The sequence below is a fragment of the Lolium perenne genome, chromosome 4, assembly GCF_019359855.2.
Source record: "Lolium perenne isolate Kyuss_39 chromosome 4, Kyuss_2.0, whole genome shotgun sequence".
Classification (NCBI taxonomy): Eukaryota; Viridiplantae; Streptophyta; class Magnoliopsida; order Poales; family Poaceae; genus Lolium; species Lolium perenne.
Genome location: NC_067247.2, coordinates 288,743,316 through 288,813,322, shown reverse-complemented (window position 1 = coordinate 288,813,322; position 70,007 = coordinate 288,743,316). Strand labels below are relative to the sequence as shown.

Here is a 70,007-nt window from a genome sequence, read left to right as displayed (position 1 = left end):
GATACATAACATGCTAATTACAGTTGGACAAAATTCACATCTTTTCTATCTTCAAACTTCCTCCACACATGGCAATTCGACGAACGATAATGTCCAAATAACATTTGCAAGTGCAAAGTACTAGACAATGAAAAATGATTTCATATAAACATCACATGTAATTTCAACAACTGAACTTGATTTGATGAAATTTACTCACAAACAAGGAGACATGTAACACTCAAACTTGATAAATACATTGGGAGGACCAGATAGAATACTTACATTATGATGCACTAGAAGTGAAGTGTGAATTCTTTAGTTACAGATTCCCAGTAAACATAGACAACGTGCACTTTCGATTTGCCAAATATTCAACGATGTCAGTTAACAAAATTCTTTCAACACAATACAATAACGAATCCCCAAATCCAGGGAATAAAAACCTCTTGTCCTGCCTGGGCTTCCCTGCTGCTCCCTCTTCTACGCATGTTTCTATCTCCGACTGGTGGAAATCTTTCATAGCTGGACCAAAGAACCACGTTCCGGTTGTTACCAATACGGCTTAGCGTTTATGGAATGAAAGAAATCATCGGATCTTTACTCGTACTCCTTTGGATCACTCTCAGATTGCTCGCAAGATTCAGGAAGATTTAGAGTTGTGGAGTTTGTCTCTTTCTGAAACTTATAGTCGCTTGTGCTGTTTAGCAAATGCTTCTTCTGTGTTTCGGTGCTTGTAATTTCCTTTTCCACTTTGTACTCTCTTACTAGTCTACAATGAATCGAGAGCTCCTGAAGACCTCCGTCAATTGCAACCAACATATTGCAGTATTGTAGGAGAAGATGCCTGATGCATTCTCATTCATGTCAAGGAAGGATGTAGTTTCCAGCATACGTTTTGTTCAGATATGGAGAAAATTGTCCAGGGCTCGTCTGCGGAACATCTCTACGAACAGTAAGAGAGAAGGGTAAGAAAAGAGAGACTGAACTGCAGCATTTATACAGTGGATCCTGAAAGGTGCACCTACATCATCTACATCCCCAGGCCAGAAGGAGGTGATCCAGACCACCATCCTGGCGGCTGCATCTGAAGAAAATTGTGGGGAACGAGGCTTTCTGCGAGCATATGTCAACTGAATAGTGAATAAGTGTCTGCAGCTGCCATCTGAAGTTCGGAACAGAGAGTCGACTCCACTAGCAGATCCCCCTCTTGAGACACAATCACCATAGCCCAGCGTATGTGGTTGCCGACACGGTCGATCTCTGCCAATATGTATCGTTCTTGTAGTCCTCCTCCATGAGCCGGAGATGAGTTTTCCACCCATTATATTCGGTGCTCACGGGCTTGCCGCGGAACATGTCCAGCGTGCCCTTCATCTAAAACAGCAGGGTGCATCGACCTGGATGATTCGGCCGTAGTGCGTCCAGTACGGTGTTTGCTTGGCGCCACTGCGGCAGCCGTGAAGAAGTGCGGCATGGTGCAGGTGCGCTCCACCCGCCTCGCCCACGGAAGGCGGCGTCTTGAGGCTTGTCAATGCCTTCGTTTGGTGATTCGGCTGTACTTTGCTGATGCGGCATGCTGGTAGTGCCCCACGATCTCGTGTGGGCAGACTGGCACCCAACCGTGTTTGCAGAATCAAGAGCATCTCCGGCCGATAGCACCACTGAGACAACCATGGCGCTACTGCAATTCTGCATCAGTCAAGCGATTTGCGTTCAGTCACCATGCGAACTAGTACAATTGAGCCAATAACATTGTCAAGTCGAGCTGGATATTCCAATCTTACCAAGAATCGATACTGCTCCACTGGAAACTAATAGACCGGTAAAGCAGGCAACTAATCCCAGATAAATGCAAGGTATCACAATCCTGCAGAATGAGACAAATGAAGTGAAGAGTATATCACCACCTTTTCTTTTCTTTTTGCAATCTTGTGAAGGCTAAATTTTCAGTTTACCTGAATATGAAGGCGTACAAACAAGCTCAACGTCAGTGCCCAAATTTGGACATATTTGAGTCAAGCAGTCGGGCCTTTTAGTATACATAAAGTTAACTGTCAGTGCTGTTTTTCTGTTGCTGAAACACGTCAGTGGAAGATGCATGGCATAATGGAAATGATAATTCAAGGTAAAACAGTGTTGGGTTGTTTTGGAAAGGAGTAAGGACAGCGCTGTTTCTGCACAACTTGGTGTTATTCTACTGATCCTTGTTCACAATAATCCAAGTTCTCAACCAAAGTAAATGTCAAGTCCACTGTACTATTTGTAGGCAAAGAAGGAAAAGGATCATTGCGGGAAGGTGTTTCCCGGTATTTGGTACTTGACATCCTATTCCAGTTAAGCAAACTCCACTCCCGTTTTCCCTAGAACCTTCTCCATACTGCACAATATCATGTGTGAGGATGTTCAATCTTAGTGTAAATGTGTAGTCGTAAACAACTAAAAAATAAAGGCTCACAGTTCAGTAATCTAAATCTAAAGGCGTACTACAACAACTTCAACATCTATTCTCAAGTCATATCAAAGTCCAGTAGCAAGCCTTTTTTTTTTAAGATAGAAACTCAACATTCCAATGCGTGTCACAATGATACCTGTGGAAATAACTACCAATACCAACACCATTCAGTTTTCAGCCAGTTTTCCTTATAAAATGGCCATTTGTCTTCTACTTTTGTCAATGAAATGGCAAGCCTCTGTCCTTGTTTAAAAAAACACCCACATGGCCACATCATGGTTTTTTTTTTCTAGAAACACATCAGTCGTAAGATGCATGCCACTATGGAAGCGACAATTCAAGCTAAACGGCGTTTAAATTGTTTTTTAATGGACAACGTCCTTCCACAACTCACTGTTAATCTACTGATTATTTCACATATTACTCCAAGTTATCAACCTTAAGTAAATACAATACCGTATGTGCTGCTTTAGGTAATTGACATCATATTGCAATTAAACAAACTTCAGACCCATTTTTCCTAGAACCTTTCTCAAAGAAGGGAATGTCATTCATACAGATATCAAATTTTAGTGTAAATGAAGTGGTAAACAACAACTCATGACCTTGAAAAAGTTGGCATTAAGCCGTTAACATTAGCTAGACAACTTACTAGACCAAATATCACAGCTATGGAACATAACTAATCAACATATAATCAAGAATGCACCTAAGGTTTGACAATCTGATCTGCAGGTAACTTTTATGGTTGAATATAGGAGAGGAGAAAAAATATGCTAATTATTGCACACAAATAACAGAGAAGCATCAGTTCTGTTCGAAGTTTCAACTAAACAGAGAAAAAAGAAACACTTAAGATCGTCAGTATCTTCAGTGTTCACACTCAATCACTGAAGAAAATTCTTCAGCATGTATAAATCATATCCTAGTTTCTGGAGATGCAAAATCCAGATGACAATGCTATCTTTGTATGAAAAAACATGAACAACTGGTTCGCACCAAGTCCCACAGCATATCAGCAAGTCATTGTATTGCAACATTAAAAGAGATAACTGTGTCTAACTAGAGAAGCCTGTGCTGTCATATCTACCAAAAAGGTTAGAAGGGAGAAATATCTGCGAGCCTCTGGTCAGAACTTTACCAACCATGAGAGGCACAGACAAGTTCGAATACACAAATTAATCAGAAAAACTAATTGGTTTGAGCTTCACGGGTAGCCTTTTGCAATATCCTAAGCATGAATACTCGAAGAAGTAACCATGTCACTGGGGTACCATCAGGAAACTCTACAATCCATCAACGAAAGGCGATTTAGCTACAACGCAATGCTGCCGCGTCTTCACACTCAATCACTGAAAAAAATTCTTGAGGATATATAAATCATATGCTAGTTTCTGGTCTGCAAACATCCAGATGACAATGTTAACTTTGTATGAAAAAAATTGAACAACATCCAGATGACAATGTTATCTTTGTATGAAAAAACTTGAACAACATCCAGATGACAATGTTGTCTTTGTATGAAAAAACTTGAACAACATCCACATGACAATGTTGTCTTTGTATGAAAAAACTTGAACAACATCCAGATGACAATGTTATCTTTGTATGAAAAAACTTGAACAACATCCAGATGACAATGTTATCTTTGTATGAAAAAACTTGAACAACATCCAGATGACAATGTTATCTTTGTATGAAAAAACTTGAACAACATCCAGATGACAATGTTATCTTTGTATGAAAAAACTTGAACAACTGGCTGACACCAAGTCCCATAGCATATCGGTAAGTCATTGTATCGCAACACTAAACGAGATCACTGTGTCTAACTAAAAGAAGCCTCTGCTGACATATCTACCAAAAACGAAAGAATGGAGAAATATGTATGAGCCTCTGGTTACAATTTTGCCAACCATGAGAGGCACATACAAGTTCAGATACGTAAATCGATCAGAAAAGCTAATTGGTTTGAGTTTGACCAGTAGCCTTTTGCAATGTCTTAAGCATGAATGAATACTCAAAGAAGTAACCATGTCACTGGGAAACCATCAGCCATTCTGCTGCTGCGTGTGAAGGAAGTCATGGAGGACAGACAAGGCTTTGTTTGAGCAGATATGGAGTAAGTTGGATGCGGCTAACATGACAGTCGAAAGACCCCTGCAATTGCCCCTTGTTGTCATCATGCAACACCGAGGAACTCATGGAGGAAGTCATGGAGGACAAGGCTTTGTTTGACCAGATATGGAGTAAGTTGGAGGCGGCAAACATCGCAGCCGAAAGAGCCCTGCAATTGCCCCTTGTTGTCATAGTGCAACACCGATCTCCAGCCGCCTTCAATCAACATATCTCCCCCTCGGTACACGAACGGTGGATCCCAGGGAAACCCTTGGGAGGGACGGGGCATGGGCGATAGCTCAATCTGGTGCTTGCGGATCCAGACGGCCGCCTCGTAGTCGTCCATGAGCCAAAGATCCGAGGTCCACGTATTTTTCTGCCAGCAGAAGATGGCAAGCTTGCCGTCCATCTCGAACAGCCGAGCGTGCTCACATGCGCCGGCGGCCGGAGGAGGAGGAATCGAACTGAAAGACCTCGACATCTGTGTGGAAGACCAGTAGTATGCCGCCCTGTTGTTGGCGCGTCGGCGGCCAGTGCAGGCTGCCGTGGAGAAGGACGGGCGGCCAGTGGCAAGCGCCGTGGAGCGCTCTCTCCACCTCCCCGAATACGGCGGCGGACGACGCCCGACGCTGGATGGACCTGGGCACCTGGGAGCCGAGCGTAAGGATGAAGCACTCGCTCTCGTGGCCGGAGTTGTTGTGCCGGTGGTAGAGGTACAGCAGCCGGTACTCCCGGGAAGCGGCGCCGGCGTGCACGTAGAACCCGGCGATCCCTGGGACATCGCGAGGCAGCGGGAGGAGGGTACCTTGGCGCGTGGTTGCAGACGAAGAAGGTGGTGTGGAAGGCGTTGGACGACTCGAAGCTGAGGAGGACGAGACCGTCGTAGGAGCCGTGGACGCCGAGCGCGTAGAAGGCGTTGCAGTTGCGGTGGAGGTCCAAAGGATCACGTCCGCGGGTCACTTGAGGCGAGAGGGTCCAGAAGCCGGACATTGTTGGTAAGAATGCTAAGGCCGAGTACGAGATGACGGTGGACGACTACATGTCGGTGAGTAAAATGTCAATGAGATTCTACATTTCTACTAAGTTGCAATTGCATTAGATTGAGTTAAGTATTGCATTTTCAGGTTATCCCCGATTGGGCCAAGCCGCATGCTGAGGCATGGGAGGAGATGGTTAGGACGAGGTGACTCAAGATGGACGAGGACTTTGCAGCCGTGGCGAGGCGGAACGCGGAGAACCGAGGCGACGGTGACACACACTGTTGGGGAAACCTCAGCTACGAGCACTACAAGGGGAAGACGGTATGTATACATTTTATTTTCCGTCAGGTTCAAAGTTGGTACTCACAACATTTCCTTTCGCGATGCAGAGGGCCGCGTTTGGACCCGAGGAGGAGATTTCTGACCTCGAGATATACAACAAGATGCGGCTTAAGAAGCCCGATCTCTCGCAGCCTCAGCCCTCGCTCCCTGAGTACTTCGGCACCTACGCCGAGGACGTCGAGAACTACTGCGCGATGGTGAGGCATCGTCACCCGGAGGTGGATGACCCCATGAGCGCGGAGATCGACGAGGAGTCGTTGGTCCTGTCGTCCGGAGGGTTGCCGCATGGCCGTCTTGCCATGCTGAACAAGGCCGTCAAGCATACCCTCACCACGACCTTCACGCGTCTCAAGGCGGGCCTCACCAAGGACAGCCCCCCTCTCCCGCCTCGTCGCCAGCCTCGGCGACCCGCATACGACGTATGTTACCCTCATTTCCATCCTCTTTCCGACTTTCATTCATACATGGCTAAGTGCTTATGAAGAATATCAGGTGGCCTATAACCGGCAGCAGAAGGAGTTCCAGGAGTACATGGCCGCTTAAGGTCTGATGATCTGATCTGCACGTAACCTTTATGGTTGAATCTGGGAGAGGAGAAAAAATATGCTAATTATGGCACACAAATAACAGAGGAGCATCAGTTCAGTTCGAAGTTTCAGTAAACAGAGAAAAGGAAACACTTAATTTCGTCAGTAACTTCACACATAATCGCTGAAGAAAATTCTTCAGGATATATAAAACATATCCTAGTTTCTAGAGATGCAAACATTCAGCTGACAATGTTATCTTTGTGTTAAAAAAACTTGAACAACTGGCTGGCACCAAGTCCTGCAAGCATATCGGCAAGTCATTGTATTGCAACATTAAAAGAGATAACTGTTTAACTAAAACAAGCCTCTGCTGTCATATATGTACCAAAAACGAAACAACAACAACAACCAAGCCTTTCAGTCCCAAACAAGTTGGGGTAGGTTAGAGTTGAAACCCATAAGATCTCGAAGCAAAATCATGGTTCCGGAACGTGGATAGCTAACTTCCACGCACCTCTATCCATGGCTAAATCTTTGTCGATATTCCAAACCTTCAGGTCTCTCTTAACGGACTCCTCCCATGTCAAGTTTGGTCTACCACGACTCCTCTTAACATTCTCATCACGTTTTATCCGTCCGCTATGCACCAGCGCTTCCGGAGGCCTCCGTTGGATATGTCCAAACCATCTCAGATGATGTTGGACCAGCTTCTCTTCAATCGGTGCTACCCCAACTCTCTCCCGTATATCGTCGTTCCGTACCCGATCCTTTCTTGTGTGGCCACATATCCATCTCAACATGCGCATCTCTGCTACACTTAACTGTTGGATATGTCGTCTCTTCGTTGGCCAACACTCAGCGCCATACAACATCGCAGGTCGGATAGCTGTCCTATAAAAACTGCCTTTTAGCTTTTGTGGCACTCTCTTGTCACAGAGTACGCCAGAAGCTTGGCGCCACTTCATCCAACCAGCCTTGATTCGGTGGCCCACATCTATGTACCAAAAACGAAAAAATGGAGAAATATATGCGATCCTCTGGTCACAATTTTACCAACCATGAGAGGTCAGAAATACGTAAACCGGTCGGAAAAGGGATAATTGGTTTGAGTTTCACCAGCAGCCTTTTGCAATATCCTGAGCATGAATACTCAAAGTAGTAACTACTGTATGTCACTGGGAAACCATCAGCAAACTGTACGACCTCTCGCAGAAAGGCGGTTTAACTACACCGCCATTCCGCTCCGTCTCAAGGAACTCATGGAGGACAAGGCTTTCTTTGAGTAGATATGGAGTGAGATCGAGGCGGAGAACATCACAGTCGAACAACCCCTGCAACTGCCCCTTGTTATCATAACAAAACACCAATCTCCAGCCGCCTTCAAGCAGCATATCTCCCCCTCGGTACATAAATGGTGGAACCCACAGGAACTTTTCAAAAAAATAGCCACACATCATGGGTCATCATCTTTTCTAGAAACACATCAGTGGTAAGATGCATGGCACTATGAAAGTGAAAATTCAAGCTAAATAGCGCATGCATAGTTTTATGAATGGATGACGTCCTTCTGCACGGCTCACTGCTAATCTACTGGTTATTGCACATAATACTCCAAGTTATCAAACTTAAGCAAATACAATACCGAATGTGCTGCTTCAGGTAATTGGCATCCTTGTGCAACAAAACAGACTTCAGAGTTCAGATCTATTTTTCGTAGAACCTTTCTCAAACAAGGGAATATCATGGATGCGGATATTTAATTTTAGTGTAAACGAAGTGGTAAATAACAAATCATGACTCAGAAAAACTAGGTGTCAATATCACCTAGACAGCTTACTAGACCAAATTTCATAGCTATGGAAAATAATCAACAGATAATCAAGAATGTACCTAAGGTCTGATGATCTGATCTGCACGTAACCTTTATGGTTGAATCTAGGAGAGGAGGCAAAAATGCTAATTATGGCACATAAGTAACAGAGAAGCATCAGTTCAGTTTGAAGTTTCCACTGAACAGAGAAAAACAAATTTCGTCAGTATCTTCAAACTCAATCACTCAAGAAAATTCTTCAGGATATATAAATCATGTCCTAGTTTCTGAAGATGCAAACATCAATCACTCAAAAAACACTTACTATACCAAATTTCACAGTTATGGAACATAACTAATCAACATATAATCAAGAATAGTTTGCAAAAAAAACATATAATCGAGAATGTACCTAAGGTTTGATAATCTGATCTGCAGGTAACTTTTATGGTTGAATATAGGAGAGGAGAAAAAAATATGCTAATTATTGCACACAAATAACAGAGAAGCATCAATTCAGTTCGAAGTTTCCACTAAACAGAGAAAAAAGAAACACTTAAGATCGTCAGTATCTTCAGTGTTCACACTCAATCACTGAAGAAAATTCTTCAGCATGTATAAATCATATCCTAGTTTCTGGAGATGCAAAATCCAGATGACAATGTTATCTTTGTACTCCGTATGAAAAAACTTGAACAACTGGTTCGCACCAAGTCCCACAGCATATCGGCAAGTCACTGTATTGCAACATTAAAAGAGATAATTGTGTCTAACTAAGAGAACCCTGTGCTGTCATATCTACCAAAAACGAAAGAAGGGAGAAATATCTGCGAGCCTCTGGTCAGAACTTCACCAACCATGAGAGGCACAGAAAAGTTCGAATACGCAAATTGATCAGAAAAACTAATTGGTTTGAGCTTCACGGGTAGCCTTTTGCAATATCCTAAGCATGAATACTCGAAGAAGTAACCATGTCACTGGGGTACCATCAGGAAACTCTACAATCCATCAAAGAAATGTGGTTTAGCAACAACGCCATTCTGCCGTGTCTTCACACTCAATCACTGAAGAAAATTCGTGAGGATATATAAATCATATGCTCGTTTCTGGTCTGCAAACATCCAGATGACAATGTTATCTTTATATGAAAAAACTTGAACAACATCCAGATGACAATGTTTAGAACAACTGGCTGACACCAAGTCCCATAGCATATCGGCAAGTCATTGTATCGCAACACTAAACGAGATAACTGTGTCTAACTAAAAGAAGCCTCTGCTGTCATATCTACCAAAACCGAAAGAATGGAGAAAGATGTACGAGCCTCTGGTTACATTTTTGCCAACCATGAGAGGCACAGACAAGTTCAGATAGGTAAATCGATCATAAAAGCTAATTGGTTTGAGTTTGACGAGTAGCCTTTTGCAATGTCCTAAGCATGAATGAATACTCAAAGAAGTAACCATGTCACTGGGAAACCATCAGCCATTCTGCTGCTGCGTGTGAAGGAAGTCATGGAGGACAGACAAGGCTTTGTCTGAGCAGACATGGAGAAAGTTGGAGGCGGCTAACATCGCAGTCGGAAGACCCCTGCAATAGCCCCTTGTTGTCATCATGCAACACCGAGGAACTCGTGGAGGAAGTCATGGAGGACAAGGCTTTCTTTGAGCAGATATGGAGTAAGTTGGAGGCGGCAACCATCGCAGCCGAAAGAGCCCTGCAATTGCCCCTTGCTGTCATAGTGCACCACGGATCTCCAGGCGCCATCAATCAGCATATCTCCCCCTCGGTACACGAATGGTGGATCCCAGAGGAGCCCTTGGGAGGGACGGGGCATGGGCGATAGCTCAATCTGGTGCTTGCGGATCCAGACGGCCGCCTGGTAGTCGTCCATGAGCCAAAGATCCGAGGTACACGTTTTTTTTTTTTTTTTGAAATGAGGTACACGTATTTTTCTGCCAGCAGAACATGGCGAGCTTGCCGTCCATCTCGAACAGCCGAGCGTGCTCACATGCGCCGGCGGCCGCAGGAGGAGGAATCGAACTGAAAGACTCGGCATCTGTGTGGAAGACCAGTAGTATGCCGCCCTGCTGTTGGCGCGTCGGCGGCCAGTGCAGGCTGCCGTGGAGAAGGACGGGCGGCCAGCTGCAAGCGCCGTGGAGCACTCTCTCCACCTCCCCGAACACGGCGGCGGACGACGCCCGACGCTGGATGGACCTGGGCACCTGGGAGCCGAGCGTAAGGATGAAGCACTCGCTCTCGTGGCTGTTGTTGTGCCGGCGGTAGAGGTACAGCACCCGGTACTCCCGGGAAGCGGCGCCGGTGTGCGCGTAGAAGCCGGCGATCCCTGGGACATCGCGAGGCAGCGGGAGGAGGGTACCTTGGCGCGTGGCGGGGTTGCAGACGAAGAAGGTGGAGTGGAAGGCGTTGGACGACTCGAAGCCGAGGAGGACGAGGCCGTCGCAGGAGCCGTGGACGCCGAGCGCGTAGAAGGCGTTGCAGTTGCGGTGGAGGTCCCAGCGGCGCTCGGTGTCGGCGAACCGCGCGAGCACCCGGCGGCGCGTGTCGGCGGCGAGGTCGACGGCCTCGAGGCAGTTGGTGGAGAAGCCGAGGGCGTCGCTTCTCTCGTGGAAGAAGGTGATGAGGGGCTGGGCTGGCTGGCGGAGGTGGTGGTTGTGGAGGAGGGTGCGGTCGGCGGCGAGGCGGCGCCAGGCCTTGCAGACCGCGCCGCAGCGGAGGAGGTACTTGCGCGGCAGGCGAATGAGGATCTCCGAGATCATCTCCTCCGGGAGGTCGCAACCCTGGGTATTCGCCGCCATGGGAAGGGCGGAGACGAGGTCGGAGGGGTTCGCGAATGTTCCGAAATGCCTGCGAATTCCCCAAATCAGGTAGAGGAAACGAAGAAAATGTTGGAATGGCAGTACGGAAAGACACAATCGACTCAAGAATCATGGTTGGGGACTCACTTGTCCCTTGATTTCTCTCGATTTCCCCTCGGACGGTTCAAGTCTGCATGCCAGGCTGCCAGCCTGGCTCCAGCACGCTCCGGCGTAACGACGTCCGCACCTGCTCCGCGTACGTAACGTGGTAGTGTAATCAGCACACTTGCTCCTTGTCTCGGGCATGGAAGGAAGGGACTCGCACGCAGGTCCGGCCGGCCTTTTCTTTCTCTCGCGTGACAGTCGATGACTCGTTTAATTCGTTGACCAGCCACGGGTCAATTGCATTCGCTCAATTAATTCATGGCCACCCCACGGCTGCGCTTAATCTCTTGGTTCCTCTCGCTTGATTAAATGAGCCGTGCTTTTCTTTTTCTCCCTTTCGTTCGTACGCGCGGGAAATCCGATATATCGGTCGGTCCAAGCAAATTCATCTTCCGCTCCGCTCGCTCATCCATACTTAGTTCCTACTACAGCACGTTTTTAAAAAAAAAAAAATTTAAAATTCTTGATTGATTTGAAACGACGACAAGAAAACCATCCATTCATGACTTACGTTTTCAACTTTTCTTTAGGGTGACCCGATCAATAGAAGGGCTTATCCCCGGCGCCTTCTATTTCACCAGTGTTAACTGCAATTTATCGCCACCGCCTTCTCCAATTCGCCAGCGATATTTGTTACAGCTGACGTCTAGCCTATTCGCCGGGTGTAACGCTAGGTATCGCCGGCGCTTACTTTCTCGCCAGGGGTAATAATAACAGGAGAAAAAAGAAAAATCTCAAAATACACCATATATACACCAGAATACACAACAATATACACAGAATGACAGCAAGATACACATCAGTAACACAACAGATATTACTACAATGACAACAAGATAAACAATATATAGAAAGCACCGAAATGTTCATAACATGCATGCATCAATAACACATGTGTAGACAGTAGGTAGTTGACCATATGATTCAAACTTCGCTACTCCATGTAGCAAATATTACACAAATAGATACAAGTTCATACCTAGCTAAACAACAATGGCATACTCCCTCCGGGCCCCAGCGACTCCTCCACCCCCATCCATCATCTCCGGCAGCAGCTACTCCAGCACCTAGCTCCACCACAGGTCGCACCTATCTCCAACAGCTCTCCCGGATCTCTTGCCATCAGGTAGCCCACATCTCCTTCAGCACGACACGGCACCTGGCCAGCAGGACCCGCCACTTGATGGGATTCTGCTCTTCTCCGGCACGGCACAACACCTAGCGGGCAGGACCTGCGCCTCGCTGTGATTCTGCTCTTCTACTCTGGCACGCCACGATACTGCGCAGATTGTTGTGATTCTGCTCTTCTCGTCTGGACCTGAAACATTTTTTTCGATAAAGGACCTGAAACAATTGGATACCCAACACATCAGTATGCTACTCCCAGACCTCAAACATACTCCACCTGATGAAAAAGTAGATGAACAAGATGCTGGAGGTATAATTTCTACAGTGTATTCAGTAGTGCTGCAAATAACATGGAGTTAAGAAAATCGGTTCAGCAGGGCCTGTTTGGAACGAAAGATTTGCAAACGAATTGTACTGGTTCCTTTTCCTATGGAATTCTTTCCTTTGGTGGCGTTCGGAGCTGATGGAATCTGCAGTAGCCATTCCTAAGTAAAGGCTCCCTTCCCTGCGGTTTTCAGGAGATTTCACAGGAATTGAAACATCTGCTTAGAGCTCTTGGTTTCATGGATGCCCAAGGCAAGATGCTCTACCTACTGACAGATAGACAAAAGAAAAATCTTGTATGTGCGATTGACCATGTGATGAGTAGCAGAAGAGTGCTTGCGTCCAAATAAAATGTTGTTAAACAATGCTCTGTTAGCACTCCCAGCCTGCAACCAATCAAAACAATTCCGCTCTTCCGAACACCTCAAATGTTTTCATTCCGCTGATTAAGACTAGCTTGCTGCAAATGCAAAGCAAGAAAATGACACCTGCATTTCCTATTCGTACATGCTAATACTCCTACCAAGATTTACATTTTCATATCCATAGAAATGGGGGTTTTTACGTATATGCTAATACCAGGCTTTCACATAACAATGGTGAAACAACTTGCATTTTAAGTTTCAACGTGAACCGATGCTGGAAAATCATATGCATGTCTACTCTGTGGTGATTCTGTGAAATAATCTACTCCAAGATTAAGATTCAGTACTAATCTACTCCATGATTCTGTGAATGAATCTACCCAAGAACAGAAACGGAATCAATCTTTAGTTAGTCCATCTACACAACCAAAATCTGTCTACCATGTACACTTAAAACGCACTTGCAAATCACAGCAACCACATACTGTATAGATGGAGGACAAAAGATACAAAATTTTACAAGAATAGATGGAGGAGGAAGAGAGGGAGCTCACCAGGTACCAGCAACATGTCGAGGACGTGCAAGCACCAGCAGGAGACAAGGAGGAGGCTTGAGGCTGTCGGAGCGGCACGAGAGAGAGCTGCCGCCGGCGTCCACGTGCTAGGGCTTCAGATCCCCTCCTGCTGCTTCTTCCCCACATGCTCAGCGAACGACGGAGACCATCAACGGACGACGGAGACCATCAACAGCAACATCCCGCCTAGCTCCTTGGGGTGCCTGCACAAGAAAGCAACATAAGGTTTCAGCTAACACTCAATCGGTTCAGTTAAATACTTAGGTGCAGTAGGACAGCTCGCTAACACTAGAAAATTGCAGGATTAATATACTAATCAGAAGCAGACTAAATGTCCTTTCGCAATTTCTCAAACTGGACATGCATAGAGGTTGATTCTCTGTAATTGCAACCAAAACGTGACAAGCAAACGCAATTTCTTCTCCCAGAGCAATTTCCTGCAGCTAGAAACCACTACAGCAGATCGAGGAATTGGCCTCACCTGCGCGCAGCATCATACCACTGCAACCCGCGGACGGTGATGACCATCAGCAGCACATCCCGCCTCTCTCATCCGGCTGCCTGAACAAGAAAGATGCGATTTTTCAAACGAGGAGAAGCGGGTTGGGGGATGCGGGTTAAGGCGCAACTCATATCTTCAGCAGCAGTTGCGGTTGTCGACGTCCCGGAGCAGGCGAGGCCGTCCCGCACGGCCACAACATCCAGGCGTGAGGACCCGGTGCTGAAGGGCGCGCGCACGGGGACGGGGCAGATAGGCCGCGCCGGGGAAGCGGAAGACCAGGGGGAGAGTTGCCGCGAGTGGCCTGGCCTGCGTCGTCCTCGACGCCGGCCGGCGACCTAGTGTTTCGCGGCGGCGCAGTTGAGGGCCGATTAGGGGAGATTCGGCAGGGCGGACGGCGTCCGAGCTTCGCCGAACGGTGGCGATGTCGAGTTTGACCGGCAGGCAGCGGGTATGGAGCGCCGATGATGGGATCTCACGCGAGGATAGGGACGGGACGGGGGGTGGGGGGGTCTCGGGAGAGAACTGGGAGGAGGAGGAGGTAGGAGAGGTCTGGCGCCGGCGACGGAAGATGGCTGGGGTGACCAGCCGGCGGCGTAGGTGAGGAGACGTGGTGGCCGGCGGCTGTGGGTGGAGGGAGCTCGGGCTGGTGTGGGTGGGAGGGAGCGGAAAAGACGAGAGCGGTGTCGCTGGTGTGCCCTGATTTTGGGCGAAATTTACTAACGGGCGCCCACGGTAATTTCAGCTCGGGTGGCCCACGCAGGACCATTTTACCCCCGGCGCCTTCTAACCCATTTCACCGGTGGTAACTAGCTTTATCCCCGACGCTTCTAACTCATTTCAACGGCGGTAATGTAAGGTCCATCCGTGCGCCTCGCGGCCCAACACATCCCGGCGCCTTCTGGCTCTCTTCGCCAACGATAAGTGGGCTACCCCCGACGCTTCCAACCAGACTCGCCAGCGGTAACGCGAGGCGGTCCTGGAAGGTCTTACCGTCGGTCACTTTGGCCCGAGTTTGCCGGCGGTAATAAGTCAGGCTATAAGCTTATTCCTAGTAGTGAACCGGACTTCCTCGGAGGAAAATTTATTGACATAGAGTAGAAAGCTCCCGTTCCGGAGCAACCTAACCAAGTTTTGCAACAAGGTAGCTTCCTTTTAAATTGTTCATGTTCAGACTCCTCTATTATATATTTATATCACTGAAAATAGGAAAGTGTTATAAATCATGCATGATTTTATATTGAATCTTAGCATACTTTTGTTTTCTTGGCCATTAAACAAAGGAACACATGAAATCATGGCAAAACCTCCGAAAATTCTTCCCATGTTGAATGGGTCCGAATGTGGGTGTATAACATGTGTTTTAAAGAGGGAACTCCAATAAATAATTTTGAAGTGCCACTTCACAAAGAGAAAGCCTTTGGACGTATGGTGCATCATCCCCGGTCGGAGGCCACTGGCCCAACACTTGTAAGAACTAGGCAACTTTGGGGTTTGAAATATTCTTCTAACTTCTTGTAAAGCAAACGCCGCAAGAATTCAAATGGGGTCACCGATTTTGACGGACTAGCGTGTGGACGTCATGGGGCCTATGAAACATAGAACACATGAAATCTTGCCAAAAATCTTTCGGGAACTCTTCCATGTCATAAGGAAACCTTTGAAAGAGGGTAGGCCATGGTGCATTTATCATTGATTATGTTAGGGTATGTCAGAGGAACATGGAAACAATATTTGGGGCCAAGTTTTCACAAGATTTCCTCCAGTGGACCCGAAGTGGGCGTTTCACATGAGGGAACACAAGGGCGAGGTCGACCATATGCACGTGATTGTTAGTGCCGTGTCATCCTGCTTCCATGCCACTAGTTTCTAACACCCATGCCCCACAAGTTAATGGTGTATAGTACGATGACACACCACTCGTGAAATACCTAATTGTGTTGCACCATAACATGTGTGTGTCACAACCTTGTTAGCCCAGCTAGTGGGCCCAGGTAAATATGGTGGTGGCGTGTCGTCTTGAAACTACAACACGAGTAGTATCATTAGTGGTGTGTCAATGTACTATACGCCACCACTAATATATGATCGGTAGAACCGTAGGGCCCTGAAAGATTGCTGCACTAGCCAATTGAACCAAAAGTCCGAACTGATGGAAAGAGACTAGGCAGTGTATTTATATTCAACACTCCCCCTCACGTCTAGGCTATTTTAGTCCTTAGCGTGGGTTCAGTGCGGGCCGCAGAATCTTTTTTCTTTTATTTTTAAAACTGCGTGAGCAGGGTCTTGAACTTGAGACCTCTTGGCTCTGATACCATGAAAGATTGCTGCACTAGCCAATTGAACCAAAAGTCCGAACTGATGGAAAGAGACTAGGCAGTGTATTTATATTCAACAGGCCCCACACAATGGTGGTGTGTTGTTATGCGAACACACCCACTAATATGATATTAGTTGTGGTGTGCCCCTATTTTGGTACGCAACTGACACGACCTGATGTGGGCATAGCTTATAGAGTACTCATCATTGCCATACCTGGTTTTATCGAACTAGAGGCCCATGAAGCCCAAGGGATAACGCATCGATCATACACAAATGATCCTGAAACTCAAGAGCTAGACGTAGTGACCAAGGAAAGCTCATATACGGAAGAAATTGATTTGTATACGACTCGAATAAATGTGGTACCTGAGACCTGACCTCCTATATAAAGGCTAGGAGGGGCCTCCGAGTGGAGAAAATTAATCTAGAAATTCATATGCTTCAGACACCAAACCCTAGCTACGCTAGATCATATCCAACTTGGCGACTTTGTAATCTCAAGCATCAAGCAACACGTGTGTGTTTTTTTCCTTTGGAGGCTTGAAGCTAGGTAAAAACTCGTTGTCCACTATGTCTTGCGCTCACTATCATGCCTATTTCTCTAAACCCAAGTCCACCACAAATGGGCATTGTCGTGGTTACCCCACGTCATGGCGTGCCACTAATGATATGTCGGCTATAAGGGTTTTTCTACTAGTATGAGATATATGGGTCTTGATCAAGGGTTTAGATCATACCGTTGATCACTAAAAATAAACCTTAGTCTTAAACCCCATACCATATATACCTTATGACCCCTATAGATGTAAACACTATATTTGAACCCTAGATCCTAGGATATCTCCTAGGTAAAAGCGAAAAAAGTGGGCAAATGGACTAGAAGACTCCAAAATGAAAATAATTAATGCCATAGCCCTCTAAATGGGCGGGAAAATTAACAGAAACATTGACAGGATCACGGGTGAGAGAGGATTTAACAACGAAACTATTAGCATGGGATCTCTATTATTTTATGTGTTGTTACTTTAAATATTTATTCTTCTACCGGAAAACATGTATGGTATGCATGCATATTATTCAACGTATAATATACTCATTGGATGCATGTAGATTGGTATGTCATACATGTTATTAAACTTGATATTTATACGTAGACTCTACGTAATGTCTATTTAGGGCATCTCCAACGGGGCGACGAGCCTCCGTTTGCGTCAGCGCGGACCTAAAATGCGCCAGGAACTAGGTTCAGCGGCCATGGCAGAGGGCCGGAAGTTCGACTTCCCGCCGCTGATGACCGACGACGAGATCGCGAGGCTCGGCGTCCTCGTCTCGGAGGCGGACCGGCCGGTGCAGCCGCCACTGTCATCATGCCGCTGGACCTCACGGAGGAAGAGGCCCTACAACATGCGCTCCAAAACTCGATCCCGCAACCGCCGTCTCCGACTCCACCTCCACCACCGGCGTACAATCCGTGTGCGCCTCCACCTCCACCTCCACCACCGGCGTGGGCTGCTCCACCTCTCCACCTCCACCACCGGCGGCACCGACGTATGTTCCGCCGGTTGCCAACTGGTCGTGGCCGGTACCGGATTTCATCGTGCTCGACGACGACGAGGAGGAGTAGGCGCAGGCGTTAGTTTTTATATATTTTTATTTTCCTTGCTTCACTATGTAAATTGTGTTTTTATGTTGAAAAAAAGGTAAAACCCAAAAAAAATGCGTCGTGCCGGATACCCCCGACGCAAAAGGGCGCGCGATCGATGTCGATCATTTGGACCGACGCAAATGGACGCGCGAATATTTTGGACGTACGAAATGCATCGCTCCATTGAAGCTGCCCTTAGATACGACGTTCCATGAGTCTCCACAACATCCCACTAACCATCTAACAATAATTCATCAGACACGGGACTATCTCGCAAATCCAAATGGTGTGGTATAGCCAGAAAAAAACGAGCGGGAATACTTTGCGACGGACATGTGCTTAGGCATGATGTATCCTCGATTGCACCCACAATGTGCATGCCTCGGGTGGTGCACATATGTAATATGCATGTTGTATGACATAATTTTCTACCGTGGCTAATCAATGTACTTTTCGATAGCATCATATAAAAAAAAAATTGAAAAGGTAAAAAAAAAAAAAACATGGGCTAGGATGTGAATGCTATGAGGCGGGTGTAGTAGTACTAGTACTAGATATGGCAGGAGAAGAAGGTGAATAAATTGAACAGCATAGGGAAGAAAGCTAAGAGTAGTAATTAATCACCGTCTCAGTTTTTGTGTGCTTTCACGCTAAAATACGTCCATTGGGAATGACAAAGAGCTCTTAATAAACAGAGAAGTCGAGGTGCGCGTGTGGCATGATTTTTTCCGTCATCTCGCCACCCCGCAGATTCACCAATGAATCCACATCTCCAGCTAATGAGATTCACACTCCACACCCCGCAGATCAAACTTCCCAAAATCACAAAGGCCGTAGCACTACTTCTCCCTCGATCGACCGCCTCTCGGTTACTCCCTTTCTTCTCCGCCGCTTACGCCGCCCCTGCAATTGTTGCACGCCGGCGTAGCCCTCGCTGGCCCCACCCACCTTCTCCCGCTCGGACGCAGCTTCCCCGCCCCTCCATACATGATCCTCGGAAGCCCTGGCGGCTCATCTGCCGGCTCACCGTCGAGTAAGACGTGGCTACGATTGGGACTCGTCGGACGGCGCACCGGCTGCGGCCGTATTCTGCCCGTCCGTGACTCGTCGGACGGCGCACCTGGAGCCCTGGACACGGAGTAGAACGTCCAATCCAAAGTTGAGCTCGTTCGTCGAGCCCCTCAAAAGGTAATTTCTCCCACTGCTCTGTTGTGCATATAGTGGAACAGAGGATGACAACGCCTCCACCGTCCTGTCAGCTCTACAATTTAGTGATGTTCGCTTGCGAATAATCTGTCATTGTCATGTTTTTTTGTTCTTAACTAAACATGGTATGTACTTTGGTTGGAGAAAACAGTGACAACTCAAATACAGAGAATGAACTCGATATTTCTGAACTTTGTATGCCAATGTTCAGTCTTAAGTGGATGCAAGATTGCAAGTTCGTTCGGATAATCTGTCATTGCCATGTTTTTTCTTGGTAATTAAACGTGATATATGCTGTGGTTGGAGAGTATAGTGAGAACTGAAATTCAGAGAGTGAACTTAATATTTCTACACTTTCTATGTCGTTGTCCAGTCTTAGTGGATGCAAGATCAAGTTTTGGTGACAGGCTATGTATGATATACATACATTTTTTTATATTCTTTGAGATGCAATTTTTGTGATGTGTGTACTTACTAAATTTTCTGTGCTATTTGATTCAAAATTTCTACAAGTGTTCAACTTTTGCTTGTTAGTTTGTCCTTCCCTTTAAAATATGCCCTTGTAATACATGTGGACATGTGGTCATCTCTCTTGTATGAGTATGGGTCAGTTTATGACAACAGTCTTTATATTGTTCAATTCATATTTTTATTCACTCTAAAATTTATGCCACATGATTTGGCTAATACATGTGTTTAACTCTTCCTTTTTCAATTCTTTTTCTAGTACAAGCCTTCTTGCATATAGTTAACTTTAATTTTTTGCTTGTCAAAACTTAACTGAATTTTGTGTTCCTCAACAAAATCTCAATCGTATATCAACTCCTTGCTGTCGGGGGAACATTGGGGGGGCGGGGGGGGGTACTTTTTACAAACAATTAGCAAGCATGTATAAGTCGATGCCATTTTCTAATTTTCTCCCCTGAACGGTGCTAGATTTCACCCTGGAGGAGATGATGACTGTGTCGCCCATCCATTTCCCGCTGTGTGGCGGTGGTAGTTCAGAGCTCCTAGAAGTTCTTAGAACACCCATGAGTTGTGCGGCCAATCGGTGACCCACCGAGTAGCGATTAATCGGCTGATTAATCGCGAAATTGGCCGATTTTTTGAACAGTGCCTAGAACACCTATGAGCGAAGTTTTCCCCTAACCATGCATGCCAAGTTGCAGCTCATGTGCGTGTTGCTTTGGACTTGATCCAGTGTTGGCTTATGGATTAGCTTGAACGGTGGATGTTGGGGGGCAAGGAAACCCGTGCCTTTTCCACAGCAAGGAACTCTATAACTCACTTTTACTATCTGCAATTGTAAGGGACCAATCCAATGCTTAGACCCTGCATGATATCGATCATATTTATGTGTGGCTGACTCTAAAAACTGTCATTTCTCCATTATGTATGGCATGCGACCATGTCGCTCACATGTTTACAATTTTTTCTAGGAACTGGTAGCCAAAAATAGTAGAAACATGCACCTGTTATCATCTTAGCTTTACATTGATTCTTGATCCTACATCTTCTTATGACTAAGTAATAGAAACTCGTATGATTTGTATAGGAACTGGTAGCTGAAAATAGAAGGAACATGCACCTGTTGCCATCTGAAACACCACTTGCATGGATGTGTACAAATAAATCTTGATCCCTTGATTGTTCTCCGGCTTAACAAACCAAATATCATCTGAAGTATGCACATCTTGACAACGACATTACTTATATGTAGGAGACAAATAATTAAAAATTAGTTGTTGTAACTAGATTACTCGTCTAATTTTCTTAATTAGTTGTTGTAACTAGATTTTCTCTTCCATGTTGAACCGAATGTGTGCTAATAAAATGTTGCGACTTTCACATTGACAGATCGAGGACAACCACATCCTGTGCCTCCCTAGCAGCTTGGCCTGGGTCTCGCTCCGAGCCCACTGCGCCATGTTTGAAACAGATAGAGCTGGTCGTGGAGGCGAATGATGACGATGTTGAAGGCCATGACCTGGATATGCTCAATGAGGAAATCGTCCAGTCCCATCTCGAGCTTGAGGGAGATGTCGCTGACGCCGCCGCCGCCCATCAAAAGGTCTTATTGTCCCCCTGGCATGGTTGCACCAAGTGGATGGAAAATTCGCGTCCACCTGCTTAATTGAATTGGTTGATTGGTTCCTAGGGTGTCCCGTCCTACTCCTCTTGCCACTGCTTGTTTTGCTTACTGTCCCGAGAGAGAAGTTGAAATTGTTGAGCGTTATAATCTAGTTCTCTTCACGCTACTGGAACATGTATGCACTAGTTCTTTTAATAAACTGGTAGATACTTGGGTCATTTACCATCTATGACGTTTGCTAGCTAGGAATGTACTGTAATCACACAAGGCATAAAGAGATGCGGCCTCACTATTTAGGCAATCAAGTGTACTGAGTAAAATGGTCGATAAAAAAATTAAATACGCTGTCATGTGATCTCCACTTGACAGTGTCATGCTTAAAAGCGGTTGAGGTAGATCATGCAAACTTTTTACACTTTTTAAGAAATCTGTGAAGTCTGAGTAACTTTTCTTTAACAGTATGAAGGAGCCTTCTTGATTGAGATGCATAGATATATTTGTTGAATCAAATTGTTTGCAATGCTTCTCTTGATAGAGAATTCAAGTGCACCCGCTTGATAGAATGATTGATTGGTTCCTAGGGCTTATGCTATGAGTGACTCCATTGATTGGTACTTAGAAAAATTGTTTACATAGAGAATGTGCACTTGTATTCTTCACACCTATTCCTGGAACATCATCCAGGCCACCCACACCACGGTAGTTTTTATAAAGATCTTACTACATTTACTGTGTTTGTTTGACATTTGTGTCGTGGGTAGGAAGTTGTTGTAGTCAAGCAAGGTATATCAAAGGATGGAAATTTAAAAAAAAATCATACCCCATGTTGTTTACTTTTCAGTAGCTGTAAATTTCCTTTTAAACCAATCAAACTACTTGAAGCAAGTTGTGGGTGCTATTTTTTATCTGGCGCTTTCATGCATTCCGCAGTGAAATATAAATGCACTGAGCTAAAGACTATTAATAGGCTCAGGAACTTGGTCTGCAAGTACTTGCGAAGATCAAAGGATTTTCTGATGAAGCTCAAGTAAGCCACAGTATCAAGTCTTATAGTTGGGAGAGGGTTAACTTTTTTTAATCAAGTGTACATAATGGTTTAGGTGTAGAGGAATATAGGGGAGTGATGTTTTGGCACATGGGAGCATATGCTTCCTTTATTTTGAAATACATGTTAGACACATTTTAAAGTGTCAAAAAAATTGAAACAAAAACTTTGCACGTACATCTTCATGTGCTACGCGCTCACAAAGTCGTTTCATGAAAAATCGACATGTCATGTGGCGTGTGTAAAAAAGACAAAATTCGGTGCTGAAACAAAGACTTGTCGCAAGATAAATTTTCTCTTTTTCGCTTAGACTACAAAAAATATCATTTTTTCGTGAAACTTGACGAATAGACATATATTATGGAGGTGTACATGTAAATTTTTTTGTCAAAATTTTTTAACACTTGGAAATATGTTTTTATGATAGAGGGATCATACGCACCCGGGAGCCGAATTGAGTTTCTGGGAATATAGGAACATATTAAGTTCGTGACAGATGTAGGAATTCATCCTCTTTGAAATAGTTCCGTGTAATCGCTATAACTGATGGTTATATGATATAAAAGTGTTCTTTGCTATCCAAAATTGCATCCATCATCTCTGAAATAGTTTTATGTAATTACAATACCTAAAGGTTAATTTCTATAAACAAGTTTGTGTAATAAGAAAATAACTATCATTTTTTTTAAATCCAGGTTGATATTTTTGACCACCATAGATCAAGGATCTGCGGATAATTTTCTTTGTTAATGTTTCTGCAAGTTGCGAACTACCTCAACAAAATGAGGACCTTCTGGACCTGGGCACACCAATGGTTGCTGACATGATACACCTCCCTAACCTTCTTGGCTTGGATGTGCATTAACCAAAAATTTCTCTAGGTCATGTTGTTATGTGGATTTAGATCGTATTTCTTATATTGTAAGCAGTGCCGATTTCTACCGTATCTTATTTCTTCCTTCTGTTTGTAGTAAATAATGATTTCCTTCAAAAAAATGTTACTAGTTGTCCACAAAATATTTATAGGTAGTTTGGTTGCTCTTGGTGTGTGCCATGCTTGGTTTGATTGGTTTTTTCATGTTTCATTCGAAAGTCTTACATGAAATGACTATAATTATGTTGTTTTTTGTAATTTCCCAACTCCTTCACGACAAGCGTGGTCGTTGATGCAGCTGCTACTATTCGTTTGACGGTTGTGCCTCTGGTACTGGCCAGGTTAGGTCAGGGGAAGGGCGGGGATGACTGTTGCACGCCGCTGGGCCAGTAGATATTAGTTGGTCAATTCCCACCATCCAGCGTGTCGTAGTTGCTGCTATTGCGGTAGCGTGTGCTGAGTGGCCAACGATCGCCGTGCTTACTAGTTTTTTCTTTAAGGAAGTAAGGAAGGTAGCTTCTACAACCAACCTCTGTGTGCTGTAATAAATGAGTTGATTCGGATCAGTGGTATGGACATTTTTAGTGCTCTCTGGATGCATTCTAGGGGCGGATCATTAGTTTACTTGTTGACCTAAACCCTTGCATGGTGTGAATGACTACGTAATGGTGGTTTATTTTGATCTGTGCTAGTCATTACAGAAAACTTGTGGCTAGTTTGCACTTCAAACTGTGTTAGTTAGTTGTTTCTTGAACTTAATCATTTTCAGAAATGAATATATGCACTATATAGACTGTGGCTACATTTTGGTTACATGCACTTAGGCCACAATACAAATTGAATCCACTTAGGCCACAATGCAAACTGAATCTACGGTACCATGTTGTGTATGCATGTGGTGTGAGATTTGTTAGGCCGGCTAAAACTTCAAATTCAATGTTCATGCAGAGTCGAGTTGTGAGTTTGTGAGCCATAGTTCTGTACTTCCATTTGCATATAAGGTTCGGAACTTTATCCATGGTGTTTCTATTAAATAATGAAATATTGCCAAGAGTATTGTGGTCTAATTCATAACATAGTTCTCATTTAGACTAGTTTGTATAATGAGTAATATGAGTTCGGAAGCTAAATTATTTTTTCATTCATCGTCAAACACTTGTTTCCATTCATAATTGGGCCCTGATAAGTAATGATGTAAATCAAAGCTGATAGCGAATTTGGAGGGCTTATATGAATTCATATATGTATGATCATTTTTTAATAATTATTTTTGTGGAATATCTAGATACTTTGCAATATTTTCATGTTCTCCCATGTTCTAGTTGATAGATGTTCAATCACGTATCTATGTTCGAAATATTAATTATTATTTTTAAAGAACAACTAGATTCTTACAAATGCCACGGGTCCTTCTTTCCGGTCTTTGTAATATTTGATGTCCTCCCATGTACTGAGTAACAGATGTCCAGTCATGTAACCATGCACCCATGTATGATATCAACATATTAGTATCTCTATTGTACATAGCTTACTGGAGAGCGTGCCAGATTTTTTTTATGTACTATACACGTAAAGGTGGCTAAACTTTATTATATCATGTGCCAACTTTAGGTCTATCACTACCTTTGTAGTAGGAATTGGGACACAAGGGTTGCTGCTGCACATGCAATCGGTGCCATAGCAGAGAATGTCAAACACATGTTAGTGAAAGACATGGTTTTAAAGGCGCCAAGGCATCCCAAGGCGTTGGGAGGGGGGGGGGGGGGGGGGGGGCGCAACGCGTAGGCGCTCAAGGCGCATTGCAAGGCGACGCCTTTGAGGCTGCCTTGCTGGAAGCAAAGCATCAACTAGGTAGGATGAGCAGAGGCAAGCAGAGGCAAAGCAGGCAAGAAGAAGTGCATCACATACACACACCAGACACCACCAAGGCACCAAGAGAAGTTGTCATGGAAGCTGTACATTGTTTCCCCTCTTGGAGAGGGATGCACCAGTGGGAGGAGTCGCCAAAAGCTTGGCCAGAAGCTTGGCCGGAGCTGGGGAGGCCGGCAGATGAAGGAGCAGCAGCAGATCTGGCCAGAGTTGGGGAGGTCGCGTGAGAGGAGCTCCCCCTCTCTCTTCCCTCTCTTTCCCCTATAGATGGCCCTCAATTTCCCTCCCAGCCCGCCATTTCTGTTTTCCCCTCCTGCCAGCCCAAAGTTTCCCGCGCACATAACAGAGGCGTCCAGATTCTTGCAAGGCGGTGATTTCGCGCCTAGGCGACGCCTTTGGACACCTCAGAGACACCTTTGGATGCCTTGGGTAGAAAACAATGGCGACGCCGATGCCTTGCCCTCCCGGAGCGCTCAGACGCTTAAGCGTCGCTTAGGCGACACCTTTAAAACCATGGTGAAAGACTTGTTTCCATGTGTGGAAGCGGAAAAAATGCTTCTAGATTATCTGACGATGTTGGCTTAACATTGCCACGTCCTGATACTCCTACAGCATCTGAGCTTGCTTTTAGAAGGTGAGTATTAGTAGTCTTTATTATGCTTTACCCTTTCCATCTTGCTCCTATTTGTGGAAATTAAGAAACTAATGTTATTCTTTTTTGTACAACTTTGATACAAACAGGGTATTGGAATTTGGGTCTCCTTTATTATCATCAGGTGTATTCTCTTGTATGGTTGTACCATTGTTGTTCCTCCTCAATCTCCGATGAGCATGACAAATTATTTTTGGATTTCTTTCGTGGAACATCTATCAGCTATCGTGAATTTCAATGCATTTTTTGATGGGTCATATATACATGCCTGTGTTGTTCGGTATGACTACTATGTTTTCCCTATTTTCTTGTTATAGTGTATAGCACTGAACTAGAAAAATTGCCATTGAATATAAAAAATTCTATTGAAAACTTGACACTAAATCTTAGCTTAATTTTTTTTTTTGCATTTTTATTGCTAGGAATATGATGCTGCTAATGATAATGGCAAGAATCCGGCAGGCCGCTTGCTCGCCAAAAGCAAAATTCTTCCGCGGTATTTAGGTATGTATGTTTTTTTTCCTTACTATGATTAAGGACAATATATTTCAAGATTTAGTTAATGTTTCATCCTATTGTTTGTCGGAATTGCCAAAATACAGATTGTAGTGACATTGTAGGTTTCAAGATGGATAACAAGCCTTTTATCAATCACATTTCCGCAATGCTTGTTCTTTTGTTCCCTACATTTGATTCATCTTGATTTGTTGTGTAGTTGATCATGTGCTGATACAACTTGTAGTTGATCAAGTGTAGTTTTGATATTAATAAAGCTTGTCATGATGGCCTTCCCTAAAAAGTGTCCTGATAGTCTAATACAACATATAGTTGACAAAGTGTAGTTTTTTTTTTGATTTAACATGTTCAAATGGTAGTAAGGATAATATGTTTGATCTGATCTAAAAGCAATACCATCTGCTCTTTATTTTCATCTTCTCTGTGGCAATACATAGAGGTTAAATTTCATTGTTTTATCAAATTATCTCTGTAGCACAATAGACAAATACTTGAGATTGTTTTTTTGTTTCCATTTTGAGGTTTGTGTTCTTTCCTGAGCAGGAAAATGCAAATCCAATCTACCCACGATCTAGCCACTAGGTGCAACAGTGGATCAGATTTCAACCCTTTCGGGCCTAAAGAGGAAGTCAACGACTCCTTAGAGCCAGCGACTAAGGTCCGCTAGCTTTGCGGTACTATATTGCTAATTGACAATATGATCAAGGTATTATTGTCTTATCGATTGATGCAGAGGCTGGGGCTTTCCCCATTTCGAAAAAAGGTATTATTGTCTTTTCCCCTCCCCTCAGACTAGTACGACAAGAAGCAATATCTTTAAATACATGAGCTTTGGTTGGCATCATGGATTGTTCTAGTCCTAGACTTCTAGCGAAGCTTTTGTTTTTCTACAAGTATTTGCCCTTACTTTGTCATGCTCTATGGACTGGCATCAAACCATGTTCCTAGCCATCGTGTTTTATACAAGTTTACATGTTTTGTAGTTGTGCGTGTAAGTTGATGTCCATGGTTTACACAAATCTATGTGCTAATATGTGAAATTTTTGTGCAATACATGTTCTTAATTAAGTTTGATTCTGACCATATAATTGTTGTTAGAGGGAGTCGTATGGAGCGGTTGGAGCTGGGAAAAGGGAGTCCTGCCACTTCAGATCTGCCCTCGGTGCCATGCGATGGCAGCGGTTCGCCTCTTCTTTTCCATTCTCTCATTTGCATGCTTGGTGACCTCATGGCATCAAACCTTTGCTATTTAGGATTCTGATGATGTAATTATGTTGATTGATGTACTTGGTTGTAGCATATGTAGGTAGTCATGCAGTATTTTTTTGAATCTATTAATTTACATGATGAAACTTTAGTTCGTAATAACCCGATCCCTGTATGTCATGTGCTATTGACCTGGGAGCTAGATTTGCTCCGTTTTATTTTATCTTTACATGTGCATCTACACAGGTAGACCATGCACCGACACTATTTTTATTTTCTTTCTTTGTGATGTTTGTTTCCATGTGACCAACTCTAGATTTGGTAACGATCTGGTATCTCACAATCCGCTGCGCTTCCTCCCTCTTGCTACGCTGGCAATTGTGCAGTGAGATCAATGAATCGTGACTGTGAACGGCATTGGAATAGTTCTAAGTAGGCACCTATACCTAGGTCCATTAGCTTTGCTCAATTTTATTTTCAGCTACAACTTAAGAATGGAATGGACCTATGTTTGATACCAAAATTTGAGTGTATCTCTTGCTTGGAATAATGATATGCCCTGTGATGTTTTCAGTTGTGATGTGAACCTTGTTGGTGCTGAAGGTTATGAGTTATGATCCTGGCATTTTGCTGTTCAGCTGGAGTATATCCAAGGAGATGTTTCATCAAGGATCTCAAGGAATCCTAGAAGGAGCTAACGATCTGGTGGAAGAAGTCCCTCGACAGAGAGGGTATTTCAAGTCGGTAAACATGAGCAACTGGCTGCACGACACCCCATGTGGTGGTACGGATTGAGCTGCAACATGTATAAGAGGCAATATTTGGTCGGCGTGCGTGTGATCTAGCTAGCTGTGCAACAATTTCTTATTTGTACTACAAGTTGCGTTGAAACCAGTGTTAGTGTATTAGAGAGGCAACATGCTGCTTGTAATTCCAGTTGCAAGTGTTACATGCATCATCTGTACATGAGATTATTGTTGCCATTGGTTGATAATGGTGCCACAGAGGCTTGGATCATGCTTGCAAGATGGAAGAAACCTCATCTACATTTGTATGAAGTACGTTGTGCTCTTGATAAAATGGTCGAGGTCTGTATGAAGTATGAACACATATATGCATATGCTTTAGTTTGTTGAGACTGAAATTTAGTTGATGCACTTGGGTACTACTAAGCATGGAGATGTTATATGAGTTATGAATTGTTCTGGCGCTAGTTCCTATGCGAGGTAACATGCTTCTTGTAATTCCAGTTGCAAGTGTTACATGTGCATACATGAGCTTGTTGCTGTCGTTGGTTGATAATGGTGCCACGGAGGCTTGGATCGTGCTTGCAAGATGGAAGAAACCTCATCATCTACATTTGTATTGTTCTGACGCTAGCACATATGTGAAGTAGTCCAACTAATCATGTATTAAGTAGAGTATATATATGGCTGCTTGAGTTTGGTCAGAATTTGAGATTGAATTTTGACCCATATTTGTAGGTTTGCTATTGCACATGGTTGGAACTAGTCTGCGTGCAGCTGCTTGAGAACTCGTAAGGTTAGGAGTGTCCCAGCTGATTTATAGGTAACAAAGGGCTCAAGCATGCTGGTGGATAGGCTATCGCGTTCATGTACGTTCTTGTTTCTCTCACACACACATGCATGTACTTGTCTAACACACACTCACACACATGTGATAGACCAAAAAAAGATCTTCTTCGTCCCGGCTTCGAGCTCTAGCTAGCGTCTTTTCGCTATCTTCTTGCCCTTTCGGTTGTTGGCGGTTGAATACTTTATGCCGGCCACCTTGAGATTTCTTCGCGTGAACGGACAACCTTTAGAGGGTAGGGAGGTCTTCCTTCTTACTTTACTAGTAGTAGGCATGTCGAAGTGCCTGTCGAATTCCTCCTCAATCTTCGGGTCACCGTTCTTGTCCAAGTCTTCCTCGTTGGCGTCTCCTTGCATTCCTATGATGCTCCTCTTGCCCCTCCTCACGACAACACGGCTAGACCTCGACGGATCGGTGATGAAGAAGCATTGGTCAACTTGGCTACCGAGTACCCATGGCTCATTTTTCGCGGATGCGTTCTTCGATTTTGCATCGGGTATAACCATGGTTGTGAAATATCGGCCTTCTTTTTCGACCTTCTTGGCCCATCTGACACGAAACATTGGCACCGTCTCTCCACAGTAATTGAGCTCCCATATCTCCTCGATCCTTCCAAAAAATCTTTCCTTGACATTAGTCTCGTCATCGGCGTATGACAGCATAGTTACTCCTGAGTTTTGATTTTCACTATTTCTGTCCTTTTCCTCGGTGTAGAATCTGTAACCGTTGATGTCGTACCCCTGATAGGTCCTTACGTTATGCCCGGGTCCCTGTGATAAGGTGTATATGAGTTTTTCATCTTCGGTAGAAGGCCTTTTTCTCTGTGCTTCAAGCAGTTGAGTTTGCTTGAACCAACGCGCGAAGCTGGAGTTGTGCTTTTTGGTTACGTCTCCCATCTTCCTCGGCCGGCCCATATCGATGTAATTCTGCTCGACCATGCTTTTGTGCTCTTGCACGAAAGGTTCGATCAGTTTTAAGTGTTGTAGCGCGACCCGGTGAGCCCTGTCAAAGTCGTCGCGTCGATTGTCAATGCCGACATGGACTGAGCGGTAGCCCTCGCGGTGACCGACTCCAGCGAGCCTCCCGAGGTGTGTCCCGGGGTTAGACCAACATGATCCTCGTCGTCCTCGGTGCTTAGATAATTCTGGCAGTAGGAGATGCACTCGTAGGTTAGAAACCCCTTGGCCATGCTTGCGTCTGGACGGGCCCTATTGCGAACGTATCCTTTCATGACACCGTTCTGCCTTTCGAAAGGCATCATGTTGTGGAGGAACGTTGGGCCGAGCTGCTTGATGTCTTCAACGACATGGAGAAGGAGATGGACGCATATATCACAGAATGCAGGCGGGAAGTAAATCTTGAGCTCACATAGTATCACCACGATCTCATCCTGTAGCATCTTGAGCTGCCTCACGCCGATCGACTTCCTGGTGATAACGTCAAAAAAGTTGCAAAGGCCAAACAGCATATCACGGACGTGCTCGTCCATTATGCCTCGGATCGCAACGGGAAGTATCTGCGTCATTAGCACGTGGCAATCGTGAGACTTCATCCCGGTGAACCTCTTCTTCGCTACGTCCAGATATCTGCTTATATTCCCCGAGTAACCGTGAGGAACTTTCACTCCTAGGAGGCACCTGAAAAACTGCTCGAGCTCCTCCGGACTCGTTGTGAAGCAGTTAGCGGGAAGCAGCACCGCGTCTTCTTAGCCCTTTTGCGGAGACGTTGAGTCCCTTCCGTCTGATCATCATCATCATCATCGTCGTCGTCAGTATCGGGGGCTTGAAGATCTTTCCTGATGCCAAAATGTTTAAGATCGTATCTTGCTTTCGGTCCATCCTTGGACTTTTCTGAGTTGCAAAGAGTGCCAAGCAGACTCTCGGTAACGTTCTTCGTAATGTGCATGACATCGAGGCTGTGGGGCGTGTGGAGGACCTTCCAGTACTCCAAGTCGTGGAAAACAGACCTCGCTTTCCATACACCGAGCAGCGGCTCTGGCTTCGGTCGCTTCTTTCCCGGCGCTGGGCACTCCTTCCAATTTTTCAGAAGATCATCGATTTCTGCGCCGCTCCTCGGGCGTGGGGGTCCATCGGGCTCATCTTTACCATTGAACAGATCACCGCGTTTTCTCCACGGGTGATCCAAGCGAAGCCACCTTCGAGCACCTGGGTACACGGTTTTAGAGGACCCGGGATCCCTTGGTAGTTGTAGATGCGGGGTCTCGTCCATGCACTTCACACAGCCGTTGAATCCGTGGCCGACCTGGGCAGATACATATGCGTAACCAGGATAATCCGTGACCGTCGTGATCAACGCAGCTCTCATATCGAAATAAGTTCTAGTGTAGGCGTCCCACGTACGGGGTGGCGTCTTCCACAACGTGTCTAACTCCTCTTTCAGCAGCCCGAGATACAAATGCATGTCGACACCTGGTTGTTTCGGCCCCTGAATGAGAATACTCAGGTGTATGTACCTTTGCTTGGTGCACAGCCACGGGGGTAGGTTGTAAGGCCATACAAACACAGGCCAGGTGCTATGCGTGCTACTCTGTTTTCCGAACGGATTGAGTACATCGGTGCTCATACCCGGCTGATGTTCCTTGTGTCGCCCCGAACCTAGGGAAGGCGATGTCCAATGCTTGCCACTGTCCAGCGTCCGAAGGGTGTGTCAGCATATAGCCCATCTCCGGATCTTCTTCGGGCTTCTGCCTTTCCGCGTGCCATTGCATGAGCTTTGCTTCCTTAGGGTCCACGAAATACCGCTGCAGACGGGGAGTGATAGGAAAGTACCATACCACTTTTCGAGGTACCTTCTTGTTCCCAACCTTGTACCGTCCGTGGCCGCACACCGGACATGTGGTTCTGTCCTTGTACTCGCACCTATAAATCACACAATCATTAATGCAGGCGTGGTATTTTTCGTGCGGTAGGTCAAGGGGACACACGACTTTCTTGGCCTCCTCGGTACTACTTGGCAATGTGTTCCCCTCTGGGAGACGATCATGCCAGAATTTTAAGTTCTTGCTGAAGCTGGAATCGGTCCACTTGTTCTGCGTCTTCATCTGCAGGTAATCAAGCGTTACATGCAAGCGCGTATCCTGCGGATGACACCCAGGAAAGATCGGAGTCATCCCGTCTTTCTCCATTTGCGACAGCTTGGCTCTCTCTCTAGCTGCAACTCTATCGTTGCTCGTCTCCTGGAGGAGAAGATCTTGAACATGAGAGTCCCGCAAGGCCGAAATTAGCGGGGTCGCGCCGGAATCTTCTTCTTCATCATGATGATCTTCTCCGCCGGCATCTTCTTCTTCATGATGATCTTCTCCGCCGACTTCTTCTTCATGATGATAGTCCCCGTCGGCATGATGATAGTCTTCTTCATGATGATAGTCATCTCGCTCGACATGGTCTTCATGCGCACCATTTGATGGGGCCGACCGCGCCTGGTTGTCTTGCATGAAACCGCGCCTCAGCAGGTGCTCCTCCAGTTGTCCGGAATCAAGGTTGATCCAGCGCTCGAGTTTGCATGATCGACACGGACATCTTATCTGGCGCCTATTGTTCCGAATCATGTCCTCCTTCGCGTCTATCTTGTATCTAGAGATTCGAGCGGAACTCATCGAGAGGACCATGCTTGCCTGCAAATGGTATACATAGAACAGGAAATTAGAACCGCAACAAATGCACACACATGCATGGGCCGTACCTCTCCTCAAGGTATTACATGGAGCGGAAAAATTCGGCATGACCTCTCCTCAATGTAGGACATATGGGTAGTGCAAAATTTGCCGAAACGGAAATGAATCAACATTTCGGCAAACATCCATGCACCACACCGTCACACACACAAGCGCTTCACCTGCAACAAGCATCCATACACACGACGGCCACACAAGATCTACAAGCATATGCATGTCTCCTCCAAGCATATGTATGTCTCCTCCAACTACTAACCTTGTAGATTCGATACCGAGACGAGACCGCGATCGATGAGTTCGAGAGGAGGCGAGAGTATGGAGAGCCTTCTCCTCAACTCCAATTAAGTATCAACCAAAGTAAGTGCAATAAATACCCAAGCAAGTGAAAAGTAGAGCCAAAATGGTATGAGAGAGAAGGGGGGACGAGCTAGATGGAGGAAGAAGAATGGCTTGTGTAGTGTGGTAGGTGGGAGGTTGGCTCACTTTTGTAGATCTGGTTCGCTAATTCTGTGGCGCACCGTACACAGTGCGCCACAGAATGCCTTATTTCTGTGGCGCACCGAGGCACCTGCGCCACAGAATAGCATTTTTTTGTGGCGCGCCTTTGTTTACTGCGCCACGGAATAAGGAATTTACGTGGCGCCTTTGGGTACGTGCGCCATAGAAATAGTAAAACCAATGATTGGGGGTGACAGGTTGTGGGGCCCACCAAGTTTTTGTGGCGCACGGCCCGCTGGTGCGCCACAGAATTAAGCTATTTCTGTGGCGCACCTTGCCTGGTGCGCCACAAAATAAATTTCTGTGGCGCATTTTTAATGGTGCGTGTAACATCCCAAGTTTCAACAATAATAAACAAGAGAGATAATTTCCCCAAACCCAAAATTTTGCAACTAACAAAAACTTTTTCTATACATATAGTGCCACATATAGATATATGCATTTGAGTGATATTCTTTTGTGCAATTGCCATGATGAGTGTTAGTATGTTTAAACCTGGCTATGTGAACCCTAAGCAAGATCACTAAACCCTAATTTGAAGGGAAATGGAGAAAATGAGAAAAACTCATTTTCCACTCACATACACTTTATGCAATTTGGCAAATCTTCAACCAAGGCCAAGATTGCTTGCTCCCTTGCTTCTAAAATACTTCAATGTGATAAACTAACACAATTGCACCCTTGAACCAAGAATCAAATGCAAAGAAATCAAAAATCCTACATACATATGATAATGGTCACTTGACCCAAAAATATTTTCTTCACCTCTTTACCCCCCTGGTTTTCTCATTTCTTGAACTAAACTTGGTCAACCAAAGACATGTCATCCAAGACCATGTCAAGGTGAGCAACTTTGATGTTGACCACCAGGGCTAGAGTGGACTAGGTTGACCAGAATAAAAGTGACAAGAGGGGATGCTGAAATAAAGAGAAGATTATGTCACTTTTGACATTTTGCAAAACAACTCCAAATTGAGTGCCACCACCACCAATACTTCACAGTTATGATATAAATGAGATTCACCAAAAAGAATTTCAAAATTCAAAAGAAAAGTTCATGCGGCCATTATGTCGAACAGGTGGCAGGCATCATTTCCAAATTGAGACACACCCTTTTACACACTGGTTTCTTCCCTAAACCCCTTTAATTCTTGATCATCACACTCTCTTACAATCCCTGCTTCACCCTAGTGCATGCTCTGGTCGATTAAAGTGAGAGGAGAGGGGAAAGAAACCCTAGACTAAGGCACACCGTGGCCATGCCGGCCACCTTTGGCATCTCCACCTCCAGCCCTCATCTCAACTCTTGCCCTTGTCCTGGAGCATCTACACTGCACAAGGACACGAACGGTACAAGCCCCTGCAACGCCACGGCTCTACTTTGGCCAGAACGCGCGTGGCCAAACCGCGCCAGGGCGTGCCAGTCGACGCGGTGAGCGCGCCCTGGACACGCCGGTCCGTCGAGCGCTCGAGCAGCCTACTCCTCGCCCTGCATCCCTACCGCGACGTTGAGTAGCTACTCCCCGCCCTCTACATGCTAGACACAAGCCCAGGCCTGCCCCTGCACCGTCGCCGTCGTCCTCGGCCAAATGATGCCGCGCGCCCCGTGACAAATCCTGCAAGCTCCCGAGCCATCCCGTCGCCTTTTCTCTGCGCCAGCTAGCCGTTGAGCATCGCCAGGACGACGCCTACAAGATGCCGTCCTCGCCTTGCCCCTTCGATCGACGGAGAGGCCACGCCGTCGACGCTCCTCCACAGCACACCCGGCCACCTCGCTCCCTCTATAAATAGCGACGATCAGCACCTCATCTCTTCACACAATCCACTCCCCTCACCTCACTGAGTCTCCTCCACCCATCAATTTCACCAGACCTCGCCGGAGCTGCTCGAATCGCGAGCTCAAGACCGCCGGAGCCCGCGGAAGCTCTTCGTCGATTGGAGCCTCCCCGAGCGCCGCTGCTGCACCAGGCCGTTCCTCGTCGACAACCACTTCTCCGCGCCTACCACAGAGACCTGCACCGGCCTGGTACGCCCTCCGACCCCCTAGGCTCGCCGCCAGGGAGCCCGCTGCTCGTCGGAGAAGACGACGTTCACACGCCGTCGGATCCTAGTCTAATCCTACGGCCTAACTCGCGCGTACCGATTCGGCGTTTAAAGAGGCGCCGACAGGTGGCCCCCACCATGTCAGCGCGGCCCGAGCGCACCAGATGCGTGTTGGGCTGCGAAGTGGGTTTTTATTTCGTTTCGGCCCAGTAACTCTTCCCGCCTAAGCCCAGGAATTCAAATCCAGTTTATTCTTTATTCAAATTTTGCTCTGCTGAATTTTTAGTAAAATTCGAATAGTTTGAATTCTGCCAAACCAAATCTACCAAACCTTATACCGTTGGAAAGCCCATGAATTTATCTATCCAATGCCACTGGCCCCATCCCCATTTTCATTATAGATTTAATTTGACAAAAAAGACAAGACAGGGACTTTTGCACATTCAAACTTTATTTAAAATTCAACCAGAATAGTTTTTGAAGTAATTCCAACTCTAATAAATCACAAATGATGTCCTCTAATTGATTATGCAATAACATAGCCCTGTTGCTAGTATGATCATGGACTAGATCAAATAAAATGGCTATGTAGTCATTTCTAGAGCTTTTTATAGTGGAATTCAAACTCAACCCCAATATGAGAGTTACCTCTCATTTAAATTTTGATCCTAAGTACTAATAACCAGGGGAAATGACTTAGGCTAATGAACCCTTGAGAATTACTACTTAGATATTTTAATTCATTTAAATGTTAAGTTTTAGAACTATGTGAAGTGTAGCACTTCAATTAAATTGAACTCACATATAATAGATATGAAATGTTGACTTTGGGTCAACCTATATTTCATACCTTATTATTATATGGAGAGATTAAATCTTAATAAGAGGAAATGAAAAGAAATGATTTCTTTTAAAGACCTACCCACCAAATTTAAGAAATAGGAATAATGAGAGGAAATCATTTCTCTTTCAAATAAAGACAAATCAAATAATCCACCATGCCATGTTTGATTGATGATAGGACTAGTGTGTGAACTATTTTGAGTGCCTCTAGTTTAGTATGTGAGCTTGGTTTAGTATTTATACCTCGTATTCGTATATAGACGCTAGTAACGAGGATTACCAAGAGGAGGAGGGCTACTCTCAGGAAGAAGAAGAGAACTTCGATAACTACCCAGCTCAAGGCAAGCTAACCCTTGCTGAAAACAAGTGCTTAGCTCTACAAGAGCAAAGGCACCTTCACACTTTACTTTTATGTATTACCTATCCCATGTTTTTACTTACCATTGCTCTTGCTTTTATTTCAAAGTACGTTTTGAATTATGATTCACTAGTCTGGATTAGAACAAGAGCATCAAAGTTAGCCTAAGCAAATAAAGCTAGATAGCACCCCCTCATGACTAGTTGCTATTGCTAAGAACTAAAATTGACTACTCTAGATGGGAACATTTGTGAAATGAACTGAAGTGAAAGATTTTTGAAGGTGAATATGACCTTGAGGAGATGGTGATTTTTGAATAAAATAGATGATTGAGTTTGAATGCGATACCCTTCCAATTATACAAGTACCCCCACAATACCTGATTATGGGTAGGGCTTAACTAGAAACTTGTGTATTTTAGTATGGGTTCCCTCTTAACAAACATCATAGGGGTTACGCTGCGGCTGCCTCCGTTACTTGTGGATTGATGTTGAAATGAGGTGAATGTACGGCCCAAGCCCCTGTGCGATTCCGGGTTATTTGCGGTTTCCACCGGGAGGCCAAGCTCATGGGGAGAGGTGCTCATACTAGCATATATAAGTGAAAGGTTTCGATTGATGATCCGCGTACTGTGTTACGATGATTCGGGGTTATCCTCGACGGATGAAATCAAAAGTTGTGGCACAAGAGTACAACCTCTGCAGAGAGTTAAACCTATTCGAATAGCCGTGTCCACGGTTACGGACGATTGGAAAGGCCATACTATCTCCGTTATCATTAAAATGTTTTGATTCTAGAAATGAATGGTGGATTGAAAGGTGACATTATGGTGAACCATACTGAGTTGTGGGAATGACACTAATGTTCCCACTTGAGTTTAGTCTAGCACATGATTTAGGCTTTTACCAAAGATTTATGAAACTAAAACGTGGCTTTATGCAAATAAACCTAGAGCTTAGTACCCTCTTACACTTAACGAGTATTTATCTTAGAGTTAGTTTGCGAGTACTTTAAAAGTACTCATGGCTCTGCCCTGGCTATTCAAATGCCAGACTTTGAAGGAGAGCACCAGTATCAGGATGACGGACAACAGGACGTCTACGATAACTAGGATCGTCTTCTAACGTCAAGCGTTGCCTGTGGAATAGATCGTCCACTACTACTTCGCTTCCGCTACTATTTGTGATGTTGAACAATATATTCGTGTAATATTGGATCATGTGATCTATGGTTGTAAGACAATATGTGTTGTAATAAATGATGACTCTATGCTACTTACTATTATGTCTCGCAAAAACATTATTCCTGGGATTGCGATGTACGGCATAATAGGCATCTGGACTTAAAAATCCGGGTGTCGACAGTGCGCCACAGAACTAAGCTCCGCCTATAAGGGTTTTCCTACTAGTGCACCGCCGAGGAGCGGGCGGATCCGACCTGGGCGGCCAAGGACAACGAGGACAGGTGGGCCACGTACTTCAAGGCCAAGTGCGACGTGGAGATGCGCAGCACCACCGGCCTCATCGGCAGGCCGAACAGCTGGAATGGGGACGGGCGCGCCCTGTTCTGGGGCGTTCCGGGGCGCAGCCTCGACAGCGTCATCCGCGGCATCCGCAACGGCGCTCCAAGGTTGGAGGCGCCGCCCTCACCTCCACTGTCTCCCGCAGCGCAATGGCAGCCGAGGAGGACCACATACTCATCCTCCTCGAACTCTTCTTCTTCAGGACCGGCCCGATCGACGCCGTCCTCGTCGTACCGCTCGGCGCCCTACACCGTCCCCAATCGCATGGTGAAGGAGGAGCCGGCGACACCCGTCAACCCGAGGCGTGGCGGCAACGGCAGCCGGCGACAACAAGAGAGGCATGGCGGCGCCCTCCTCATCCCGAAACCGGAGGTGAAGGAGGAGCCGGAGGAAGCGTCGCAGGCGGCGCTGCTGGCGGAGTACGAGCGGTAGCAACGGCTCATCGCCAGCAGCGACGACCCCGAGGACTACCCAGGGCTGCGAGCGGCGTGCTTGGCGTCGATGAACGACAAGGACGCTTGGAGGGGGGACGTTGACATGGCGACCATCCGCGACTCCGGCAAGCCGCTCGTGGACCTCACCGACGACGGCGAGGCAGGACCAAGCGGCTTGCTGAAGGACGAGCCCGTCGACGAGCCCGTCAAGCAGGAGGTCTTCACCGACGACATGTACAACTTCCACCAGTTCTACGACGCCTCCTGCCACCGTAAGTACTTCTAAATTAGGTTTAGTTTAAATTAGGCGAATCTCGTTCGAATCTATGTAATATATGCCAAATTTGGATGAATCTAATCGAATCTTGCTCAAGTTTAAATTTCCGAAATTTTGTTTGCGGGACGTAACTGGGGAGCGACGTCCCCCAAACGCGGCACGACAATCCGGCGCGGTTTGGAGGACGCGACTGGAGATGCTCTAAGAACTTAATCACAAGTTTCCCTGAATCACGAGTTGATTTGAGTTCCACTAAGAGACATTGAACTGAAGCTTTTGTAGTACACTGGATGCTAAAAGGTGCACCGAGATCATCTACATCCCCAGGACGAAGGCGGTGATCCAGCACCACCATCTTGGCGGTTACCGTCTGAAGAAAATCGCGGGGAACGAGGCTTTCTAAAAATTTGGAGCTCAGCTTTTGATATAAACTAGATGATTCTCCGCGCGTTGCTGCGAGAACAATATGAAACATTGTCACTACAACCAAATACAAATTATGTAATAACAATTAGCAACTTGAGGGCGTAAGGATTTTGTTGGATAGGTTCAATACTATGTCAACTCTAATTAATATATTGCAATAGGACCATCAAGCTATTCATTAGAACATTTTCAGGATAATTTCTTACATTACTAAAAACAAACATTCCATGATGTACAACCCAAAAACAAATAATGGTATCCTATAATACATTAATAAATAATAGTCGAGCACTACTACTTGGCTGGTGAAGGTTGCATCAATCACATAATGAAATATGGAAAAGCTTATTAGTTTATCTCAAATGATCTAGCAAAACATGTAGCCATTGGATTTTTGAGAGAAAATACAATAATTGTGCGCCAGATCTTTCAAAAACATCCTAATAATAATGTTACATGAATGAGCCAGAAAAACATATACTTGCACTATAGGACATTGAGTTTCAGTTTGTAGCAATCCCACCTTTTTATGCATACGCAGTAATGCAAGAACATGTTTGCCAATTCAGATCCGTAAACCACGGTACGGAGCAGTTCATTCATCTGAAAGTAGTGAATACATTGCGTAGTGCCTATTCCATAAATTGTGCTCATATATACTTTTCTACAAAAGAAAGTATGTTTAGCAATATGAATACCTGTCCGAAAAGATGAATGCTCCACTTATGGAGGATACAGAGAATATGCCACTCGATCTAACCCCATTTCCTGTAAAATAAGAGAATTGGATAAATAAGAAAGTAGAAACTTGATAGGTAGATCTCCCGCATTAGTGAGAAATAGTCGATGCATGCACTATGTTTTAGCAACGACTAATGAACAGGTTCTAATGGTGACATGCACAAAGTGAGCAATAATAGAAATTGATAATGTGTTTCTATGAATGAAGAGCTGCAAGCCTAGACATATTTCATTAGTTGGCACCGTGTACAAAGAACAACAGACCTACTTTTGCACATACGAAAAATGACGAAATGCCGGTCCATGTATTATTTGCATTAGAGGAGCATCATTAGAATAGGAACGTTAAGCGATTTTTCTTTCATCTGAAAATCATATATGTTGTACGAACACCTACAGGTGGATCTGAAAAATCTGCACCTTTCTGCCTGCTGCCATGCTGAATATGTTCCTGATAATAAAAGATTGGTAAGTTATGGACACTTGCATAAATATTAAGCGCAGACTATAATCACCCCAGATGGAGGTTATTGATGTCTCCCATAGGAACCCACGAATTTGCTAAAAGAATAAGGTGGTGCAATTTGCATGATCAAACTCAGTATCACTTACCTCAGTCCCAGTAGAAATAAAGTCCGAAAAACGAATTTGCCAGCCACATCATCTCGTTAAGCCAAAAAACAATGTCATCACCTGCTGCAGACGCACAGCCAAGGAAGATGAAAGAAACATAAGAAATTTTAAATTGAAACAGACCTAAGAAACAAACGACAAAAGTAAAACAAATCGTCATTTGTTGGGAGGTCACCTGCCGTGTTGCAGCTAGGCTGGGAACTGAGAAGACCTTCCGTGAACTTGAAGGGATAGGAATTAGTGCAAAAAGAGATAACATGCTGGTAATGTTTGATAGAGCCATAGATCTTGACGCCCACGCGAGGAAACGGCCACCACACACCCTCTTAAGTTTTGGAGCTCCGAAAGAACAGTGGAGAAGAAGGAAGGATGACCAGACGACAAGTACGCGAGGACAGTGGGGAAGATGCCGTCAGATGGGTGTTGGAGCAAACAGATGAAACAATGGCTAGACATGGCAGAAAGTCTGCTCTATATGTGAGATGCCTTCATCAGCTTTCGTGCAATTTTCTTTCGCCGGGATTGTGGAGCAGGAATATATAGTGGCCTGTCAGTTGGTTTCTCATAGTATTTATGAAGCACACAATTGAATGGAGGATACGAAGGGAACGACTGCACATGTGGTCTTTTCGCCTTCAGTGAGGAATAAATAAGTTAACCGAGCAAAGGATAATCGCTTCCCCTTAAAATAAAAAGTAAAGATGGATGGGGTAGTCAGCCAAAAACTATGTGATAAGAAAATTTAGTAGTGGGCTGATGAGGCAAAATGATGAGGTGGATAGGCTGCATGTTAAGAGAAATATGTTAGTGGGGATCAACTTCTTAGTTATATAGGATACGTGGAGTTAATTTCGTTGAACTGAAAGATGCGCAGTAGCTATAATTTACTCTCACCGATGAGTGACCGAAACGATACACACGTCTTATCTCTCACCTCCCACCTTCGGCGACCAGGTTTGACTTCACCGCAACACAATTAACGTATGCCGAGGGGGTGCACCGAAGCACACCTCAGATGTCAACTGAAGGATTGGCTGCAGTTGCCATCAGAAGTTCAGAACAGAGAGTCGACTCCACTAGCAGATCTCCCTCTTTTTTTTCGAGGATACACCATGGAAAGGTGTATCAATCGCATAGAAGAAAGCCAAAGAAGGCAAAGTCGATGCTGCCCACAAGGGAGAGCAGCTCCCCACACACACGCCTACTCTCCTAGCTGCCACGGGAGAAGACTAGGATCAAGAAAAACGAAAAGAGTGCCACGGAAGAGTTTGGCAAGCCGCCACCTATCAAACTCCGTACTAATCCTGTCTCTAATGGTGAGGTGCGCCGCCGCCACGCCATTGAAGACCACATCGTTCCGGTGTCGCCAAATACACCAGAACACTAGGATGATCGCGGTCCACATGTCCCGCCTATGGGCAGCCGGGCAGGTACGCGAGGACCACCACTCCAGAAGGTCAGAGTCCGCCGCTGGGAGCCAGTCCTCCTTGCCCCAACAGCGAAGGGCCCAAAGCCAGACCTCTCGCAACATCACACAACCAAGGAGCAGATGCTGCAGGGACTCAGGCTCCTGGTCGCACAGAGGACAGGCCGGCGGGTGAGGCAGGCCACGTCTCTGAAGTCTATCAGCCGTCCAACATCGGTTCTTCGCGGCGAGCCACGCAAAGAACTTGCAGCTGTAAGGGGCCCGGGAAAGCCAAATCTCATCGGAGATAGGAGCCCTCACCTGACCCGCAAAGAAGGCTCCATAGGCCGACTTGGCGGTGTAGCAACTGTCAGGCGACCATCTCCACAGGGGCAGATCCTCTCGCTCAGGATCCAAATGGAAGTTGGCCAGCCTTTGCCAGAGTAAGAAAAACTCTGGGAGAGCCTCGGCGCTCATATCGGGGCCACAGTCACGAAGCCACTGGCCCGATAGGCCCTCCTTCACCGAGCATGCCATTGCTCTCCTCCTCGAGACCATACTAGCCACGTTCGGAGCGATCTCCGCCACTTTGGCACCGTCAAGCCAGCGATCCGTCCAGATCTCCCTCTTGAGACACAATCGCCAAGCCCAGCGTATGTAATATCCGACACGGTCGATCTCCGTCGTCAGGTATCGTTCTCGTAGTCCTCCATGAGCCAGAGCCCAGAGATGAGCCTTCCACCCATTTTTTTCTTGTCCGGCGGCTCTGCCCTTCATCTCAAACAACAGGATGCATTTTCCTGGATGATTCGGCCGTTGTGTCGAACAGCAGTAGTGCATCCAGTACGGTGTTTGCTTGGAGCCACTGCGGCAGCCGGTGCAGGCTACCATGGAGAACGAAGTGCGGCATGATGGTAGTGCCTCACGATCTCTCGTGGGTAGACTAGTGGGAGGGCAGAAATCAGATGGGACCTCTTCTGAATCTCTCTGAAAAGGTGCAAACGCTGGTGCTGTCAGTGTACCATGATTTCCATTTTCCCATGTAATACATCACAAGGCCACACCCACACTCAAATGGAAGACAAGAAACACACAACGCAATTCATTTCTAGCACAACCATTGGGCTCAAATTCTAATCTGGAGTTTGTTCTGGCAATGTGGCTATTTACAGCTGACATAGATAAGCTCAAGCTTTCCTAGAGGTAAAACCACTTTCCTGCAGTTATTCATCTCACAGTATCCGTACTCCTTTTCTGATGAGCCCTGAGCGGAGAGTTGGCACCCAACCGTGTTTGCAGAATCAAGAGCATCTCCGGCCGATAATACCACTAAGACAAACTGCATCAGTCATCAGATCACATTCAGTCACCATGCCAGCTAGTACAATCGAGCCAATAACATTGTCAAGTCGAGCTGGATATTCCAAGAATCGACACTGCTCCACTGGAAACTAATAGACCGGCAAAGCAGGCAACTAATCCCAGATAAATGCAAGGTATCACAATCCTGCAGAATGAGACAAATGAAGAGAAGAGTATATCACCACCTTTTCTTTTCCTTTTGCAATCTTGTAAAGGCTAAATTTTCAGTTTACCCGAATATGAAGGCGTACAAACAAGCTCAACATCAATGCCCAAATTTGGACATAGTTGAGTCAAGCAGCCGGGCCCTTTAGTACATATAAAAGTTAACGGTCAGTGCTGTTTTTCTGTTGCTGAAACACGTCAGTGGTGACAAGATGCATGGCACAATGGAAATGATAATTCAAGGTAAAACAGTGTTGGGTTGTTTTGGAAAGGAGTAAGGGCAGTGCTACTTCTGCACAACTCGGTGTTATTCTACTGATCCTTGTTCACAATAATCCAAGTTCTCAACCGAAGTAAATGTCATGTCCAATGTACTATTTGTAGGCAAAGAAGGAAAAGGATCATTGCGGGAAGGTGTTTCCAGTACTTGGTACTTGAAATCCTATTCCAGTTAAGCAAACTCCACTCCTGTTTTTCCTAGAACCTTCTCCATACTGCACAATATCATGCGTGAGGATGTTCAATCTTAGTGTAAATGTGTAGTCGTAAACAGCTAAAAAATAAAGGGTCACAGTTCAGTAATCTAAATCTAAAGGCGTACAAACAACTTCAACATCAATTCTCAAATTTTGGTCATATCAAAGTCCAGTAGCAAGCCTTTTTGTTTAAGATAGAAACTCAACAGTCCAATGCGTGTCACAATGATACTTGTGGAAGTAACTACCAATATACCCACACCATTCAGTTTTGGGCCAGTTTTCCTTATAAACTGGCCAATTATCTTCTACTTTTGTCAATGAAATGGCAAAGCCTCTATCCTTGTTTAAAAAAAACACCCACATGGCCACATCATGTTTTTTTTCTAGAAACACATCAGTCGTAAGATGCATGCCACTATGGAAGCGACAATTCAAGCTAAACGGCATTTAAATTGTTTTTTAATAGACAACGTCCTTCTGCACAACTCACTGTTAATCTACTGATTATTTCACATATTACTCCAAGTCATCAACCTTAAGTAAATACAATACCGTATGTGCTGCTTTAGGTAATTGACATCATATTGCAACTAAACAATCTTCAGACCCATTTTTCCTAGAACCTTTCTCAGAGAAGGGAATGGCATGCATACAGATATCCAATTTTAGTGTAAGTGAAGTGGTAAACAACAACTCATGACCTTGAAAAAGTTGGTGTTAACATTAGCTAGACAACTTACTAGACCAAATTTCACAGCTATGGAACATAACTAATCAACATATAATCAAGAATGTACCTAAGGTTTGATGATCTGATCTGCAGGTAACTTTTATGGTTGAATATAGGAGAGGATAAAAATATGCTAATTATTGCACACAAATAACAGAGAAGCATCAGTTCAGTTCGAAGTTTCCACTAAACAGAGAAAAAAGAAACACTTAAGATCGTCAGTATCTTCAGTGTTCACACTCAATCACTGAAGAAAATTCTTCAGCATGTATAAATCATATCCTAGTTTTTGGAGATGCAAACAGCCAGATGAAAATGGTATCTTTGTATGAAAAAACTTGAACAACTGGCTGGCACCAAATCCAGCAGCATATCGGCAAGTCATTGTATTGCAACATTAAAAGAGATAACTGTGTCTAACTAAAAGAAGCCTCTGCTATCATATCTACCAAAAACGAAAGAAGGGAGAAATATCTGCGAGCATCTATTCAAAAAATTTACCAACCATGAGAGGCACAGACAAGTTCGAACACGCAAATTGATCAGAAAAGCTAATTGGATCGAGTTTCACTGGTAGCTTTTTGCAATATCCTAAGCATGAATACTAGAAGAAGTAACTATGTCACTGGGTACCATCAGGAAACTCTACAATCCCTCGAAGGAAGGAGATTTAGCTACAACGCCATTCTGCTGCGTCTTCACACTCAATCACTGAAGAAAATTTTTGAGGATACAAATCATATGCTAGTTTCTGGGCATGCAAACAACCAGATGACAATGTTATCTTTGTATGAAAAAAAAATTGAACAACATCCAGATGACAATGTTATCTTTGTATGGAAAAACTTGAACAGCTGGCTGGCACCAAGTCCCGTAGCATATCGGCAAGTCATTGTATCGCAACATTAAAAGTGATAACTGTGTCTAACTAGGAGAAGCCTCTGCTGTCATATCTACCAAAAATGAAAGAATGGAGAAATATGTAGGAGCCTCTGGTTACAATTTTGCCAACCATGAGAGGCACAGACAAGTTCAGATACGTAAATCGATCATAAAAGCTAATTGGTTTGAGTTTGACCAGTAGCCTTTTGCAATGTCCTAAGCATGAAAGAATACTCAAAGAAGTAACCATGTCACTGGGAAATCATCAGCCATTCTGCTGCTGCGTGTGAAGGAAGTCATGGAGGACAGACAAGGCTTTGTCTGAGCAGACATGGAGAAAGTTGGAGGCGGCTAACATCGCAGTCGGAAGACCCCTGCAATTGCCCGTTGTTGTCATCATGCAACACCGAGGAACTCGTGGAGGAAGTCATGGAGGACAAGGCTTTCTTTGAGCAGATATGGAGTAAGTTGGAGGCGGAAAACATCGCAGCCGAAAGAGCCCTGCAATTGCCCCTTGCTGTCATAGTGCAACACGGATCTCCAGGCGCCATCAATCAGCATATCTCCCCCTCGGTACACGAATGGTGGATTCCAGAGGAACCCTTGGGAGGGACGGGGCATGGGCGATAGCTCGATCTGGTGCCTGCGGATCCAGACGGCCGCCTGGTAGTCGTCCATGAGCCAAAGATCGGAGGTCCACGTATTTTTCTGCCAGCAGAACATGGCGAGCTTGCCGTCCATCTCGAACAGCCGAGCGTGCTCACATGCGCCGGCGGCCGCAGGAGGAGGAATCGAACTGAAAGACTCGGCATCTGTGTGGAAGACCAGTAGTATGCCGCCCTGCTGTTGGCGCGTCGGCGGCCAGTGCAGGCTGCCGTGGAGAAGGACGGGCGGCCAGCTGCAAGCGCCGTGGAGCACTCTCTCCACCTCCCCGAACACGGCGGCGGACGACGCCCGACGCTGGATGGACCTGGGCACCTGGGAGCCCAGCGTAAGGATGAAGCACTCGCTCTCGTCGTTGTCCCGGCGCCGGTAGAGGTACAGCACCCGGTACTCCCGGGAAGCGGCGCCGGCGTGCGCGTAGAACCCGGCGATCCCTAGGACATCGCGAGGCAGCGGGAGGAGGGTACCTTGGCGCGTCGCGGGGTTGCAGACGAAGAAGGTGGTGTTGAAGGCGTTGGACGACTCGAAGCTGAGGAGGACGAGGCCGTCGCAGGAGCCGTGGATGCCGAGCGCGTAGAAGGCGTTGTAGTTGCGGTCGCGGTCCCAGCGGCGCTCCTTGTCGGCGAACCGCGCGAGCACCCGGCGGCGCGTGTCGGCGGCGAGGTCGACGGCCTCGAGACAGTTGGTGGAGAAGCCGAGGGCGTCGCTTCTCTCGTGGAAGAAGGTGATGAGGGGCTGGGCTGGCTGGCGGAGGTGGTGGTTGAAGAGGAGGGAGCGGTCTGCGGTGAGGCGGCGCCAGGCCTTGCAGACCGCGCCGCAGCGGAGGAGGTACTTGCGCGGCAGGCGGATGAGGATCTCCGAGATCATCTCCTCCGGGAGGTCGCAACCCTGGGTATTCGCCGCCATGGGAAGGGCGGAGACGAGGTCGGAGGGGTTCGCGAATCTTCCGAAATGCCTGCGAATTCCCCAAATCAGGTAGAGGAAACAAAGAAAATGTTGGAATGGCAGTACGGGAAGATGCAATCGACTCAGGAATCACGAAAATGGGGGCTCACCTGTTCCTTGATTTCTCTCGATTTCCCCTCGGACTGGGAGGCCAAGAACTCAAGAACTCGTCACCAAACAAGACGGGTACTCGGGAAAGGGTCATGGGATGTGGTGGGATTTGGAGGTTGTAGAGGAGGAGCCCGTCATAGAAGCACTCGTTCGGGCCTGGGCTAGGTGATCATGAATTTCATATTTAGATCTGGGCCTTGACCATTCATCGTTGATCATCATAAACTACTTTTTTTTTGCCACCCCAAAAAAATCTAATTTTACTAGATGATAAGTTACTTGAACTAGGAAAGAAAAAAAAAATTACTAGATGATAAGTTACTTGAACTAGGAAAGAACAAGGAACAATAACCTTCTAAGGAAAATACAAATTTAAATATATTTCCATTTTAATTTTTTATGTGCTTTGACGAAGAAACGGGATTCAACAACATAAGTTGTAAGAGTTGTGTCCCTGGCCTTCTCAAGTTTCTTGACCTAAATCATGGTGAAAGGTCGAGAAGATAAAGACTAATACTTTCAAGAGCCTTGGCGTAAACTTCATGATGTAGTGGAAAATCATGGAAGGAAAGGTGACTACGTTATTCCAAGAGGTAGTGTTGAGCACTAGCGTAGCTATGGAGTCAGGGGCCCATGGACATTTCTTGAAAGATTCATGAAAAAATGGCCCAGTTGCCCCCCCCCCCCCCCCCAGCATTGGGCCAAAATATTGAAATTTTGTCTTATAGACCCATTTGCCCCTCCATGAAAACTGTCCAAGCTCCGCCACTGGTGTTGAGGAGGGAGACCAGATTTGTTTACTCCCGAGATAATATGACACTGGTGGCTCTTGTTACATGTCTATGCATCTTTCGTGGAGATTTCGGACGATCCATCTGAGATAGAAGTGTAACTAGGCTAGCCTGGCACCCTATAGATGTGCTGCCAGCAGTGGCGGAGGGTGACGGGAAGACTAGGAGGGGCCAATTGCTCAGCCCAAAGTGCTAGACTGGGCCGAATAAGCCTTATGTCTCATGTTGGTCAATATTTTCCAAATTTTATGGGCCAAATAAGCAATTTTTACTGCTGTAAGACTGGGCCACAACCCGGGATGGTCTCCAAGACCCTCCGCCACTGGCTGCCAGTGATTACATGGCATGTACTAGCATGATATGGCTCCATCAAACTTCATCGATAGGACGGGTGATCATGCGGTTCCATTAAAAAGATTGGAGTTGATCCAATTTATATGAAAATCGGTCCCCAAAATTCTAAGTAAGTTTGAATATCCACAAATATTGCATGGCTAAGGAAACACAAAGAAACAAAAAAACTCAATGGACTGAAAAATCATTAATGTATATATATATATGTCCTCTTTTTTTATAACTTAAACCCTAGCAATCTGCTAGCATGAAATGTCCAAACTTAGTGTACAACTTAACCCTAGAGCCTTCTTGAGGATGTCCCACTTGGCATGGGTGCGGAGGTTAACAATGGGTCAACTTGTATCGCTAATTTCCCACGCTAGTGTGAGCACTCAACAATTAACGATGCTCTTAGCCGAAAGAGCAAAAGAAACGCTTATAGGAGCAAAAGTTAGGAAAAGCCGTCTCGAGCCGAGGTTGCAAAAACTTTAGAGGACCAAAAACTTTGCTCATCGGCCTCTGTGGAGCCTATATTTGCTCGGATACGATGGGACGAGCAAAAAAGGTTCCTCCCCGTAACGCGTTCACACATGTGTTGCTGCTTCGCCACTCCACCGCCTATTCCGGTTGGCGTTCACTATGTAGGCAACCTATTGCCTTCTCCGCAAGCCCGAACCCTACTACGCACTCATCCCCCATCCCGCCAAGCTCGCAGGTGCCTGTCGCCACCCCACAACCGTTGGAGATCCCACGGCCGATTTGTGATCTTTTCTAGCTGCGGCGAGCTTGGTTTGTTCAAAAACGACGTGGTCGAACGATGGAGACATCGTAGATACACATCCACGGAGATAGACATTGTAGATACACATCTAGCCTTTTTCCAACGAGAAGTATCGAGCCGCGACAAAGACCGGCGACTATCAAGACAACTATTCCGCGACCTCTACCTCCGCATCCGATCGTCGTGCAGCCCCGACGGTCTTCTCACCTCCCACCTCCTCCGGCGCCGAGGTGTCACCACCAAGTGAACTCAGAAATTAACCCAAAATTCTAAGAAAAAATATGTTTGTTGCCGGTTAATATAGTACTTACTATTACAAGGCTAAGGAACAGAAAGAATCAACAATACCCACTGAACAAACAAACCAACAATGTATATACACATCCTCTATTTCACTAGATCAAACCCCAATAGTAGTTACCTAATGTACATGCGATCTGAAACTTTACAATTGCATCTTTCAGACCCCTAGCAGCCACCTCAACCCCAAAGCCTGTCCGACGATGTCCCCACCACCGCAGGCGGCGGCAAGAAGCCAACAATAGTCCGGCAGATCCCCGCCATGCCACTGCTTGGCAATGCCGTACCCGCCGATGCCTGCACGGAGTTAACGGTCCGCTTGTAGGGCCCCAGCCATTTCGCCATCATGAACCGTCTCTTCCTCCAGGGCGGCACGCTGAGGCTGCTGCGCTTGAGCGAGCGGCGCGCCGCCGAGGCCGCGAGCTTGACAACCCGCTTGAGGTGCTCAGGGCGCGCGACCATCACCTCCGGCAGCACCGCCCGGACCGCCTCGTACTCTACCGTTGGCCTCGCAACCTCGAAGCCGGCCGCGAAGCTGACGTCCACGACGTACCTCTTTTCGCTCTCGCCACCGGTGACCACGACGTCGATGTACTCGTGGCTCCCGGCGGCCATGACGCTCGACTTGTCCCACCTCGCCTTGCACAGTCCGGCGTCGTGGCCGCGCTCACGCAGGCGGGACATCACGGCGCGCCGGAACGCCGACAGGTTCGGCCGCAGGTCGTCCAGCCCGCGCATGGCGTCCGCCACGGCGAAGACGAGCCGGCGGCGTAGCTCGTCGTCTGGATCTAGGCTGGCTTTGATCTCCTCGAGCGTGTCCGCCGCCGCGGCTGGCGAGCTGGTGGTGCCGTCGGGATCTTCTTCCGGATCGGAGGAGGCTTCCGCGGCGAGGATGGTGGCGGACCGGACGGTGGCGTCCGCCTCGAGGAGGTACTCGTTGACGAGGCTGGAGAGTGCGGGCGCCGCGTCGTGCTCGCTGCCGCTACTGTCGTCGGCGCTTCTGGGGAGGGCAGCGAGGCGGGCTCTCGCGGCGGCGTCGAGTGGCGCAGTGGCACGCTTGGGCCTGGCGCGGGGCGTCGGCGCCGTTGGTGGCATCTGCAGCTGGTGAGATTGCATGTCAGTGATAGTATGATCTGTGATTGCGCTAGCTGTAAAGCAATGTAGGAGTAACGCAGTGCATGGGATCGATGTATATATTCTCTTCGTATATTCGCGGTGGAGTACTTGTGGTCAAGAAATGTCAGCATGTGTCGACAGAACGGGACATTATTAGCTCATTAATTGACTTACTTAAGAAAGAAGAATACCGAATGGTAATAGTCAGGCACTCGCGCTTCACATACTCAGTAACTTGAGACGCGCGTAAACGAGCGGAGGCAACCATGCATGAAAAGTAAGTTCCTACTCTGTTAAAATTTTGTGTCAAACCTCAAGCTCAACCGTAATACTCCGTAGCATTTTTGTGCATTATAGGAACACTATTCATGGATTGCGCCCCATATTTTTAGCAATTAAGGATTGCTCACATCAATCCAGTGACACATCATTGTCAATGACAGAGAATGAAAAACTATATAACATTCACTAAATTAACGTGGTGGCACACTGACAAATCCAAGTCACTTATTTTTTATGGAGGGAGTACATGTTTTCTCTAACTAAGTGACGTTAGCTAGCTAGGCGCTTTCACCTTCATGATATCAACAAGCACGGAAAATTAATTAATTGCGCCCACCCAAAGACACCGGAAATCATTTGATGTAAAACAATTTTCGTAGCTTTTTTAGACAACATGAATTTTATTTATGCACCACGCTGGTAGGAAATACAGTTGGCCTCATCGAAACTAGAAGACTATCGGGTCACAGAGGATTCACACAACCAACCTTTCTCGAAAACTAACCATTGTGAATTTGTGATCATGTTGTGACGGTCACTCTTGAGTTATTATCCATGCTTTTGACAACCCCCAGATGATATGAAGGGTCTTCCAAAGCAATAATGTCCTTAAGAAGGAAACGGTTCTTACCAAACCCAACCAGAGAAGATCACACAAGGATTTGCACCCTCGATAGTATATTCAACAAAACTGCACACAATTAATTCCTTCAACGAGGAGTATGCATATCACCGCCATTGTTAGGCCAGACCCATGGCCATGGCCATCCAAGTGATGACACTACCACATGTTCATCTGACATTGACATACCTCTGTCATGTAGAACTACACTAGGACACATAAACACAATGTGGCATGCATGCCCAAGATAAGACGCGCAACGGGAAGAGTAAAATGTCACATAGACGAGATCAATTGCACATGCCTAAAGAATAAGCCGGAGGTTCATCAAAATTCATTAATTCGCTAAACCTTCCAAGAATTTGACGTTGGTGTCAGCATGCCGACATGAGTTAAGACGCCTGATTTGGAAAAATGAACAGACTGCAAGCATAAACTAGCCTGCCACATCGCTCGCCCCGAATGCCGCACACACGGCCAATATAAGGTGGCATGACCTACATGGGAATGAGAAAAAACCGTACAAGTACCTAACAAGCTAGTCTGTGCTATGATCCACAATTATGAAAAAAGATAATCGCAAGAAAGGCATATGATCCACAATTATGATCCTTTTTTGGACCAAAACAAGGTTTCCAGTTCAGCGTTACACTAGTCTTTCTTTGAAGCCACAACTGAACTTTAAGCCAAAACTGAATTTAGTGCAGTTATAAGTGTGAATCCGACATAAACAAAATAATAATTAACTATATCAGGTCGAACGTGGTTTCCCATTTTTCATGCTATTCGTAATAAATTTGTACAAGTCAATGATCAAAGCAAATAAATAAAAATAACATGAGAAAAGGCAGGGTTTAGTCAACTAATCTACACAAACCTTGTGGCCTTGAGATCACGCTGTTCATGGGAATGATATTCTGATTGGTAGAAGCTTCATGGGGGATGAATTAACCAATGAGAATGCACCGCCCGTTCATGTGCGTTTATATGTTCACGGTTAGCATTGCCATTATTGGTTTCTGGAGACCTGAAATGGAGGATACTGACATCCCAGTCTAGGTTCTCGGCAATGGACGGAAGGTGTCCAGGTACAATGAACGAAAGGGACTCTACCATGTAATTTACTCAGTACATGCAAGGTTGGTTGAGGTATGATTGGAAAGAACTCAAAAAGAAAAACTCATGGCCAGACCGTTGATGTCGGGTTTGATTTGTCTTTTATGGGCTCTATCCAGTCTATACGAGGTCATCAAGTCTAGGACAGGCCCATAGAATAAAGCCCAGGGAGGCAAGGAACGCTTCTAGAATCTCCAGTTCCGGTACCGCCCAGGCATCTCCTCCGCTGCCGCACCGTCTGCAAGGCCTGGCGCCGCCTCGCCACCGACCGCGCCCTCATCCTCGACCACCACGCCCGCCAGCCAGCCCAGCCCCTCCTCACCGTGTACCCCTTCGTCGCCCCGCACAACAACTGCCTCGAGGCCGTCGACCTCAGCACCAGCAACCGCCGCATGGTCGCGCGCTTCGTCGACAGGGCGCCCCGCCCCTTGTCCAACCCCAACGACGCCGCCGCCAACCTCGTCTACAAGATCCGCGGCGCGCTCGTGGTCCATGGCTCCTGCGACGGCCTCCTCCTCCTCAGCTTCCACGACGCCGTCTTCGTCTGCAACCCTGCCACGCGCCAAGGTTCTCTCCTGCCGATTCCTGATAATGGCTTCCGGCATATTGCCGGGTTCTACAGGCACGCCGCTTCCGGGGAGTACCGGGTGCTGTACCACCAGCTGCGGTACAACCGAGTTGAGGGCCTCCGGAGGAAGTACTACGTCCTCACGCTGGGATCCCAGGACGCGGCTAGGAACATCCAGCTCCGCACGTCATCAGCTGCCATGGGCGTCGGGCTGGCGAGAGGGCTGGCCGGCTCCTACGATCTGCCGCCCGTCCTTCTCCATGCCAGCCTTCACTGGCCGCCGCAGCAGAGCCAAAATCGCAACATACTGGTGTTCCACCCAGCTGCCGAGTCATTCAGCTGGATTGCTCCTCCCCCTGCGGCTTTGCCTTTGTTACAGGGCAAGCACCACGACACACGGCTGTTTCAGATGCAAGGCACGCTCGCCATGTTCTGCTGGCAGCATGATGCAAGGATATCGCATCTCTGGCTCTTGGAGGATTACCACGGGACCAAGCCCAACTAGGTCTGCAAGCACCGAGTCGAGCTGCCAGTCGACCTTGTCTATGAGCCGCTGCCGTTCTATCCGGCTATCCCGTATCCGGAGGGGGATATGCTGGTGCCAGAAAGCTGCGACACGGTGCTGCATTATGACAAGACCGGTACATTGCTGGGGTCTTTCGAGTGTTTCATCATGGGCCTCAGAATTACTCCGCATACGCTCAAAGAAAGCCTTGTCATCCATGACTTCCTTCATACACAGCGGGATGGTGGTGCTGGCGAATGGTTCTCCCAGGTTGAGTTTGCTGATGGTCTCCCAGTGACCGGGATGCCCTTCTGAAGTTTTGAGCATCTGAATTTTGCAGGCCATGATAGCTGTTACCCAACTTGTTTCTGATACCAATACTGTGCTGTTTCCTTTGCCGGAATTTAGGGTACTGTTACTATGCTCTGGAGAGTTGTTTCAAATGATTGCAATTGTGGATTCATGGTATACTATGTTGTTTTTGTGCCACTCTTGAGGTGATTCATCTCTGAGCTCCTCCTAATTTTGTCTACTCAAAGTGCTACATACAGAGAAAAGCTTTATATACCTTCTTGAGTACATGCTGTTGATTCGTCTTCTATAGTTATGTGTTCTCCAGTTTTTGTATCGCAACTTATCATTCTTCTGTTTGCACCAATTCATGCTTTGTTCACATCATGGGCATGTCTCATCATTGGTTAAAACTGAACATAGTCACGCATGGAAGTTGCTTTGTATGGAAAGATTTTAAGCATGATGACTGCATTTGGTAAAAGAACATTATGTATGGAGTTTATGGAGTATTATGTTCAAGAATCAGTAGGTTAGTCCTGGATTCTGAGAAAAAAAAGGTTCTATCCATTTGCGAGTGATGCCCAGATGTTGACCTTAAATTGTAGCATACATAATGCCACTGATGTAGTTACAGAGCGGAGTGTCATTTTTTTACTTACGAGTGACTCAGTAGTAGTGTTTCATCCGTTGGATTGTTGAGTTATTATCGTACATTCTGAAAAAATTGCATGTGTTCTGAACACGATTACGGATGACTTGGGCATCATACCAGGCTATATGCTTGCAGCTCATGATGGCTGTTATTGAACTTGTTTCTGATAGGGATACCATTGCTATGTGTTGTTTTCATTGCCGGAATTTCGGATATTGTTACTATACTCTGAAGATTTGTTTCACTGATTGCAGTTGTGGATATTTACCTGGTGTTCATGCCACTATGTTGTTTTTCTGCCACTATTGGGGTGATTGTTCTTTGAGCTCCTCCTACTTTTGTCTATTGGAAGTGTTATATGCAGAGAAAATCTTATATAGACCTTGATTACATGTTGGTAATTCAACTTTCCATAGTTACGAGCTTTTATCTAGCAAGTTATCTCGCTGATGTTTGCACCAAATTCATGCTTTGTTGACATCACTAGGTATGTCTTGTTATTTAAAACTGAACACTGCCATGCATGAAAATTGCCTTGTAGTGAAAATATTTTAAGAATCCTGACTGCAATCGGCAAAAGAACATTAGGTATGGTATTATGTCCAAGGATAGTGTTGGATTCTGAGAAAAGGTTCTGCATCATTTTGGAAGTGATTCCACTGATGTACTTACATAGCAGAGCGGCATTCTATGAGTCATACTAGTTTTTCATGCATTGGACATTGAGTTATTCTCTTAAATTAGAACCCCTTGGAATCGAAACTGAACAAGTTATTTGAACTGATGTTGATTTTTTTTTGTATGCCTATTAGATTGGGGAGTAGTATTTTGGCATGAGGGAACCTAGAGCTTAACTCTGCCAGCATAGTGCGACGATCTTGAGCTTGGTATTTTGATCTCGGGGTTGTGCTGGAAAGCGCTTTGAATTTCTAGCTGTTTTAGGCTCAGTTTGGGACTTTGTATATTTCAATGATCGTTAGCAGTTCCCAGGTCCAATAATTTATACCTATCAGAACTCTTGCAAGTGTCCTTCAGTACCCTGTATACAAGGCTATTTTCATTCTCAGTGAACAGCTTTTTGGATAGACGGTATACATGCTAGGCAAACTGTGACTAGAAACTCCAGCCTGACACAAACTGAACACTGCATGGAGCCAGTTCAAGTAGCTGTCGATTCAATTACAAATTGGGTCAGACGTCTGATCTGGCTGGGAGCATGAAGCCTGGCCGTCCGTTTGCTTCCCAATTTTAACGGTCCATGGCCGGGGTGATAATTTGGTGTCATGACAGGCTAGTCAGAAACAGCGTTAGCGCAGCTAAACCGATGGATTAGTTTTTTTTGTCACGGTGTGAATCTATATCTATCTATAAGCAAACCTCTTGAAGACATCAAATAATACTAATCGCAGTTGTTTTCCATGTTGTGATTGGAAGTTGCAAGCACACAGCTCCATGTCTATCTGGAACAAGTATACATAGAATACATGAGATGACATTAATCTAGTAAATCTGAAATCAGCTAGAGATGGTCAAGGTGTCGTCACGGTAGAGGTGCCACTTGTCGTATCTCTGGTGTCCCGGCAGCAACGGCCGCAGCCGTGGCGCGCTTTGGCACTCCGAACAGCAGCAGCCCTGCAGCTCCTCCAAGCACCACCCGCAGCACCTGCACCAGTCACATCCCCACTTTCAGTCAGCAGCACAGTATATCTACACATCTAATACAATGCAATCTAGGAACCGACGTTCATACAGGTAGAGGCGGTTGCAGTCGATGCTGGCGCAATTGCGGTGTCTCAGCTCCTCCACCTCCGATCCACACACGTAGCACCGACCCAACCACCGGGACGACGACGACGGTGGCTTCCCATTGTCAATACCACCTTCTTCTCCCCCATCACCTTCTTCTGCAAACTTTGCCGGTGGCAGCGACAACCGATCATCAAACACAAACAGATTGCCCACCCACTCCGCGCATCCTTCACTCTTCAGATAGTTAGACACGCCCCCCTTCAGAGTGTACAGGTTTCCAAAACCCTTGTCCCTGTCAAGAACATGCGGATTAAGTATTTCACACAAGTATATATAGGAACCCATCCAATAACATACACACGCCTTTTTTCACCTCAAAATTGTTGAATATACGTCGCATCGTATACCACCTGTGCAGTACATTAATATGTCTGTATTCTCTTTATCTACTCCATGTAGAGGATCCGTCAAATCAATCTGCAATTACATTCAATTAAGCAGGAATTACATTTCATGTATATGGGCTTTACATTGCAGGAAGCCGGCATTAACTAGAGGAATACCTCCTGCTCTGAGAGCCCAAAGGAAGTGCTTCTGAAGCAGTCCACGTTAGGCCTCTTAGCTCCTTCAAAATGCCCAATGTCCCATTCATAGTCTGATGCAAAACAACATACAAGTTAATTGCTACTTAGAATCAAATCAAACCACCAAATATAACAGAGAGATTCATCAAAGCCGTGCTTCTTGATTGTCAACTACTGCGGGGAGAAAAAATAGTTTACCATTTCTAACATCAAGGAGCAGAAGTTTTCGTTCACATGTATCTCCAGCTGCTTCGGTTTCACCACGTTTTCTAGCTTCAAGTTTTTCCCTCCACTCAGATGGGGTCAGTGGTGAAGCACGCATGCTAGGTTCCAGCAAAGGAAGGTGACAACTGCCTCCTTCCAACTGTAAGTTTTGTTTTCAAATGAGATGTCTGGAGAGTTTACTGGCATGCTCTCAAGTCTGAATATAGTAAACTATTCAAATCTTTGTGCTTGTAACAACTAAGCTCATATAGAAAAAATAGTGCTCTAATGATGAAATGGCTTCATAACTGTTGCACAAGATCACACTTGAAAACATTGCTGTAGACCTGTAGTGAATATGACACTTCATGACTGCAGTGCATGTCTTTGGCGTGTCATCTTCAGCATCTTAAACAAAGCAAGAGTGATAATATCATGTAAGCTTCAATAATTTCTCTCTGAGCTACAGACGGTTCATGAAATTTACGGCTTAGATCTTGGTTCAACTTACATTAAGTTTTAGCTCACTAATTTACGCAAAAGGCCTTATCCCAGCATTACAATAAAACAAATTAAGAACACACTGGGCAAGAAAGATACCCACTAGATGCAATGGGAATCTGTAAGATAGCCAAGTTGATTTCACCACTGAAAACAAAAACAAAAGGAAAAATATCTAGGAGGCTTATCACCGTGTATAGTAGGAGAAGATCCAGGAAAGTTCAGAATGTGAAATGGTCGCCAAGTTCTTAGAAACACAAGGTTGTGAGCTCAAACTTTGTACACAATATGACAAATATTATCTTGTCAACTCTTGGAGAACACATCTGTTCCTAATTTCACCATTTTGACTTATCACTATAACTCTGGGACAACACATTCATTTATTATCTTGTAACATGGAGTCAGTTACTAAAATGGTTACCACTTACCAGGTAAGTGATTATGTAGCCCACACCCCTGGGAACCGTAATCTTCAACTTGGCACCGAGAATATCAGACTCTAAACGTGTGAAGCTACTGAACTTTATTTCCATATGAAATAGAATGCAGCCGTTCCTCACATTACCTGAACAAGTGATTTCTTGTACCGCAGTCTCAGCCGAGGAAAAGCATGCCCGTTTAATGCTGGCGAAATTTGGACGAGTATATCAGAAAAGCGATGGTCTTCTCTGAGCCATTCCGCATACGCCGTTGCATCTTTGTGTGGACCACTGTACTGCGACAAGAGCAGAAGTTAGAATATGAGTTGGTAAGAGCAAAAGTTAGAATATGAGTTGGTAACTTGGTAAGAATAATCATGTTACGAAAATTATTTGCTCCTGCAAACATGGGACCTAGGAGGCTAGGACATAAGTATGTATTAATCTAACCACTCTACTAATTCCACCCTGCACCTTTCTTGGAACCCTATGGCAAACTAAGCATGCCTTAACCTGCAGCAATTATATATCGCTAACCAGATTTTGCTCCACCCTGTAATCATGTTTCTTGTCTTTGCTAAATTCATTGAACCCGGTGCTACATTGGCCCAGCATCGCAACGTGGTAGTCTTTGACAATGTGTCACCTAGCATGAGTAGTCTCCTCGACACGGAAATTCGATCCGAAGCTCGATCTTGGGCCACCGCCGGGCGACTGGCTTGTATGGTGGGTGTTGGCTCGCTCCGAGCTTGTACATTTGTGTAAAAACTCTCTTTCTATCAATGCATCGAAACGCAAAGCTTTTGCATTCTCCGCGGAAAAAAAATCATCGAACATGAAGAGTAGCTATAGATGTGACATTGTTATGATGACGAAGTAAATTCATTGCTGGTGTAAACAGTTGTTCAGCTTACTTCGTTGTTAATCCGGTGTTAAGGTTATGTTTAGAGTGAGTATATGTGCTTCATTGGTAAATTAATACTCATTGCTGGTGTTAGCAGCTATTTTCTTTTTGGGGTAATCGGTTTTACTTTATTGTTAATTCCCTTTTGAAGATTATGTCCATAGTGAGTACTCCCTCCGTTCGTAATTAATCGACGCGGGCTCGTCCAAGAAGTAAAAACGGCCAGGCAGTGTGCGCGTCGATTAATTCGGATCAGAGGTAGTAATATATACTGCAGAACTAGGGTACCGTACTACCGTGGCTCTCTCGAACTTGCATATTTCTCTGTGCTTTTGACTTAAACATTTACCAGCATTTTCCTGTGAGATTATATCGAAAACAGAGATGGGGGAGCAGAGGCTCTGGCTTACCTGAGCATTGATACCCTGCTCGTTCATGTAAATACGGCCGTGTATGTCGCGTCCCTGTGTAAATTATGCAATGCAAGTATGCAATGTGTAAGTGTTGGATCCAACATTTGGTGAACTGAACTGAACTAAATGGTGGGCAAAGGAAAGGGAGAGGTTAACCTGGAGGAAGTGGAGGTGCGCGGCGACGTCAGCGCGTGGGTCCTCGACGGGCACCAGCTTGTAGAAGGTGACGACCACGAACTCCTCCCAGTCCTCCCGCTGATCTGCTTCTTCAAAGGGGGCGACGGCGAGGTGGCAGGTGGGGGGCTGGAGGGAGGAGCGGAGCCGTGTAGGCGGGACGGAGCACGGGACGAAGAAGAGGCCGGTTTTCTGAGGCGGCGGACGGAGAAGAAGATGGAGGTGGAGGTGGAGGTGGACGGCGGCCGCCATGGCCACGGGAAACACAGCGAGACCAACTTGCCTGCCTATCTTCTTCTCTATCCTCTTTCTTCGTATCCACAATTCCACATTGCCACGTCGGCGTTTTCTTCTCTCTTTTTTCCGTTTTTTTTACCAATTCATTTTCCGCATTCTTCACCTGTTTTGCAGCTCACAATCACATTCAGTAGGCAATCAAAGCCTTGCAAGATAGCATCCAAATCAGTAATCACCACATACATAAAGATAGTAGATATCATTATCAGCAACAGTTAGCTAAGCTTCAATGTGGCCACCAACAAATCCATATGAAATGAATAATATTTTTTTCTAGAATACACCACGTAAAAAAGCCAAAGGGCTTGAATAACGTCTTTCGATATACAACGCTAGTCTGAAAACTAACCACCGCACACTTACCACTTACGACACAAAAAGGGATCTTGCATAAACTGAACATCAAAATTGTACCTCGTTCAACGTTGGTCACATCCGAAGAAGAACATCCTCCTCTGAACTCCCCTTGTCGACGTACCATTCGCCTTTGAGTACCTTAAAGTTTCAGCGAGTGGGTGGCATGACTTAGTCGATGATGAGAAAGACATCGTCTTAGACTCATCGATGATGACGTACATTGCTCCCCTAAAGTTCAACCCGGAGCAACGGCGAACGCCATAACAACGCCAGACGTAACGTGTGTGCTCTTCCAAGCTATCTACAAAAGTGATGCTTTCAACGAAGGAACGATGTCGGGGACAGAACCATTATCGATCAGGAACCAGACCTAGTGGCTTTTACCAAAGATAGCAACCCAAGTGAGGAGGAAGGTGACAAGACTCCTCGGCGACGCCTCTAAGGAAATAAACTACGCTGACAAGTGCCATCGCCGCTAGCACTAACCTAAGACAAGCATGACATTCATCCTTAGTGTTGCACATTTTTCATCCATGCCGACCAAAGATTGGGGCAGCATACAATCATCCAACATCGTGGTCTACCAACACCGCCACAAACACGCACAACTCTACCGTGCCACTTGGAATCACACCTTACCGTGCCATCGGCACCCACACCCACAACTTATAGCATTTAGTCAGACAAAAATGAGCTTGATAATTAAGTCTTCGAGGCAGTTTTGCTCTCACTCTTTGTATATGAAGCTTTGAAAGGGCGGTGGTGCCCTATGCCAAACATAGCTAGGCAACTTCAGTCCCTCAAGATTAAGATCTTTACTTGACAATTGATGAGAGGACTTATGTCATCTAACAAATAGAGATCCACAAGTGCAGAGGCCCTTTAGAGTTGTAGTGTATGTTGTGTCTTTTTCTACGATGAACAGACGCTCCGCTTATGCATTAATAGAAGAGGGAGAATCCCCATTATAGGGAGAGTGTTGGCACAAGTGTACCCAGAAAAAAACACTTTACACTTCCAAACCCGATGTTTCTCTAGCTAATCCTAGATGCTCTAAATCAGCTCTTATGAACTGTGCCACCGCTTCAGGCGTCGCTTGCATGTTTTCAAATAATTCGGCGACCTCGCTTTTTCCCAATGTGCCAGAACGTGCAAACGGACAAGTTAACATATTTCTTCCTCTAATCGTTAGTGTTGCCACGTCTGACTTTGGACCACTAATTCTTAACTGTCCTAGAGCTGGAGAGCTGCTGCAACGCAGGAAGGTGCGAGTTATGAAAAAAGCATTTGCACCTCCTTTGCAAAGGGCAATGCAAGGTAAGATGATCTGCATTCAAAAATGTCGTCATGAGGCCACCCTTTGGCTCTAAGCATGGCATAGGTCCAATTCCTGCTTTGCAACATTAACCGGAAGAAGTTCTTGACCTTCCCTTCAGCTGTGATTCTCCAGACGTTGTGCAGGTACGCTTGCTTCACCCGACCATAGAACTGAATGTCATATGCAGAGCTAGCCGAATACCTCCTGTTAGTCGCCAGGTTCCACAAAATTGAGTCTCTGTTGATGGGAAGGTAACCTTTTGGACCATCATCCAAAGCTGGACGAAAGCATTTATCTGCTCTTCTTTGTTGATCCTCTGTAGGCCACATATCCATCTACCACTTGGGAGGGTTTCTTTAACAGTGAGATTTTTCCTTCTAGCCATATGGAATAGTTGAGGTGCACGTGTTGTGTTTTGGTTGCCATTCCGTTAAGCTTACAATTAGTTGTTCTCTGCGCCATTGATCACATCTTCTTCAGTTGTTCTCTGCCCCAGTATTTCACGTGGAGTGGAATTATATCGATGTTGGGTGTTTCACAGAACCCTTCGTATGTTGCTGATATATTTATCTATTCTCAAGGGGTTTTCGGGAAAGACTAGATGCTTCTTGTGATTTTTTTTGCTGCCCAATGTTAGGCCTTTTGGTTTATCCACAACAAGTTCACGGTTCAATCTAAATTTCCTTGTCAACTTGATGAATGTACTTTTAAACCATGCTTATGTTACAACACTAACATCCTCAGCTAAAGCCCAATGCGTTGTCATTGATGAACGAGACGTTCACGCTACTTAGACGATACTACTCCGACATCTTCTCGCCCTCGACAAATCATGTCGCTCCTTGATGGCTTTTGTTCTTGCTTTGTCCTGCTGCCGAGCACTTCTTTGTAATGAACTCTTTGGTGTCTTGTAACTTTGGACGAATGTGTGGTTTGTAAACTTTAAGCTGGTATATACCTGGCAGTCCGTTGTTTTCTGTTTCTTCGGAGAAGGCATAAGGCCATGTATTATCTAAAACTACTATTTCTTAAAAGAAATAGAAGTCATGGCCGTTGTTACCATTTGGCCGAATGAGGCTTTAATTTGAAGCCGGAACCCTAGTGCCTTTTTGTCTACAAAAAAGAATGAGTTGTAATGTGTGGAGATTAACTGAAGAATAATTGATCGTGGATGTATGAATGGCTGGCGTGCGACGTTGCGCACTAGATCAGGAAATTGTTGACAGAAAGACATTACATGCATGTGTACCGAGCAGAGTTGTCGGCGAACATATTGTGAGGACACGGGATGCTGGTAATGAGAAAGGCCGACCAATTGCAAAACAAGTCGTAGTACTAGGTTGATGGCTAGTTTTTTTTTTTTTTTTTTTTTTAACAGGGGATGCGGTCACGAAGGACCGCGAGCTTTCATTCATTAAGCGGTGGCAGCATAAATTACAAAGAGGGTCCTGCAGAATCTAGAAATTACAGTCAAACCCTTACATTTTGCACAAAGGACCTCGGAAAGAAAATTGGAAAAGCGATCAGGTCCAGCTCCTCCACCATCACAGATGAGCACGACACAGGCAACCTCAACTCCGCCGGGGACGGAACCACTTGGGGAGGAGAGGCAGGAGCCCACTGCATCGTCGCTGAAAGGCCTCCGTAACGGCATCTGAGCCTGGAGGTTGAAGAAGTTCATCAAGCGCTGGCCGGCGATTCCCGTCGCCAAAGCGAGAGGTGGGAGCGGTCGCCTTTCGACTCTGAAGAACGACGGCAAGAACACCGCCGTGATGCATCTCCCCAGAGAAGCAAAGCTTCTCCCCTGCCGCAGATCCATCCACGAACTGCCAATAGAAAGGATCTCCTGCATCCGCTCGCCTCCATGACGAGGAAGAAGAAGGGGATCAATCCCTTGAGCAGCAGCAACAGATCTGCAAAAGATAAGCGAGCTTATTTGTGAAGACGTCGCCGGCGCTCCAGCTAGCAAGTCGCAACTCCACGCCACCACCACCAAGAAGAGCGTCGCCGACTGCCACCGCGCGCCGCACGGAGACGGCAGTGACAAAATCTCCATCTTCCCAAACGGCATCACGCCAATCGCCACAGAGGGACGAAACGAGACCTAAACTACAAACCCTAGCTAGGGGAAGGGACCCTCACCCAAGCTCAACGCCGGCCGACGCCGGAGAAGAGGAGGGGGAGGGGCCTGCCGGCCCTGGAAAGAGAACCAGACGGTGGGTGGGAGGTTGATGGCTAGTGAAGTACTCTATATTACAGCAGTTTTTTTTAAAAAATATATATATTATAGCAGTTGCTAGCTTATGTACATCATGCTTAGGCAACAATTACAGTTGCAGCACACTGGGAGCTTGGACTGGTGAATAGTGTATTCTTTTCTTCTTCTACGTTTTTTGCGGAAGAAAGACAAGCGAACTACGCGCAAGAAGGACAATGGATGCATGGCACGGCCAGGATCATTTACATGCTGTGTTGTTAGCTGCTTGCTGCACGACTGTCTACTCTACTAGTAGTAGTTGATAAAATCCAAGATCAGATCATGCCCTGCTCAGCCATGGGGAAGAACTGCCAACTCTTCCGATCCTCGCCGTCCGTGTCCTCGGCAGGCGCAGCGCCGCCGTTGTCGGCATTGCCGAACACGAACTCCCCGCTCTTGGGCACCTCGTCGTCATCTTGGTCCATCACTCCACCACCGTGACCTTCATCGCGAGCGCCGGAAAGGACATCCAAATCCAGTTCGCCGCCGCCGGCCGCCATGGGGATGTGGCCGTCGAGAAGCGATCCCTCGTTGCGCCGGTGCAGCTTCTTGCGGAACAGCTGCGGCGACGAGGAGCCGAGGGGGATGGGGCTCCCGGGCTGCAGCTGGTACGCGTGGAACAGCCCGGCCTCCCCGACCGCCATGGAAGAGGACGGCGACGGCGAGAGGAAGCGAGCGAAGGGGACCTCCGGCGAAGACGGGCTGGTGGTGGCCGGGGGCGTCCGTGGCGCGGTGGACGGCTCGGTGGTGAACGCGGAGTAGAGCACCGGCGGCGACACCAGCTGCTGCGGCCCGCGCGCGTACGGCCCCACCGCGAACATGCCGGGGCTGCTTGTCGTGCTCGCATTGAGGAGGAGCACCGGTGACGGCGACTCGGAGGCGAACAGGGAGGACGCGGGCGACGATGGCGGCACGACGAAGGCGAAGACCGGGTGAACCGGCGGCGCGTGGTGGACGTAGGCCGCTGCTGATGCCGTGGTGTGCGTGGTGGCCGGCTGCGGTGACGTGTCTCCGGCGTTGGCTATACGGCGGGGGTGGCCGACGACGTGGGGCCGGAAGCAGGCCAGGTTCGGCTTCGTCAGCCACGACCACCATCGCTTCTTCTGCAAATACAAATTCAGACTTTCAGAGCACGTATCTCTCTATCATCAGTGAGTAACCTTCATCAGCGAACAGTCGGTCAGCCGATCAGTGAACTTGGAGCTAAATTAGTATTCTGCTGATGAAAAAAACAATGTGACATAAACTAAATGTTTAACTTGCTGACATAAACTAACTGTTTAACTTGCTGAATTAGTTACTCCATGAATTTTGGCATGTGCAGAATCCAGAATCCACTGACCAGCCGGCTGTGGCGGCATCAAGAATATATTTACATCGATCTCTAGAATGATGAATTGATGATGACATTCGTGGAAAATAGACATAAAAGTCTCGCTCCTGATGTTAATTCGCAGTGGCATGCGTGCTTTGCCTGTGTTTACTTGGGAGGTTGGGTGAGGACTTTTGGCGCCACGTAGATGCCGACCTGAGCTGACCTGACCTGACATTGACACGTCAAAGTAAACTATTGACAGCCATCACTGATAGTTTCTCGCGCCGATTCTAGTGAATCGTTGGTGCTTGTCTTGTGGAAAGACTAGCAAGCAAATATAACTTGTTTCTGCTACTTGTTGATGCACAGCTAGCTAGACCGTTCCAAAATTTACGTTGTATAGATTGGTATGGAACGTGGCTACATCTAGTTCGGAGACTAAGTAGATTTCAGTTAATAAACGAGATAAGTGGAGGCTTACCACTACGGCCCTTTACTGTCAAGGGCTTTGATTCATCAGATAGAAAAAGAATGGAAATAAAAAAGACATAGAATTGAGATGTTATGTCTAATTGAATCTTACGAAAGATGAAATTTATTTGATTGTAGCAAAGAGTTTATGAGATGATGTTTTTTTCCTATATGATTTACACTGCAAGATTCTATATGATTATTTTTATGGGATATATATTCCTATGAATGAAATAACTTATGTAGAAATATTTTCATAGGATCCCAATTCCTACACCAATCCTATGAATTAAAAAAGTCCTAAATCAATGTATGCTCATATGATGAATGGTCGTACAGTTTTCCTAAGAAAAAACTTAGTAATTAAAGGTGCCACTAAAATTAAGATCTTTATGTTGTTTCTTACTAAAAATTCATACTTACAAAATATTTCCTCGCTAAGGGTGACTGAAATGGTTGTAAAAAAAACTTTTTCTGACTCTGGGGAGTTCATTAACCATTTTTTCGCTTATCCTTTTGCTCGTTGTTCACTTTACCTTTGGTAATCCTCCACCAACCAATGTAATGAATATCTTGGCTTAATGGAGTTGAGAAGCAAACTAAAGCACGAATTTGTGTAGGCATCTATGCTTTAGTTTGAGCTCTTTGAAATTGTAGAGATGATATCGTTTTTAACAAGAGAGGACCTGCTCATTTTTTGCATGTTAACCGTATGATTACCCATTAGACCCGAGAGTGGTCCTACATGATAACGAAGGTGTAGCGAGGGTCTATGGATTCTGGATGCAGCTGATTGAAGATGGTTACTCGGGCTCTGTACAACCAGGTGGATCTGCTTTTTAGAAGAATTCAAGATTCTTAAGCGCATTACTCTTTGTATATTTCTATGATTAATTTTCATATACACAACATAATTTATAAGATGTATACTTTAAATTCTGAATAATGTAATAAAAGGATGTGTGCATCGCTTGATGCAGAGGCCAGAAAAAGCTTCCAATTTTGAAAAAAAGGAATATCTTGTGTACTGTCTTTTTTTGGCGGGTATATGGTACTATGGTGTGTACTATGGAGTAGTAAAAAGAACAATTGACTAATAATTTAATTAATACCACATAAAGGGCAGCACGCGGGAAAAAAACGTTGACCAGACGGTCAAAATGATGCACCCGACTTTTTGCATGAACCACATAACATAATCAGGGCAAACGAAGTCAGGACACCTTCATATGAAACAGAGTGGAGCATGAAGAATCATGCGCGTCAAGAACAGGATCTGAGCTAGATTATAAATCGACGCTGACTGAATAAATCAAAGGCGGGTACTGAATTTGGGGGCCTTACCGTACCGGCGGGGGCATGGTCGTAAAGCTGTAGGTGCTGGTGGTGGTTGCGTTGCAGGCCGGTGCTGCTCCGGGCGGCGGCGGCAAGAACGACGGCCGCCGCATTCACCGTGTGCACGCTCTCATCCCCTGCCTGCATCTCCTCTCTCTCTAGCTACCTATCTTGTTATGATTGGAAGACAAAGTTCCTTTCATCGCGGATTGAATTCCATGTAGGGCTGGCTATAGTTAGAACTGATCCAGGCCGGCAGGAGGAAGAACAAGTACGGAAGAATATGAAGAAGATCAGCTAGTTGGAAAAGAAGTGAGGAGAGTAAAGTAGCTCGGCGATGGCGAAGGGAGGAGGAGAAAGAGGGGGAGGGGACTCCCGCGTATATATGTTCTCTTCTTCATCCGTGTGGAATAGGGCACCCGTCGCCGTCGCCTTCGAATTTGGACAGGGTCAATTCAAGCTCGCACGCTCGTGCACCTCGACCCTGACGCATGCACGCACCATACACTCTCCTGCGCGTACGTCCAACTTACCAAGACGCGCTATCACGACATAGTCAACACTGAATCCTCCTAACCTCTGCTTAATCGGGTCTCTTTATCTCACTACTATAGTACAGTTTTCTTTCGAACAGGGTACGGGTCCTGACTCCCGAAGGACCTGAAAAATGCACTAATATTGGACGCTGAGATTACAAACTACAATGGGGAGAAAAAAAGAGAAATGTCCTCACTTATTACAAAAAAAAGGTATGGTAAGATTGGAAAAACGGCAAGCAAGCATGAGCTTAATTTGAAATAAACATCAGGAAATAAAATGTTCTATAAATCTTCCCCATTTCAGAGATAACAGATACTAACTCGCTTAATACAAAAACCAAATATTATGTATGGCATGACATAGTACTTACCGGAGGCCTAGACTCGCGATCTGGCTAGAGTGTTGAGTTCCGGAAGGCGCCGCCGGCAAGTGTAATAGTGCTTCTATTGCCTGAAATTTGTTGGATCGGTGGTATTTGGTCGTGCACATCCATGCTTTTATTCCGACCGTTTGGTCTGGAGGGAGCGACGCAAAGCTCTTTTGTGTGTTGACACCAAGTGATAACTGATCCATGGTGAAGTCAGAAGAAGAGAATATCATGAAGGACGGATTGGAGGACTAGCTAATGAAGGTTCAAGTATTTGCACTGTTGAGGGGCTTGCTTGGTGTTCCGGACTACGCAACAGTGGTATGAAAGTGGGGGCAGCAGCACATGTGAAGTTTAGAGTCTTACCTTTCAGGGTGAAACCCAAGGTCTGGCCTTAACTGGTTGTGCCTGGTAATGTCCTTGTTGAAGGCATTGTTTTGAGAGCGAAGACTATCTTCAGGGTGAAAACCTAAGATCTTTGACGAGCAACGGTGGCGCTGGTGCACTGTTTCCTTCTTGGAGGCGTCGCTTTTGAAGTGTTGTTTTGGTGGTGGTTGTATTACTGTTGCTAGGGCTGTGATACTGTAGCGGGAATTTGATTTCTTAGTTTTTTTTCTTCTCTTTTTTAGTTGTGTGCATCCGTAATGTTTTAGGGCATTGCGTTGTTGCAGAGACTGGGTGTAATTGTTATCCTTCGATATTAATATAGAAAAATGACATAGTACTTACAGGCTTACGACACCATCAATTCTCAAGGTGAAGACGTCCAGATAACAGAAAGATGCAAGATGCAAAACTGAAATTTAATATCTGTAAAGAAACATGGTATGATAAAAATATTTACCAACATTGATTTATTGCCCACCCGGGCCTGAACAGCTGAGCCTATCCTATATCCATAACTGAAGACACCATGACACCTAAACCTTTCCCACAATATTTACAAACTTGCAGATTTACAGTATAAAGTGTGTTAACATCTTCAGTTAAACACTTCTGGTTTACATAGAGAAGTAGTTTTCCATTGCCCCCGCAAAAAAAAAAAAAAAAAAAAAAAAAAAAAAAACTTTATGTGCAATGCAGAACTAGAACCATGTAACCTGGTGATAAAAATATGATCTGGTGAAAATATGTACACACATTGACTTCAAAACAACTACTCTGCCTTGAAGTAGATAAACACTTCCTAGAGAAGTAGTTTTCCACTGCCACGTACAATGCAGAAGTGGACTCATGTATTCTTGAGATAAGAACATGATCTAATAAAATATGTAGAAACATCGACTTCAATACAACAACGCTGCCTTGAATCTATCTATATCCACATGCAGACACACCTAAGCCTTTCCTGCGTTGAAGTGAAAACTTACTAATTTCAAGCATAGCAATCTATTGACATATCAAAAGTTTCATGTCACCAATGATAAAAGTTTGAACATGTAGCATGTGGATCAGACAAAAAAGAAGATGGATCAAACCTCATCACAGATACACATCTCAAGCATAGATGTTCACACATGTAAGAACAGGTAACCATGATCTTCCGTGTTCTTATAACACTGAAACAGATTAAATCATAGCTTTTGGATCAGACAAAAAGAGCTTGCTAGTTAAAGGTTCACCACAGATATTGCATATCTAAATAAAGGATACGAGCAAAATAAAATTCAACAGATTAAAGTTCACCAAAGATATTGCATTATCAATGGAGCATTGCAAAGTGCTTCCTAACTAAGAGCAAATCAGGTGTGTTAGAGTATATGTCGGTTAGGGATAGATTAGGTAGGGATAGATTTGTTTCTTGTCCTCTACTCCAAGTCGGTCACTTGTACTCCTATATATACTCCCCATGAGGCTCAATACATCATCCAATATATTCCGCATATCTCTCTCCCTCCGCCTGCGCCACCCCCGGGGAGGTCAATCTGCATGGCCTACTCCGGGGGCCGCGCAACCCGTATGAGGGTTCGTCCGCCGATCCGTTGATCCGCGCTTTTGATGTTCGGCGGATCAACATCCATCATATTCCGCCAATCTCTCGCCCATCGCCGTCGTCCTCTTGCGCCTGTACTCCGACAACGGCATCGACCTGCACCGGCCATCAACAGCACGGCAC

General features: G+C 45.8%; 6 protein-coding genes and 3 long non-coding RNA genes across 13 annotated transcripts; 2 read left to right on the top strand and 7 right to left on the bottom strand.

Annotated features, from left to right (window-relative positions):
* Positions 1 to 916: 916 nt before the first annotated feature.
* LOC139839152 (uncharacterized) lies at positions 917 to 4,981 on the bottom strand. Its single transcript, XR_011756849.1, has 3 exons — positions 1,938 to 4,981; positions 1,767 to 1,849; positions 917 to 1,671 (listed from the first exon to the last, which is right to left on the bottom strand). It is a non-coding gene; the product is annotated as an uncharacterized lncRNA (long non-coding RNA).
* Positions 4,982 to 9,826: 4,845 nt separating this feature from the next.
* Positions 9,827 to 11,033, bottom strand: LOC127295710 (F-box protein At3g07870-like). The gene is made up of 2 exons (XM_071818185.1): positions 10,160 to 11,033; positions 9,827 to 10,032 (listed from the first exon to the last, which is right to left on the bottom strand). Exons 1-2 carry the CDS (start codon positions 11,031 to 11,033, stop codon positions 9,827 to 9,829), a joined length of 1,080 nt encoding a protein of 359 aa, XP_071674286.1.
* A 991-nt stretch (positions 11,034 to 12,024) lies between these two features.
* LOC127295711 (uncharacterized) lies at positions 12,025 to 14,780 on the bottom strand. Its single transcript, XR_007848052.1, has 3 exons — positions 14,072 to 14,780; positions 13,570 to 13,793; positions 12,025 to 12,542 (listed from the first exon to the last, which is right to left on the bottom strand). It is a non-coding gene; the product is annotated as an uncharacterized lncRNA (long non-coding RNA).
* Positions 14,781 to 25,055: 10,275 nt separating this feature from the next.
* LOC127295712 (uncharacterized) lies at positions 25,056 to 28,617 on the top strand. Of its 3 annotated transcripts, none has more exons than XR_007848053.2 (6): positions 25,056 to 25,776; positions 25,884 to 26,074; positions 26,217 to 26,298; positions 26,854 to 27,073; positions 27,409 to 27,491; positions 28,155 to 28,617. It is a non-coding gene; the product is annotated as an uncharacterized lncRNA (long non-coding RNA). The 3 variants fall into 3 exon arrangements; XR_011756848.1 differs by having other exon boundaries at positions 28,091 to 28,617; XR_011756847.1 differs by having other exon boundaries at positions 27,409 to 28,617.
* A 14,446-nt stretch (positions 28,618 to 43,063) lies between these two features.
* On the bottom strand, positions 43,064 to 47,414 carry LOC127295709 (F-box protein At3g07870). Its single transcript, XM_051325699.2, has 2 exons — positions 47,320 to 47,414; positions 43,064 to 47,219 (listed from the first exon to the last, which is right to left on the bottom strand). Exons 1-2 carry the CDS (start codon positions 47,412 to 47,414, stop codon positions 45,998 to 46,000), a joined length of 1,317 nt encoding a protein of 438 aa, XP_051181659.1. The 3' UTR covers positions 43,064 to 45,997.
* Positions 47,415 to 49,495: 2,081 nt separating this feature from the next.
* On the bottom strand, positions 49,496 to 50,675 carry LOC127348960 (uncharacterized). The gene has a single exon (XM_051374804.2). It carries the CDS (start codon positions 50,642 to 50,644, stop codon positions 49,709 to 49,711), a length of 936 nt encoding a protein of 311 aa, XP_051230764.1. The 5' UTR covers positions 50,645 to 50,675; the 3' UTR covers positions 49,496 to 49,708.
* A 1,942-nt stretch (positions 50,676 to 52,617) lies between these two features.
* Positions 52,618 to 54,238, top strand: LOC127347698 (uncharacterized). Its single transcript, XM_071818184.1, has 2 exons — positions 52,618 to 52,636; positions 52,833 to 54,238. The coding sequence occupies exons 1-2, from the start codon at positions 52,618 to 52,620 to the stop codon at positions 53,735 to 53,737; spliced, it is 924 nt and encodes a 307-aa protein (XP_071674285.1). The 3' UTR covers positions 53,738 to 54,238.
* Positions 54,239 to 56,063: 1,825 nt separating this feature from the next.
* LOC127295708 (rhodanese-like domain-containing protein 8, chloroplastic) lies at positions 56,064 to 59,954 on the bottom strand. Of its 2 annotated transcripts, XM_051325698.2 has the most exons (9): positions 59,617 to 59,954; positions 59,458 to 59,511; positions 58,290 to 58,439; positions 58,153 to 58,194; positions 57,215 to 57,380; positions 56,996 to 57,087; positions 56,806 to 56,909; positions 56,434 to 56,724; positions 56,064 to 56,346 (listed from the first exon to the last, which is right to left on the bottom strand). In XM_051325698.2, the coding sequence occupies exons 1-9, from the start codon at positions 59,884 to 59,886 to the stop codon at positions 56,199 to 56,201; spliced, it is 1,317 nt and encodes a 438-aa protein (XP_051181658.1). In that variant the 5' UTR covers positions 59,887 to 59,954; the 3' UTR covers positions 56,064 to 56,198. The 2 variants fall into 2 exon arrangements, with proteins under 2 accessions (XP_051181658.1, XP_071675335.1); XM_071819234.1 differs by lacking the exon at positions 58,153 to 58,194 and having other exon boundaries at positions 59,617 to 59,952.
* A 3,949-nt stretch (positions 59,955 to 63,903) lies between these two features.
* Positions 63,904 to 67,354, bottom strand: LOC127295707 (uncharacterized). Of its 2 annotated transcripts, none has more exons than XM_051325696.2 (2): positions 66,994 to 67,354; positions 63,904 to 64,966 (listed from the first exon to the last, which is right to left on the bottom strand). In XM_051325696.2, the coding sequence occupies exons 1-2, from the start codon at positions 67,129 to 67,131 to the stop codon at positions 64,139 to 64,141; spliced, it is 966 nt and encodes a 321-aa protein (XP_051181656.1). In that variant the 5' UTR covers positions 67,132 to 67,354; the 3' UTR covers positions 63,904 to 64,138. The 2 variants fall into 2 exon arrangements, with proteins under 2 accessions (XP_051181656.1, XP_051181657.1); XM_051325697.2 differs by having other exon boundaries at positions 66,999 to 67,135.
* Positions 67,355 to 70,007: the final 2,653 nt, after the last annotated feature.

Coding starts and splice junctions, on each gene's coding strand:
- LOC127295710 (XM_071818185.1), bottom strand. CDS start 11,033: ATGGCGGCGAATACCCAGGGTTGCGACCTCCCGGAGGAGATGATCTCG. Junction 10,033..10,159: donor CTGCTGGCAGAAAAATACGT/GTACCTCATTTC, acceptor GTCCCTCCCAAG/GGCTCCTCTGGGATCCACCA.
- LOC127295709 (XM_051325699.2), bottom strand. CDS start 47,414: ATGACCCTTTCCCGAGTACCCGTCTTGTTTGGTGACGAGTTCTTGAGT. Junction 47,220..47,319: donor CGAGAGAAATCAAGGAACAG/GTGAGCCCCCAT, acceptor GGGAATTCGCAG/GCATTTCGGAAGATTCGCGA.
- LOC127348960 (XM_051374804.2), bottom strand. CDS start 50,644: ATGCAATCTCACCAGCTGCAGATGCCACCAACGGCGCCGACGCCCCGC.
- LOC127295708 (XM_051325698.2), bottom strand. CDS start 59,886: ATGGCGGCCGCCGTCCACCTCCACCTCCACCTCCATCTTCTTCTCCGT. Junction 59,512..59,616: donor CGCACCTCCACTTCCTCCAG/GTTAACCTCTCC, acceptor TAATTTACACAG/GGACGCGACATACACGGCCG. Junction 56,725..56,805: donor GTATATTCAACAATTTTGAG/GTGAAAAAAGGC, acceptor TGTTCTTGACAG/GGACAAGGGTTTTGGAAACC.
- LOC127295707 (XM_051325696.2), bottom strand. CDS start 67,131: ATGCAGGCAGGGGATGAGAGCGTGCACACGGTGAATGCGGCGGCCGTC. Junction 64,967..66,993: donor ACCATGCCCCCGCCGGTACG/GTAAGGCCCCCA, acceptor TTGTATTTGCAG/AAGAAGCGATGGTGGTCGTG.